The sequence below is a fragment of the Coptis chinensis genome, chromosome 8, assembly GCF_015680905.1.
Source record: "Coptis chinensis isolate HL-2020 chromosome 8, ASM1568090v1, whole genome shotgun sequence".
NCBI classification, from domain to species: Eukaryota; Viridiplantae; Streptophyta; class Magnoliopsida; order Ranunculales; family Ranunculaceae; genus Coptis; species Coptis chinensis.
Window position 1 is genome coordinate 5705628 of NC_141463.1, and position 56440 is coordinate 5762067.

At 34.9% G+C, this 56440-nt stretch overlaps 3 protein-coding genes and 2 long non-coding RNA genes across 11 annotated transcripts; 4 read left to right on the forward strand and 1 right to left on the reverse strand.

Annotated features, from left to right (window-relative positions):
• The first annotated feature begins 17765 nt into the window (after positions 1-17765).
• On the forward strand, positions 17766-19479 carry LOC147479535 (uncharacterized). Of its 2 annotated transcripts, XR_015206577.1 has the most exons (4): positions 17766-17861; positions 17963-18048; positions 18257-18330; positions 19193-19479. It is a non-coding gene; the product is annotated as an uncharacterized LOC147479535 (long non-coding RNA). The 2 variants fall into 2 exon arrangements; XR_015206576.1 differs by lacking the exon at positions 17766-17861 and having other exon boundaries at positions 17871-18048.
• A 496-nt stretch (positions 19480-19975) lies between these two features.
• On the reverse strand, positions 19976-21153 carry LOC147479536 (uncharacterized). Its single transcript, XR_015203970.1, has 3 exons — positions 20957-21153; positions 20710-20849; positions 19976-20060 (listed from the first exon to the last, which is right to left on the reverse strand). It is a non-coding gene; the product is annotated as an uncharacterized LOC147479536 (long non-coding RNA).
• A 4799-nt stretch (positions 21154-25952) lies between these two features.
• LOC147479537 (uncharacterized) lies at positions 25953-30061 on the forward strand. Of its 2 annotated transcripts, none has more exons than XM_086576311.1 (4): positions 25953-26143; positions 27878-28166; positions 29258-29512; positions 29616-30061. In XM_086576311.1, the coding sequence occupies exons 2-4, from the start codon at positions 27960-27962 to the stop codon at positions 29874-29876; spliced, it is 723 nt and encodes a 240-aa protein (XP_086432437.1). In that variant the 5' UTR covers positions 25953-26143; positions 27878-27959; the 3' UTR covers positions 29877-30061. The 2 variants fall into 2 exon arrangements, with proteins under 2 accessions (XP_086432437.1, XP_086432438.1); XM_086576312.1 differs by having other exon boundaries at positions 25983-26143; positions 27878-28238.
• Positions 30062-31524: 1463 nt separating this feature from the next.
• ATSYTF (C2 domain-containing protein) lies at positions 31525-40550 on the forward strand. Of its 3 annotated transcripts, XM_086577396.1 has the most exons (14): positions 31525-31976; positions 33134-33208; positions 33305-33412; positions 33948-33980; positions 34084-34173; positions 34931-35056; positions 36145-36288; positions 36419-36838; positions 37001-37135; positions 37410-37631; positions 37743-38018; positions 38377-38514; positions 38930-39235; positions 40231-40550. In XM_086577396.1, the coding sequence occupies exons 1-14, from the start codon at positions 31788-31790 to the stop codon at positions 40447-40449; spliced, it is 2481 nt and encodes an 826-aa protein (XP_086433522.1). In that variant the 5' UTR covers positions 31525-31787; the 3' UTR covers positions 40450-40550. The 3 variants fall into 3 exon arrangements, with proteins under 3 accessions (XP_086433522.1, XP_086433525.1, XP_086433523.1); XM_086577399.1 differs by lacking the exons at positions 31525-31976; positions 33134-33208 and having other exon boundaries at positions 34089-34165; XM_086577397.1 differs by lacking the exons at positions 31525-31976; positions 33134-33208 and having other exon boundaries at positions 33306-33412; positions 34084-34165.
• An 8897-nt stretch (positions 40551-49447) lies between these two features.
• LOC147479539 (caffeoylshikimate esterase-like) lies at positions 49448-53883 on the forward strand. Of its 3 annotated transcripts, none has more exons than XM_086577402.1 (9): positions 49448-49878; positions 49990-50019; positions 50102-50231; positions 50329-50475; positions 50581-50711; positions 51662-51805; positions 52420-52518; positions 52667-52893; positions 53522-53883. In XM_086577402.1, the coding sequence occupies exons 1-8, from the start codon at positions 49579-49581 to the stop codon at positions 52883-52885; spliced, it is 1200 nt and encodes a 399-aa protein (XP_086433528.1). In that variant the 5' UTR covers positions 49448-49578; the 3' UTR covers positions 52886-52893; positions 53522-53883. The 3 variants fall into 3 exon arrangements, with proteins under 3 accessions (XP_086433528.1, XP_086433527.1, XP_086433526.1); XM_086577400.1 differs by having other exon boundaries at positions 49477-49878; positions 50572-50711; positions 53522-53835; XM_086577401.1 differs by lacking the exon at positions 53522-53883 and having other exon boundaries at positions 49476-49878; positions 52667-53012.
• The last annotated feature ends 2557 nt before the right edge of the window (positions 53884-56440 follow it).

Sequence of the window (56440 nt, forward strand, 5' to 3'; positions counted from 1 at the left end):
ATGTTTATTTTATAATTTCATATGATCATATTGGGTTTTCAAGTTTTCAAAATGAAAACCACTGGAATTTCATGAGTGATCTCATAGGAAAGTTATTCGGGTGGAAGACTTTCATCGCCTTAACACGCTTAAAGCTGTTCGCTATTCCGGTGTAAGGTGATTGACAATGTCTAACAACTGTACATTGCTACTCAGCTCGCTCATGATCTCACTGTATAATCATGGTGAAGTTACGGCTCTGCAAGAGATATATATCGGAAATTCTATAGACATCTACTATCTATATACGGTGGCAAGAGTTATAGCAATTTTCTACATATATATAACAATATGAAAGATAGTATTTTTTAATAGCCTATAATTCCACGTATATGCAACCTCTTTGGAGAGTTTGAGTGTATTTTTAATTCTTATATTTGGAGAGTTTGAGTGTATTTCCAATTTTTATATATTTGATCAAATAAAAAAAAATGCTAAAAAATAAATGATTTGTAGAAAATAATTTCCTATTACGAATCAAACACTTTTATTGTTCCAATTCTTATATATTTGATCAAATAAAAAAAATTGCTAAAAAATAGGTGATTTGTAAAAACTAATTCTCTATTATAAATCATACAATTTTAGTGTCTATGATAAAGCACTGACTTATTTCAAATATATCCTTAACACAGCATCAAAACATAGTTAAAAACAATTATACAAAAAATAACATCACAAAATATATAATAGAAAATGAAAATAATAATAATAATAACGGCAAAACAATAATGACAAATATTTTAAAATATGTATAATACTGAATAAAACTAACGTCAAAAAACAATTAATGGGGAACCGAAAACTGGATGCAAATATATCGAACTAACCTCAAATAATATTTAACGAAAAATCGGAAACTGAATGTAAATGCAATCATTAAACAAATCTTAAAAAGTAATTAATAGAAAATCTAAATATGGATACAATTGCATTAAACTAACCTCAAATAATAATTAATGGAAAATCAAAACTTGGATGCAAATACATCAAACTAACATAAAAAAATAATTGTCGGAAAATCGAAAACTGGATGCAAATGCATTGAACTAACCCTCAAAGATTAAATTAACGGTGAAATCGGAAACTAGATGCAACCGCATTAAACTAACCTCAAAGAAAAATTAATTATAAATTGGAAACATAATGCAAATGCGTGGAACTAATCTTAAAAAATAATTAACGAGAAATCGAAAACCGGATGCAATTGCATTGAACTAATCTCAAAATATACACTAGATGCAAAACCTCAAGAAATAATTAACGGAAATCGAAACCTTGCAAATTCATTGAACTAACCTCAAACAATAATTAATGGAAATCGAAACTATATGCAAATGCAACTTTATCAAATAATAAATGAAAAAAATTGGAAACCTGGATGCAAATGCATTAAACTAATCTCACGTAATAATTAACTTTAAACCGATGCAAATGCATTGAACTAACCTCAAAGAACAATTAATTCAATTGGAAGCAAATGTATTGAACTAACCGAAAAGAATAATTAACAAGAAATCGGGATGCAATTGTATTGAACTAATCTCAAAAAAATAAATAACGAAATAAAATTGGATACAACCGCATTGAACTAACCTCAAAATATAAATAATGGAAAATCAGAAACTGTATGCAAATGCATTGAACTAACCTCAAAATATAAATAATGGAAAATCAGAAATTGTATGCAAATGCATTGAACTAACCTCAAAATATAGTTGGGTTATATGTTATGGGAATATCTCGATAAGTATAGTTTTGTATTTAAAATGATGTTTATATTATGTCTTTCCGTATGATTGAGAACTCTTTGCTATTCGAGTAGCTTCAATATATATTAACTTTTTCTTATTAGACAATCTCATAAAACTTCAATAAAACTTCTATTATTAAACAACAAAATGAAGTTGAAGGGTTTTATCAAAGGCGAGTTATGTTTTTTTTAATGGAGAGTGAGATTTTCAATGCTATAAAAATTTGGTTGAGTGATCAATATAATATCAATATATAATAATTTTATATATTTGCAAATATTTTTCAGAATAATTAATATAACAACACCGTTAAGTAGATAATCTTTGAAGATTTCACATAATGAGTCATGCATAATTTAAAGAATAATTAACGGAAATCGAACTTTCGATGATCCCACATAGTAAATTAAACATAATTTATTTTTTATGTCATGTTTGCAAGGACACTACTGATGGATCAAGTAGAAGTTTGTATTACACACCACATTGGATAATTATAAGAAAATCGCTGGATTCAAATACATAACTGAGCTTAATGAGTAATTAATGGAAAATCGAAACTTTTATGCAAATTGCATTAAACTAATAAATGAGAATAACTAACGGAAATTATAAATTGGATGCAAATCTTTGAAAAATATTTAACTAAAAATGGAAACGGTATGCAAATACATCAAAAAAACCTCAAATAATAATTAATGGGAAACCGAAAATTGGATGCAAATGCATTGAACTTAATTCAAAAATAATTAACATAAAATCAAAAGCAAATGCAACCGCATTGAACTAACCTCATAGAATAATTGGTGGGAAATCGAAACTAAATGCAAATGCATTGAAATAACTTTAAAGAATAGTTTGCGGAAATCGAAACCGAATATAATTGTATCGAACTAATCTCAAATAATTAGAAACTAGATGATGTATTTGACTAACCTTAAAGAGTTATTAACAGGAAATCGAAACTAGATCTAAATGCAATGAACTAATCTCAAAGACTAATTAATGAAACATTGAAAAATGGATGAAACTAATTGAACTAACCTAAATGAATAATTAACGGTAAATTATAAATTTGATGTAATCAGATTGAACTAATTTCAAAAAATAATTAACGAGAAATCAAAAACTTGATACAAATGCATTGAACTAACCTCAAAGAACAATTAACATAAAATCGAAAATTGGATGCAACTGCATTGAACTAACCTCAAAAAATAATTAACGGAAAACCAAAAACTGGATGCAACTGCATTAAACTAAAATAAGAAATTAACTAATGGGAAATCAGAAATTAGATGCAAATGCATTGAAATAATCTAAAAAAATAGTTAACTAGAAATCGAAAGTCGGATGTAACTGCATCGCACTGACCTCAAAGCATAAATGTCCACTTTTTAGCCTTCTCACATTAGCAATTACGAAAGTAATTAGGAACCCAAAACGAAAAGTGAGTTTATAAAAACAGACTCTTACATGTATGCAAACAAATTATAAACTATCGAACTAACCTAGAAAAGCAATTAACGGAAATCGAAAACTAGATGCTAGATGTATTGAACTAACCTCAAAGAGTAATTAATCCAATGAACTAATCTCAAAGACTAATTAATGAAACATCGAAAACTTGATGCAACCGCATCTTAATTAACCTTAATAGATAACTAACGGGAAATCATAAATAAGTAGATGCAATTGCACTAAACTAACCTCAAATAATAATTAACGGGAAATTGGAAACTTGATGCAATTGCATTGAACTAACCTCAAAGAATAATTAATGAGAAATTGGAAACTGGATGCAACGTACTACATTAAACTAACCTCAAAGAATAATTAATGGAAAATAAAAAACTTGATGCAAATGCATTGAACTAATAATCCTAAAACATATTTGTATTATATGTAGGGAGAATAAATGTCTCAACAAATATAGTTTTGCATTTTAAATAGTGTTTATTATAATTCTTTTATTGTAATTGGGAATGTCTTGCTATTCAAGTAGCTTCAATATTATCTTCGTCATATTGGACATTCTCACAAAGCTTCAATCAAACTTCTATTATTAAACCTAACAATAAAAAGAAGTCGATAAGTTTTATCAAGGCTTGGTGCTTCCTTTTTATAGAGAGTGGTCAAGAAATTTAAATGAGTAATTAGTATAATTTTCATATCTCATAGCTATGCATAGTTACTAATATTTTTTAGAATAATTTAATATAATGACACCCGACACGTTCATGTGAAAAATCTTTTTAAGTGGGAGTAGTGTATTCTTTGAGGATATGGAAACAATCCATCTGTTTTAGTGATTTGTACACATTACGTAAGCCGAATGGTGATGATTTACCGCTAAATCACCATAAATCTAATAAAACTATTATACAAGCTAGATCGAGTTTAAAATAATTTTATTTAAAAATTACGGATTAATATTCTAAACCACAATGTGAAGAGGCTATCTCAATTTAATCCCTTAGTTTTCAAGTACTTATGCACTATAATCGTTGCTCACTAACGATTATTTGGGTTTATTTTCAATAAAATATATTCTTATTCTGTGCCGCTAAATTACCATAAATCTAAGAAAATTATTATACAAGCTAGATAGAGTTTAAGATAATTATATTTGAAAATTACGGATTAATATCCTAGACCACAAAGTGAAGAGGCTATCTCAATTTGATCCCTTAGTTTCCAAGTACTTATGCACCATAATCGCTGGTCATTAACGTATTTCTATTTATTTTTAATAAAAATATATTCTGATTCGAAAATTTGTGTGAGACATTTTGTAAAGCCTTTTCAGCATACAAAATATTTAATAGATCCCGAGCGTATGCCCGGGTCCAAAATCTAGTATGCAACTAGAATCGAGGACAAGAGTGGCTGTTGGGACCAACATAATTTGACAAGAAATGGGGCTCAGCCCCTTGGTTTTAATCCAGATGAGTGTAAACCCCTTCCTATCGGCCCATATCACATAACCCCCCTATTTATTGGCCCATATCACATAAACCCCCTGCTTTCCAATAACAGCGAAATTCCAGTCCGATTTCTATTTCCTATTTTATTTTATTACCCGTTTTACCTTTTTTCCATATTCATCGTAATTTCGACCAAGAAGAACACCGATTCATCTGGATAACAAAGGGAAAAGGATACAAGATCAAGTACCATGCAAATGGATACGAGAAAGATCCGATTGAAATTGACTTCACTCCTCCTTTCAGGTGTGTTTCAGGTGCGTGTCTTTGTTTGAGATAATCTTTTATAAATAATATATTCTAAACTTATGATTCAATGACCTGTATAAATTGTTTTTAATTGTCAAGCTCATCTTGGTCTCACCGATCACATTGTTTCCAAGGTCTCATTTCTTTAACATTTTTTTTTTACTCATTTATGTTGTGTTTATTGATGAATGGGATGATGAGCTTCTTTCAATTTGACAATTTTATGATGAATGGGTGATTTCAAGAAACCTCATTTGTTTCAGTTTAGATGATTTTGATGTGATTGATGATTGCATTTAACTTGATTCGAGGTCTGAGTTTTAAATTAACAAAATCTTAACAATCTTCACTAGCGAAGAGTCAACAGCAAAAAAATGGATTACCCAAGTTCAGAAAGCCTACCGTAACAAAAAGAAGAAAGCCCAACCACTTATCGTTGGTGTTCAAGTGTTTCGTGAACTCAGCCACACTAAGAAAGGTATCGAAAACAACCCTTATGACTACTTATCACTCAGATCGGGTTCCCAATGTCTCGCTTTTAACTACCAACCTAAGCTATAATAGTGGTGGACTGGTGGTTACCGTGGGTATTGCCGTTATTATAGAGTTCCCCAAGTTATGAAAGATGTTTTTACTGATTCGAATGTGATATTTGTGGGAATAGGTATTGGTGTTGTGTCCAAGAAAATTGAGAAGGGCCAAGAGCTTAAGATCGGTCGAACTGTTGAGGTTAAGGATTTGGCTGAGAGAGTTAATGGGAGAGGGATAGATTATGTACGTGAAGAAGAGTGTGGATGAGCTGAGTAGGATGTTGTTGGGGAAGGAGAATGGTATTCTGATGAGAAATGAGGCTGTGTTTAAGAATGAGCTTGAGAAATGGCAAGATGAGAATAACTTTGGGATTACTAGTGAGGAAGCTATGGATTTGAGGTTGGAATGGAGTCCGAGTATCTGAATTTCATTATCAAGGGTGTTGCTGAAGGTCCTCGTTCAAGGTGCATGGTATTGTCTTGGCTATGTTAGTTAGTATGGTAGGTTATGTTTAGGTTTCGTTTTAACTTTTCAGTATTTGCTTATGATGAACTGCTTTTCTGCTCTATTGAAAAATGTTTGTTTCATTTCAATGGTGTTTGTTATCATTACTTTATTGTTTTGATCTGGAATGATGATGAATCGATATGATGGTTGGAAATGGTAGCAGGTGGTGTAATTCCATTGGTTTGATGACGTGTAAAGTAGGATTCTCTGTAACCTGCAAATAAAACAGCACACACACAATCCGCACCTCTTTTCTTGCTGCCCAAGGTGCGAAGGAAACTGCAGGATTATGTTGTAGACTGTAGAACCTGTTCAAGCTCCTCTTTCTCGTCGTCCGGCTGGCCTTGGTGGCGCTGCTCTATTGATTGCTCATTTTGATGTTATATAGACACATTTTGTAAAACTATATTTACAGTTACTGAATTTTTATAGATGTTTTTTTGACATTTGAGTTCTAACCAGGTGACGCGGGTTATGAAAATATGAATTTACATATGCAAATATGTTACATATGCAAATATGAAATTTCATAGACGTTTTTTCTGACATCTGACAGGTGACACAGGTTATGTAAATATGAATTTTCATATGTAAATATAAATTTACATAGGATGACGTCAGCCCGGTTTGTCCTTAAGTCGAAATTATAAGTAAATATTGATGACGCCAGCCCGGTTTTTACAAGGGTATTTTGGTCTGCTTTGGCTTTAATGTTATGTTTTAAATAATAGGGAAGTTTTATGCATGTGTTCGGTTAGAGGGGGTTTTTATGCTGGTTATGTATCAACCAGGGAGATTAAACCCAAAATCTGCATAATTTGATATATCAATCGAGGGCTTGACCATATGTCACACCCCAAATTTCCAGAAAATTAAAAATAGGAAATTATCCACACTCTATTCCATCTTCTAAAAATCCAGGATGAAACAAAACTCTAATAACCCATTATCAACCACGATATTAAAATATGAGATCAAATTAAAACCAAACGAACAACTCTTAATGTACAAATTCAAGAATTTACTAAACCACTCTATTACATCTGTTTCAAATCAAGACTTTATACTTCATAAAACTTATACCAGTAAGACTCCAAGAGCTCCCCAATCAAACGTCTTCATCCACTGCATTCCACCATCTATGCTCCCAAGAACACACCCACGTTGCAAAACAAAGCAAACATGGGTCAGCAAATTGAATTTGCTGGTATAACTAGACTAACAACAAAATATATATAATAATCTTTCAAATTAATAAATATAATATTACCAACCATTTCAACTTGGAAGACAATATAGTTCCGTTTTCCAAAACGGCGTGTAGTTTCTTCCCAAGTAAGATTTCAATCCCAATATACATTTCTAAGATAACTTACAACAGAAATACCACTTATTACATACACATATGATAACTTAATTAAATATTGGTTTGATACACATTACCTTTAAGACAGCACGTCCTTAGTCACACAAACCGTGCGAAGTGCCCACCATTCCCGGTCTCAAACCTCGCTCTCACGGTTTAAGAGTCAAATCGGCATAAAACCGCGCTCTCAAAATTCTGAAATCGCGCTCTCAATTTTCCAAATCGCGCTTTCCAAAATCTTAACAAAGAGCGTCTCTTTCCCCAAAGAAAAAAGTTAATGACTGCTTTAGGATTTGTGTTTTTGTCTATTTGCAAGAAATTTCAACCCAAAAAAAGTAGTACGAGGAGATGATAAAAAATTTGGGAGGGACGTTTGTGTTTAAGGTTTACAAATGATCTGCTATTGGTTTTTGGCGAAGAGAGAAAGCAGAGAAGACAGATAAATAATAAAAAAATGATGAGCAGTAGTATTCTCTCTGTTCTCTTGTTGACTACGTAATAACAATCAATATTGTCAAAGTGGTTTTCAATTTCAATTTCAATTTTGAACTTAAAGTTCTGCAATGCTCACTATATGGTCAGTAATTCTATTACTTAATGAACGAAGACCCTGCATCCGGTTTTGTTCTTTGGTTCCTTGATCAATTTTTTTTAATCTGTTTTATTCTTTTATTAATTGAAAAATTATTAGTAATTAATATTTATGATTTAGTAACTCATTAATTAATAAATTATACTAGTGTATATAAGGCGCTCTATAGACGTTCTCAAAATGGGAGCTTCTCAACTTAGGCTCTTTCGCACTCCCGTTTCCGCTCTCGCTCTCGCTCCCGCTTGACGTTCTGGTGACTAAGAGCACGTTGTCTCAGGGTAGGATATTTACGTCCCTGCATAAAATATTAACAGATCCTACCCTCCTGCAAAAACAGAGTTAAACAACACTATAAAAAGATTTATCTCAGCCAGTCAAATTTTCATTCATAATCAAACCTCATTTAAGACATTGAAGTCTAATTAATACAACATAGTTCGTCCCGCATATTCGGGAAATACTATTTATCATACCACCTATATCAAGGGTAGTCATTCACATGACATCATTATGTAATAAAGTTTCCAAGTGCATAACTATATATCTCAGACTATTACAAGTCATTAATGCTTTCATAATAACATATCATTTTAGAGTCATTCCACAATCACAGAAAATATCACAAGCATTCAATAATATTATTCTCAGTCACACTTCACATCCATAACCTCACACAAACCACCTATATATTTCTTTGTAAGAAAGCATATACATCATAATACATAAATATTCATAGGTAATAACTCACTCATACGTAAAATCAATATTTCACTTTACTTATTAATTATCTTGTTGACTCATTTATAAACAGACTCAACCCAACCTTTAGTTCCTACTCCACGATTTGCACTCCACACATTTGCCAAATCACACATACACGTGTGCCTCTCTCCCACCGAGTATCACTATATCACAGCCATCTCTGGGCTTTCCATACACATAATTACAGCCTCTTTGGCCATAAAATCTCATGTCATTCATGGCACATTCAATGAATACCTTGGGTCATTCCCGCCACATTCAAGGAATACTCATCATAACACTAACGGGCCATTCATGGCACATTCAATGAATGCCCTGAGTCATTCCTGCCACATTCAAGGAATACCCAAACCTATATTCCTGTACATTCAAAGAATACGACCAACCCGCAAGGCGAATACTTTAGTTCCTCTCTAGGGCAGTCCAAACTATTGGGTCATTCATGGCACATTCAATGAATACCCATATATCATATGACATCACAAGTCATAATATCTCATTACCAAATCCTGAGGCGTGGAGAGTTCTAAAGATGTGGGCGACACATTAACACATTATTATCATTTATAATTATACTAGCATTACTCATGTCAAAACAGACCACACATGCAGAGAGTCATTTTCGCGCGTCAAGGCAAATCAAGCACTTAAATATCATTGAATATAAACAGACTTATAATCAAACAAATACAATTTACATAACCACACTCATATACACAATATCGTAAACAAATAGTTCATTAGCCCAAATTCAAGTTCACACGCACTAATGTCTAAAACAGATTCACATATACTAAAGTCTATATTCATATACAACTTCTATCTCACACATATATATTTATGTAGTCTCAAAACAACAATAATTTCTAACACAATCACATAGTTATCACACAAACTAATATATATATTATAGATATAGTGTAGTGTAGTGGCTGCACTTTTGCTCAAAGCTGTTTACGTATCCAAATCTTTCAAGATTGGAATCAAGCCTTCGTAGTTCTTACCATCCACATAATCAATGCTATAGTTTTTCCTACATTCATCCAAATGACATATAACTTAAATATTTAGAAACTAGGGTATGTACACATACTTTTTGTCACGCCCCGAGACCCCAGCACACATCCCAAGGACGATGAGTGAATCTCGAGGCTGACACCCTCACAATTCTACCGAAATTTCGGCAGAGTTTCCTTTGTTTAATCGACCTTCAGAAACCTAAAACCTCGTCATAAACCCTCGTCATAACCTCGAAATCCTAAACTACAAACTTCCAACAACCATATATATATAACCCAACCTTCTAAACAACATTATATACATCCACCCACTGTTTAAGTGTAACTGCTACTCGAATACATCAAATAAATACATCAAAAGGAGCAGAGCTCTATAAATATACAACCAAAATGCCTAGACTATCTCTATACAACCCAAACTACGAACTTGACTCTGTCCTCGTCAAGCATAAGAGAATCCTCCCAAATCGCCATGACCATCATCGCTAGGGTTAGGAAAAACCTCCTCCACAACTGGCTCGTCTGAAATGTTAAGTAGGATGAGCAACAACGATGCCCAGTAGAAACACACATAACCAATAAATAGACTACTTATAACAAAACATTTAAAACATGCAGGTTTTTATAATAATATCCAAATATCGTGACTATACAATAAATCACTAGCTAGCATAAATCATATCGGCATGCTTCTTTTTAATATTCAAAATATAGTTTTCGAGTCATCATATACAACTATTGTCACCACGATCCTATTAGAATGGTGAGGGTACGACCGGTACTTTCGACCCCGGCGCGAGCATCTCGGTTCAAGACTTTCCATTAGTGAACCATGCACCGTTGTTTTCCTGATTTTACCGGCAGGAGCTGAAATGCCGTTGTTGTGTTCGTACACACAAAAAATCCCCAAAGCTTTTAGGGCTCGGGGGCCCCAGTGGACCATGACCCCCCATACGGCCGTCACCTAACTTACGGTGGTCAACCGCTCGACGATCGCAGACTGACTTCCAGATCCCGACACACATCCGTGGAGGACTAAACTCTCACTCGCGGCTAAACCTCATCGAGGTAGCATGTAACCCCACACAAGCTAATCACCATACAAATAAGTGACACGCATGTCTGGCATGGTTATCTAGAAAAGTAGAAAAGGAATTCCCGGACTATATCCAAAGGATGCATCCCTTTAAAGGTGGCCCACCACCTCGAAAGGTGTACACCACAGTTGAATCCTAGAGCTTAACCGCCTCCTCGAATTGCGACAACAGTTCCTTCTTTATAGGAATTCACAATTCCTTTTCTAAATCCCCTCGTGATAAGCATAGTAATATCTATATATATACTTTCATTATACCGATTGTTTTCAAATACTCTATTTACATATTTAGTTTTTCTTTTTAAACTGTTGGTTCTTTATGTGTGAGTTCCCGGATTTCCCACCATCAAGTAAAAACAACCTATGACTCCCAAACGGGCGAGTCATAGTAAATAACAACCGATGATTCCCAAACGGCTAATCATCGTAAATAACCACGAAACTCTATCCCGGGGACAATCCAGAACCTCACACATATTTACAAACAACCCAGGTAATCCTCACCCGCATACAAAATCCATCTCTCTGTCTCCTTACTGAGACAAGAGACGCGAACCCTTTCCAAAACCAGTTTTTCTCTTTTAACAAAGAAAACAAATCTCCGCTACCCCAATTTTTTCAAAAAAAACCATTTCACACGAAAGCTATCTATATATACAGTTTATATCGAGGAAATACAGTGCAAAACATGAATATCATATATACATGCATGGTTGATACGCAACTATCTATTTCCTATTTAAACAATTCAAATCATGCATGAAAATAAGCAGACTATATATTGGTATGTAGGTTCCTACCTTAGCAAGCTCCTTCTCCTCAAGCCCACTTAACCAAATCGAGCCCGCTTAACCGAATCAACTCGAATTCACTCCTATAACAGCATATACATATACGTCGGTTGTTAGAATTGATCGAACAACGAGGAATTCTTAACTAGTGTAAGCCGAGAAGAAATCTCGACGTTAAGAAATTGGTTTCGGGTATTTTTTTTTCCTATAACTACTGTCAACAGAGCTACAGGCCATTTCGGGCACTGTTACTCTGACGGTCTCCGCGGCCTTTATGTCAATACCACTCCTATCAATTCCACTGACGATTAAGATTTTTCCCAACTCCAACTACAAACAAATTCCACTCTTCAATTCACCTTAAATCTAGAAATAATTACGGGGTGTTCCTTATCAAACGTTCATCAATCGACCTAATCCTAAACAAGTATATAAATAACATAACTTCTCTGAAATAGAGTGAATATTTATAATTCTTACCGAGTCAGTAAGAACAGCTCCCTAACTAGCTGCTCCACCGATATCGCTCAACTCAACCTTCTCCAAACAAGCTACTGCCGACATTCAACAACCAATTTCAATTATTATTATAAATTTTTTTCCAATACATCACAATCCCATCCAAATTTCAACACTCCAACCATAATAACTTCATCAACAAAGTATAGAACTAGAGAATATCAAAATCTCTTACCAATTCAGCAACAAAATCGCTCCTAGCTAGCTCTCTCCTCCACCAAAATCGCTCCACTCTATCTCCACCAACAGCTACTGTCGACATTAAAACCACCCCATTTCAATTATCCTTCATCAATACCACCAATTAAATCGAATCAAGTTTACACTATCGATTGGAGAGAAATTACTCACCTGTCGCCGCGATTTTGCTTCGGTATACTCGAATTCACTAGCTACTCCAACTGCTACTGCCGAAATACCACACCCCCGTTCAATATTTCCATCAATACATCACCAGCTATCGACATCGAGTTAAAACTAGTTGTTTGAAACAAATTACACTCACCCGGCAGCGGCGGTACGAAGAAATTCCACTCAATTTGAATCTTCACGCTTGGTTTTTAGTGTTACTAGGTTGGGAGTGTGAAGAATTGAGGGTTGGATCGATGGGAATTGAGATAATTTTGATTTCTCTCTCCTAGGGTTTTTGAAAGGGCGAAAATTGGGGAAGAAGAAGAGAATTTGGTGCGAATTTGATTTTTGCGATTTCGTTTGTTCTATTTGGGCCGCGATATATTTAGGCCCCAGCCCAATATATCCTAATTAGACTTAACGTCCTACTTAGACTCCTAACCACTAACGAATTTAACGTCGCGTCGTAATTATTTTTCCGGCTCATCCCGCTAAATTTAATCTTCTATATTCTATCTCACCGCATGCTATAATTATGACCCAATCATGCGTGTAAGCTGTTAACTCGTGCCAGCTTCGCACGCAGAAAACCGCTAACCGCCATTTTTTGTCAAATTTTCGTATAAGATTTGCTCATCTAACGGGGCTTAGGAGTCGGAGTTAAGTTTCAGTAAGTTACGTACGTTTGAAATATAAACCCGACGACCAATTTACATAAATGACCCTAGATTTATTATAAAATTTACAAAAATACCCTTAATAATAATTCAAGTCTTTACACTTTTTCATGTAGAACTCGAAGTCCCAACCTCAGCCCATCTAGAAGAAAACTTAAGTTGAAAACGGTAAAAATCCTAATTTTTCAGCAAACTAGATTTCTGACGGACTATCTTCCGAATGACACAAAGCTTTCCACAGGTGTCCAAATGCATAGGGGCTTTTTGCGTTGAAAAGCTAACACACATAACTTACTTTCTTATGTTTTACAAAAATACTCAATCTCATTCTAAATGTTCGATAACTAAGCTCGAACACAGTATGCAGAAACTGATTTCTGACGCACTGTTTTCTGCCCGTCAAACTTCCAAACACCATAATTAATTCCACGGGCCTTGGAATGTAATAAGGCCAATTGGAATAGAAAGCAGACTTCCAGAGCTTACTTTTTCGTGTTTAGAGGAAAATCTAAATTAAACTCAAAGTATAAAAAAATCAGCTCTAAAACAGGACGTAAGTATAAGTGTTCCAGTTTTTAGTTTCATGAAATCAATATATGTATGAACCCAAACAATTAAACCAACTAAGCAATATTCATTGATTCAAATACCATCTCCACCTCAGTCCATGTTTCAGTATGACAGGAACCATATATAGGCAAAGGCAATTGAAATATGTAAACCCAAAATTTCAAATTTCAAAATCCACAAGAAATTGGTAGAATGATTACTCACGACTTCACCAGCGCCATTCTACCATATGGTGTGTCAAAACAAAAGAGACAACATTGAATAAATTCATGGAACGGGATAAAATGCATGTATATCAGTAAATCATTTATACTCATGATCACATATCATTAATTGAAATAGTATTCGGTAAGGTTTGCACCTGTAGCCATCTCATGCATAGCATTCATATCAATCATTACCACTTACACAATTCATTACTAGTTCCAACAGTAGCTATAGTTGAAGCCTTACAAAAGAAATCTAAACTTCTCACATATATAATGAAATACTTCAAAGCAACCAATATCCTATAGAACACCCATGGGTACAACAACATACCTATAGATATCTAGATATGGCAGAAGTAAACCTCGAGTCAGTAACTCAGTACACCATTTATCTCTATTGATCAAATTAATAATTTTTCATCCCAAAATTCCAATTAATAAATTAAGTAAATAACTAAAAGAAGTTATATGCTCATCAATCAAATAAGTTGTAAAGAAAAGATTTAGGCTACTCACTTATGAATTGATCAAGAAAAGCTAAAACCAGCGAAAAGAAACGAAACCGAAAGTCACACCGTTGCGCGTATATAAAGGTTGTCTTCTCCCTCCGGCTTTTATCTCTCTCACAACCGTAAGCTCTTTCTCTCTCTCTCTCTCTCTCCCTTTTAGAGCACGTCTCTTCTCTTTTTGTTTTCTTTTTCCTTTAAAAAAACTGTCCCCAAAAACAAGAATGAGTGTTTGGTAAAACCAAAACACCCGAAACCCCCATCCCTTATTCCCAACAACTACTCATCTTACTTTCCATGTTTTTATGATTCTATCTTTATCTTTATCTTTATCCTTTCTTTTTATTATTATTTAATTTTATATATATTTAATAAAAATAAGAATGAAAAATAGGGTTGTTATACCATATCTAAGACTAGATAGGAGTGGGACTCATACGAGTGTCTATTTTGGACAAATTATAGTGGATTCCTCACATGGTACCCTTTAATTCCTAGTTCTTCTTACTTTTTTTCTGTTTCTTTCTAAAGAACTTCACAAGCAAATGCATTTATACTTTTGTTTGGATGTAGGGAAATACTTAAACTCATCTGTCAAGAGACACATGGGTGTATGTTGAGTTTCATTAAGGATTGGTGAATTCATGGTCTCTTTGCTTGCCATGTGTGTAGAATTAAGGAACACTTTGGTTTTAAATGTTCCTTCTCCTTCTTCTTCAGTCATGTGTACTGTTGCCACTGATGCCATGTCTCTCTGTTCAATTCTTCCTTGACTGCAGTAACTAGTGAGACAAAACTGATTGATCTATTAATAGTGTCATAGTGTTTATGTTTAGTGTTTCTGTTTCTGTGCTTCCTACACACTACTATACATAAAAGAAAAAAACTAAGCATGCATAAATTAAAGTGGTTAGTGTTCTCCAATACCACGGGCAATAAATATATATATCATACAAATTTTCTCTTAAACGGACATATTATGTAGTGTCTTAAACGGTTTATATAACGTTTTGTACTTATATATAATGTCCTCCGTTAAACAAATTAATAAACAAATTAATAAGCGTAATTTAAAAAATTGTTCAAGACAGAAAAAGCCTAATATATCATATATCCGGAAAGGTTTATTTGTTAACAATTTTCTCTATGTGATTGTTGCTTGGATAACTTACTTTGAAACTAAATTGCAAAATAAAAAATCTAGCGTAATGAACATATCTCCATGTTTGGTTATAATAAAGAAAAGAAACAGTAACAAACAGCAAACCTATTATTGTTGATACGTTTATTTCAAAACAATGGTGATATGATTCACATTTTTTTTTTTAAAGCTGATCTGAGTAGAAAGCAAAAGAATGGCAACGAAAACCCAAATTTCAATCGTTTTATTTATTTGAGTCTCTCATATTGTTAGATTCAAAGCATTCAAATTAAAACTTAATATTTTTTGGTGCAGTAAAGTTTGGACTGCATCCTGTGTCGTTAATTATTTAGTTATGAATTTGGTAGCAGGACCATAGACCATGACAAAATCGATTATATTTTGTTGGGTGAATATGAATTTTATTACAATTTCGGTGGCAGGATCATAGACAATGAAACAACCTTATTTAAATGATATTTTTTGTTAATTATCAAGTCTATTATAACAAATGGACATCACAAAATGCCCCTATAGCCGTATAGGACATGATCATCCTGAAAAGAAACCAATACATCAGCACTCATAGAACCACCTAATCAAGTTTCTTTTAGGGTAATTTCTAGACAATGTCAACAACTTAGTGCAAAAAAATTACTGGTATAATCCTACTAGTTACTGATAAATTGTGGTATGGTGTTGGTGTGGGTCAAATCGGGAACAAATTAACATTATTGTGGCCTGTTTGGGAAATTTTCCTTTTCTCTATGTATTTTGAGCTAAGACATGATGTCTTGATTTACAGTTAGTCTGAAGGAAAATATGTCTGTGTTGATGTAACTGGAGTCTTTCCGTTGGTAGGGTTGGGAAATGATGACTTTGAGGTGAGAGAAGCAGCTAAGAGAGCAGCGACAGGGAAGATGGAGTTTGGGAAGATGGATTCCGTTTAGTTTTGACAGCTTTTTGGTTTTAGAACAAAATCGAGCTTTTTCAAAAAACTTGAAAGTTCTCGAATGATAATTTTATGACAAATTTGGTTCTAACGAGTTTGTTTTTAGAATGATAGGATTTGTTATTCAGAAAAAACTTGTGGCGGAACTTATTGTACGTTTGTCCTAATTTTTTTTATAAAAATATTTATCAGTATCAATAAAAATTTTACTTCAATTAAAAAAAACAAAAAACTAACAAACAAACAAACAAACAAACAACAATATGAATTGCGTGGTGGAACTCATGGAAGTGGTCAAGTTGTTGTTTTTAACTATTCTTGTTGTCATCTGAAGGCTGCAGTTAATATCGGAAAAATTGGGGACTAAAAGTTATACGGGTGAAGATTATCAGCTTCATAATCATATAACTTTTCTTTCTTCATTTTCGTTTCATGGCGATGCTTTCTCAAGATAGTGACCTTAAAGTGAAAAAAAATCTCAAGCTTTTGGACTTCATGTGCCATTTAAATTCAATGCTTTTGCCTTTATGCTGAAAAAGTGTAGAGTTGATCGATAATCATTTGGGAATGAAGATATTCAGATGATGTGGGATCCTCACGGATACCTTTTTTTCACTTTTTTTTTGAAATATTTAGCCATTTAGGACCTCAAAGATACTTCATATGGGCACAAAATCAAAAAGATTACAACATGTGCAAGGTTTTGGTCAATGATCAAAATTTGAAAGAATGAAAGCCTTGAATATACTCGTAACATTTTGAATATACTCGTAACATTTGACTATATATCAATGAAGATTGTGCTCACATTTTGAATATGTAAATCAAACTAAACATGTGTCAATAAGAATATTCTTCTAGTGGGGATAAGTTGAGATCTATTATGTCTACTTTTAGAACGGTGTTGTGTAAATGGGTAATCAAGTAGCACACAAGATTGTTTGTTTTGGAAAAATTATCTATCTAATAAAAAGGAATGTTGTGGGGCCTGTAGGGCCTCCATTTTGGGCTCATATATCGTTTTTCAAGTTGTGACATGACATTTTAAAGTGAGCTAAAATAGTGTGCTAAATCTCTACGCTGCAAACGGTTCTATTGTATCTCTTTTTTCTAATTTAGGATAAAGTTCTCCACCGAGATCAGATCTGCCGCCTCTCTCTATCAAGTATGATTCATTATAATGGCTATTTTCTCCTACTTTTATTTTTCTCTTCTTTTTCACTAACTTGCTAAGGTTGGTGAGGTATGTATCTTTAGTGGAATTGCTAATGTTGTTTGATTATATCCTCTAGCTAGGTTTGCTTCGATGTACCAAAAATATCTATTATTGCTGCCATTTTGTAGGTTGCCATGAGTATGCGACTGCATTTCGAGTTTTGAAAAATGTGGCTTCAAGATCTGTGCTTTTTACCATGGGAAAACAAATATCCGTACGTATTTTTAATTATTTAAGTCTATAGTGTATATAGATGTTTGTCCTATCCACTTTGAGACCATTTTGAGATTGGTGTTGTATAAATTAGTGTTAGTTGTTTTAGGTGTTCACGTTAATTGATATATCCGCTCTAAGATTGGTTATACATGATTCTTCTTATATGTTTTGTTTTTAAATTAATTTCTTTCTCATACAACTTTCAGATTGCTAGCTCACAATTCTGTTGGCATGGCATTTGCGTCCTATTTTATTTAGGGGCACCATTAAGTGTGACGAGGTATACAAAATCTTTTCAAAATATATTATGCATAAGTAATTTGTTGGGAAGTATGTGTGTATGTGATTGAATGTTCAAGCAATTAGGGGGCTTTAGTGGTTTTGCACCACAATATGTTTCTCTCTTTCTAGCTTTTCAATCAAATGGTTTTCTTGGTGCATCTTTGTCAAATGTTTGTTGTGTGCTCGTGCTGCATTTTATATAAGCAAATATTTTTTACGATTTTTTTGGATTTTGCTACATGAACTTGGTTTACCTGTGGCAGTACTTCTCATAATATGATTCATTTTTTGTATAAACGGATTTCATTGTCTATTCTGACTCTCACTTGGTTATAATTGGTTGTAGTTTCTTCTTTTTTCCTACCATAAAAATGAAATCCACTAGATATTTGCAGGGTGCATATATTTTTTTACGTTATATTGTCTATGTATTATGTATGTGTCAAAGTCATGAAAGATTCCAAATGTGTGTAAAATTGTTTTTGCATTAAATCTTGCATTAATGATTTAATGCGGGGGGTTGTTATGTGATTTAAATGAATGTAATTGGAATTATTACCAAACTAATGGGGTACAACCCTGCCTTATTATCTTCGTGGAAATGTGTTCATTTAAGTTTTGATTCATAGATGGAACTGTAATTATTTTTTTGAGGATTTGTGGGTGTATTCTGATGGGGTATGAATTCAATGTGTTGGACTATGAATTGTGTCTGCTTACCCTATTATATAAAAACCAAATAGATCTTATATGACCCTATTATTTGTAGAATTGTGTTCGCTACCATGTTTAGTCGTATAGTCGTTATAGTATTCATTTTCGTATTGGGTCATATTAATCAAAATTTTGCTATTTGATAGGTTCAACAATGTACCGAGGACCAAAGGATAGTGGCATCCACAATCATCTATTCCCTGCATCAGGAAGGTGTGATGACTTCAATTTTTTATTTACTTTCGTGTGTATTGTCCCTATTCTTATTGGGATTAAGGTATTGTACTAGGGTTTATGAAAACTTAATGGCGATGAACAATTTTTTGTACTTTCGGCATTCTTTTGTTTAATCTTTATTCTACAGATCTTACATTTGTGATTTGCTATTACAGAATCTCCCCTCAACATTTATAATTTCAACAATTGAAAAACTTATTTTGGGAGTCTATTTTGTCATAATGTTATAAGTTACTATTATACAATTTTGTGCATGCTAAGGGAGTTTGATGACAGGTATAGTGATCTTTAGTTGTCTTACCAAGCATATAGAAAAACAGGGGATGCATTACTAAAACAGGAGATGCTGAGCCACTGAAAGCGTGGCGAGTTTATCTGTGCTGGAAGGCATGGGCATATCCTATAGCTAATGATGTGGAATGGATAGAAATGCCTCCACCTTGCCTAATGGACATATTAGAAAAAGAAAGAAGTCTGTAACTTGGACATATATATTACCAAAAAACAAATTGAGATCTATTGCCAGTCATATTTGAAAAGATAAACTGTACAAATTATTTGAGTAACTTTAGAAATATCTAATGAAATGCAACCAATTCACTCCATAAGTAGATCCAATTTGATTATTACGTTGAAAAGAGGAAATGTAATCCAATCTTATATAATATGCTTATAGTATTGATTGACCACACATATTACAGTCCAAAGTTCCCTAGATTTCTCATTTTCCTGTGAGTGCTAGCTTATTCCTCTCACTCCTCTGCACTTCTGCCTGCCCTATAATAATATCGGAAATCCGGTTATAAAACATATAAACGGGACAAGTTACAACTTACTTTTTTAAACTTACAAAACCATTTCTCTGCCAGTGAATTATTTTTCAATAACATATATATACCAACAACAATATCTGATTAGACCTTAGCTAGTACTAAACTACTAAATTCAATCGTAATTCAATTCCTAGTGGAAACTAAAAAACGAATTTCAAATCCTAAACTCTAGTAAATTGGCTTGTTGTAGCAGTATCATGGTCCATGGACACGTGCAAAGTTAGATAGATTACAAGAAGGATGTGATAGTTTGTGACGGTTAGGGCCAGTAGTGGTCGTAGACTCGTACTCGTAGTAGTTAAACGGTTTCAAAAATTGAATAAAAAATAAGTTTTGACGTGTCCTACTTTTAATATAAAATTTCAGTATGCTTAAAAGAATCGTTATTAACGAATATTTTTAATTACAGCATCGCGCAAAAAAAACCTATGTCAATGCTTAGCGTTTAGTTCTTACAATGATTAAGAGAATGTATTTGTTTAAACCCATAAATATGTGAAGGAAATTGACACGAAAATTTTCAATGCATGTACTAGAAGTGAACAGGGGTCTTGATAAATTTCCAACTTATAATTCCAATTGCACAACTTTACCATGTGATATGACGAGTGCTATAAAAGGGTTGCAATTCGCCGAATAAATTACCAAGCCACAGTAGCTCTGTGACTGCGGCACGGCTCTTAGGACTAACACACTCCCAAGGGATATTTCCACTGGACTTCATCTTCAATCTCTATAAAATGGAATTCGCATTAGATATTGAAATTTGAAACGCCTATTTGTGCTATCTACTATATGTTTGCATTTGATATAATTTACATATTCTTGAATAAGTCATACCAGATTAACTATTGTCAGGGATGATTCTCCAACTTCGAATTATATGTGAAGCTTTTTTAAGTACTGGAGGCAGGGCATGCAGTTGTTTACAAACAGATTTGGTTTCTACGTACACTGTAGTCTACTGATGGTGGGAGAAAAATAAGGTGGCAGTTGTAGTTTTGTACAAGAACATCTTTTTGAAGCGGTTGCTTCAGTGTTTGACCCCTGTGAATCATAAGTAATACCAAAAACTCTTGTCAGTGGATTAGCATAAGCAGGCTTGATCATATATGGTCAACTTACCAGTCGACTCAACAATTTCACTGACCATGATTAGCAAGCATCGATCAAGCTTAATGACAAGCTTATAGAGTTCAACCTTATATTAGGAAAATAAACTTAATTGAAAGAGATGGTTGTATGAGCTGCCAAAAAAAAGAACATTAATATCCATTTTTGCTTCCTTAGACACGGTCCACTTGTCTATTTCTATTAAAATAATTTGTATGCTTAAGCCGTCAACGATGGTCACATTCACCCTGATGTGTATTCCATTTGTTAATCATAAGTTTAATTAACTAATCAACTCGGTTTACGTCAACATAATACAAACAAAATGGATATTGTTATATATTGAGTTAGGTTAAGCTGGTTAGGTTAATTGTTTAATCCTAACTAAGTTTTTTGTGTTTTGATGCTGTTTAAGTGGAACTCTCAAACTCAAAATCTATGTTTCGCTAGGTAGAATAATAGTAGAATTACACTCTATTTTTGTTGTTGAGTAACTAAACAATTCAGTAAATGATGTTTTATATTGGAACGACAAAGGATTATGCAAGTATAGTTTGTCTTTATACACATACGTGCTGCATGACAAGTAGTTTCTAGCTAGCTACGTACTTAAAATATATAATCTTTTAATTAACTACTTTTGCTGACTTAAGATGGAAAGAACATCATTATTGTTTGATAAGTGGTAAGTTTAAGTGTTTAACACTACGTGGTTGGCTTCAAGTGTTAGATCAGTCCCTTCTGAGTTTTGATGTGAGGAAATAAGGGAGGAAGTAGCTACTGAGAAAAGGAGTTCCACCTAACTTTTTTTTTTTTGCTAGAGGTGTCCACCTAAATGGCTAAACCAAGAGACATGAGTAAGTTATGAAGAGCTACTATTTATGGTGTGTCGTGTGTAGAGCCAAAATATCTTAAGAGCAACGTATGCATCGTTAGAAATATCTTACCTTGCAAGCAGTCGTCTTGGCCTGGCTTCGAGTCTTTCCTTTGCCTCATTCTTGAATATTCCTGTTAGAGTACTTCGTGTTATGGTACTGGACGAGCGTAGTGTACTTGGGCTAAATCCATCACTCACTTTAATCCTAATTATACTCAGAACTCCACGGCCGCGACATGTTAAACCAGAAAAACAAACAATCAAAGTTTTTGTTCGTCACTCACTTTAATCCTAATTATATTCAGAACTCCACAAACCTGATAAACAAACAATCAAAGTTTTTATCGAGAGACAAAATGAGGTGAAATGTTCAAATGCACACGAAATCTGTTGATTTTTTTATTGTCAAAATTTTGATACTAATCACTAATGTGATGTATTCATCCCCAAACTAATTAATCTACTTCAAGGGAGAGAGTAGAAGAAAATAAAACGTTATTTCTAATTAAGCAATCTTGACATCATGTATGACATCAAAGTGGTGTTCAGTGCTGGAAAAGAGAGATAACAAGAGACGAGCTGAGATTGAACCTTCTCTCCTATTTGTATAGCTCAAATAGTTAAATGTCTTTAAATTGAAGCACGCATTACAAACTTGAAGTAAGCTTGGACGACATTTTTTTCTACTTTTCTTATTGTTTGTTCTTGTTCTTCTTTCCATTTTATATGATTAAAAGATTATAAATTTAGTAATTTGATCCTAAAGCTCTTAGGCTAAGTCCAATGGTGCGGCAAAACACTAAATATCACGAAAATTCTGATTTAATGGTGCGTCAAAACGCTAATCCGCCAATAGCACTAGTTTTAACGAGATAGCATCAAGTCAAGTCTACATACCAGTATAAGTGGCGGTTAGAAGAAATCTAAGCCACACTGTGTGGCGGCTAATTTTTTTTTTTTTTAATTTTTTTCTCACACGCATTTGAGAATGGCGGCTGGATATGAAAAAAAACATTAGATTTGGAAACGCTAACCGCTAACTCTATACTCTATTGTGGTTTGGTGGGATGGGGCACCAAGCCTTGGACTTAGCCTTAAACTCTTTGGGTGAAGGTAGTATTCGATGGGCTTGTTCAGTTGTCTTGTACCAACAAGCTTTTGAGGATCTCCTTCACTTTGGACTTTTCGTCCTAGGTCGGGCTTAAATATGCGGACCCAAGTGAAAAATCGTGGGGGCCCAACACATGATAAGAGAACGCAGTGATTTTAATTCAGTACACTGATGTGGAAATTGCATTTGCTCAGCCTCAAAGGGGAAGGTTGGATACTTCATTTCCGCCTGATCATACATCTTGTTCATTATAGTGACGAAACTTTTTCTAAAAAGTAAGCAAAAGCCTTCCATGGTCTTACTTAACATACTCCACAGTTAAAAGGAATGATCATAAAGCATTTTTAATTGTATCGTGTTCTAAAGTTCTGAAGTCTCAACTCTCAACACCTCACTGTCTGGCGTTGGGATTCTGCTGGGTTCAAGCTAGACCCAAAGGATTATAAGGTTGGGCCCATGATGAAATTTTATTTCGAGCCTTCTGAACAGATAATGAATATTGAAACTGTCGGACTACCAAAAAGGCAAAAACCCTATCAACTGAACCCTCACTCTTCTTTCTTCGCTGGAACAATCTTGCAATTTGAGCTTCGGAATCTTGCAATTATTCAATATTTCAAATTTTTATAGTAGTCGTTTGTTAATTTATTTACATGGTTAGTAGAAATATCTCACCTATTCAGTACATAAGGAACTAAATGATACTGGATAAAATTTCCATAAATCTAGATGAGCATCACGTAATAACTTTTCATAGAGATAAATAGTCTATTCTTTAAGATTAATTGGTTTTGGTAATGTGTGGTTTTTATTAATCTATGTTGTTGTAATTGCTGTTCACGGGTCGGTATTGTGTTTCAAAGGCCCAATGCAAAGTCTGAAAAATTGGGTTTCAAAGGGCCCAATGCAAAGTCTGAAAAATTGGGTTTTTATCTAGGTTTCTCACACTATAGTGGGGTTTTTAACAGCTTTCACGGGGCTTTTTTTTTTATATTGGGGGCCCTATACAAAGCCTTAGAGCATCTCTAGGTGGTAGTAAATTCAGTCGCATCCTTCAAATTTGAAGGAATGCGTCAGAATTTGCCGAAATTCCATCTCTAGGTGGTAGCATTAGTGGTCGATCACCGTTTGTTCACGATTCTTGTTATTAATTAAAATTTGGCAATTTGAATGCGGATGCGGAGCGATATTGGTAATGTCGCGCGCCATTGCAAATATCGCCCCAATTTTTTTTTTGACTTTGACCAACACCACACGCCAGTAGTACTGTCACGCGCCACTACTAATGTCGCATGAGTTATTTTTTTTTTACATTTTCAATTTGGTTTGGGTAAACTGCGAAGCTTCGACAGAGCATTGGGAATGTCGCGTTGAGTTTTTTTTAACTTGGGGCTGACATTGGTAATGTCGTTTTGGGCGATTTATATTGTAGTTTGAATTGTTTTGGTTGTGTTTTGGAAATGTTGTGTTGATTGTCGATATGAATATCTGTTGGAAGGTAGCCCTATTCCAAATTTGTTGGGTTTTGGATTTGGAGTGAAACCGAATGAAATTTTTGGTGGTGGCGACAACCACCGATTTTGGGCTTGGGCCAGAGTTGGTCGAAATTTGCGACCAGTTTCTTCATTCGCATTCTTCAAATATGAAGAGTATGCTACTACCACCTAGAGATGCTCTTAGACATTTAGGGCCGGTCCTGCAGCTCTGCGCCTCTGCTCATGTTTCTTACAGTTTGTTTGAAAAAGATAACTATTTGTAAAGAAGAAAAAAAAGATGATGCTATTCTTTTTCGTTTAATTAATTAAAATAGTGATCTTCTATTATTCTTTTATTTAATTAATTACTAATATAATTTCTTTGTTATTAATTAAGGGGAGGGGTTATAGGGACATATTTTATAAAAAACACATAAACAAATTCAAATTTGTTATGACATTTATAAGTTTTAGATTAGACTAATTTTTTGTACATATGATCTCCTAACTATTCTAAACACTGTCATAAATAATCATAAAATTTAAAAATTTCTAAACTTGCCAAATATAATATAAAAAATAGTGAAAATGAACAGTCCATAATTAGTCAAATTTTATAATTTGTTGAGTATATTTGACAAATTTAAAAATTTAGAATTTTTTTGATTATTTGTGACAATATTTAGAATAGTTAAAAGAACGTATCTACAAAAAATTAGTCTAATATAAAACTTATAAATGTCCTAACGAATTTGAGTTTGTTTACGTGTTTTTATAAAATATGTCCCTAGAACCTCTTATTTAATTAAAATAATTTGTTTTTGTTCTCTTCGTGAAGAAGAAGACAACTGTTTTTGTTTTGTTATTAATTTGTGCCGTTATTTATTTTCTCACAATCTCGAAGATATTTTAATAGAAAAATCAAGACTCAAAGTATTAACTTTATTTGGACCCTCTATCGTGAGCTACACCAATCTTGATGAATGTGTTTGATTTGTGAAATAAATAATAAAAAAATATTTAAAACCTTAAAACGATCTCGATCGTTCATCTTACATTGATGGATCTCAATGTAATCGTGTGGCTCAAAAGTGTCAGAACATAGAGAATTGGAGATTGTTATATTTAGAGGGGCAAAACAGTCAAAAAAGCGTTGAAAAAGTCCAACTCTTTTTTATCTTGGGCCTGATTTGGGTAAGGCTTGGCAATATTTAGGTTCACCCTTAATGGCCCATTTAATTGAGCCCATCTATGATGAATAGAATAAGGGATACTATTACCCATTTTCTCATCCCCTGAAATTGAAAGAATTGAAAAGAAGAGTATAAAGAGAGAGATAGGGTGTGCATGTGGGGCAGGAAGAGAACTAATTGCTTATCATGTTCATGTTGTGAGCCGATGGAGTTGTAAACTTGGACTTTGAGAAGGTGTATTCTTAAGTGAACTCTGTGGTGAGTAATAATCTAAATATGACATGCACTCTCTTTTATATTTTATAAAGCTTGATTTAGTACCTCAATTGATATTCATGTATGCACTATTTGCGTGATTACTGCTCACAAAATTAAACAAATGGAGTTTGTGCCTGCTTAATGGATTAGCACTTAAACTTCCTTGGTTCATTCATTGGCTCTATTTATGTTTTTGGTAATATATGCAGTAACCTGATTATGTACTCTAGAATATACCATTGGCTTGGTACTGTTACTAGCTGAATTTCTTTGGTTGTGGTATTGCTAGTTTTGAATTGTTTTGCATTGTAGTATGATGACAATATTGCTAGAAATTCTTTTCTACTCTACAAACTGGTGTCATTGGGCACCGTTTGACAATTTCGGGATTCACAAAGCTATTAGTGACTCTAAGCAGCGTAATTGACCCCTTTAGAGCGCATGGAGCTCTATTGAGCATATGGGCTCCTAAGCATATAGAGCTCTATTGAGTGCATTGACTCTTATGCAGGGTATGGAGCTCTTTATTCAGCGTATTGATTCCGTTGGAGCATATGGAGCTGTATTGAGTGGATTGACTCTTTTGGAGCTTACATAGCTATATTGAGCATACTGACTCCTTCTGAGCATATAAAGCTCTATTGAGCACATTGACTCCTTGGAACGTAATGTATGTTGACTCATAGTAGAGATGTACTCATTATGAGTGTGTTAAAATTTGGGAATATGCCAAGGGAAACTCTTTAGTAAACTTGACATCATTTTTACCTTTGGAGGTTGGATAAGTAGATATTTTGTTTACTTGAAGGCTATGGATGATAGTGTCGTCTTAGTTGTAAGTGTTTTGTAACATGGATTTTTCCTTAACTTGATAGTTCCTTCGAGTGTTCTTTAATTCGCTATATCTTATTTTATTTTTGTTTGAGGTTTCGTTGTACATACATGTATGGCTTTTGATTTGTATTATGCTTTCTCTTACCATACTCTCCTTTCACTTATTTTAGTGGGTGGTCGGGTAGTTTTTACTTGCTGGGCGCGTGGTTTTTACGCCCTTACAGATTTTGCAGGAGTTTGATAATTGAGAGTACGGAATGAAAAACTAGAGTCCGCAGAATTGTGTTTATATTGGCTTAGTTTGCCTTACGTTTTTCCCTTTTAGAAAGATTTATATTTGTTGGAGATATAATTACTGAACTTTGGATATCTGTCAGACTCGGTATATAAATATGTATTTACCCAGTTTTTCACATGAGTACCCTACTTTATAGTGAAAAATTTCATGAAATATGAGCATGCATGGGAACTTTCCCCTACCTTCAAGAGTTATCATGAAGAATTTGTCCATAAAAGTTTCCCCATTTGCAGCCTTATACAATATTTTCCATTAAATTATTAAAACTGTTCTGAAGGGTGGAGAAAAATTCCCATGCATACTCATATTTCATGATATTTTCAACTAAGTTTCGCATTGGATTTTTTCACATCGAAGTCAAACATACCCTTATTGTATTGCTGTTTTTTTAACTGTTTGAGGAGACTCCAGACACACCTTTTGGACACTTGTGCTTCTATGGAGAAAGCATGGAAGTAATGTAACCTTTTTAGTTACTATGCAGATATGAAAGTAGCATCCAAACACACTATTTCATATTACCTTTAAAATTTCTTCACTTGCTGATGTAATGGTGTCTCATTGGTTTAATTGAGGGAACTGAACCTTTTTGTCATATGCAGTTATGAAGTGATACTGGTGTTTTGCTAGAGACTCCAGAGGTTAGTGTCTGATCCAAAAGTCAACCAAGATAGTTGCCAAAGGATGAGTTGTGTGCAAATTACTGCTCATGGTCCACATTTGAAAGTGAGAAATGTGTCTCAGCCTCGCTGCTTGACACACTCTCAGTTATTTTTGTCTCCTAACTTTACTGTGACTTCCCGGAGGCCCACTACCAATGTGTCAAGCTACAAGAGATGCAACACCGTATGCTTATTTGGTGGTGAGCGAAAAGCAGGAAATGGTGATGAGGTACAGAAAACTCAGATTGTTTCCTAAGTTATTAGGTATGCTAACCAGCTGCTCCTCTAGCGAATGGATATGGTAATGCCCCTGTCCCCACTACAAGACAAATAAGTTACCTGTTTACTCCCAACTGATTACATCTATCTACTTTCTTACTATAATCTTTTTTCTGGGAGTGAAGTTACATGTACCTTATTATCCAAAAACAAATAGCAGAACCATTATCCTCCGTGGCTCAGTTTTGGTTGTCAGTAATAAATAAATTTGATCGGGAGAAAATTACAAAGATGATATCTTGTCTCTCCATTGTCCCGTTTTCGATCAATTCTTTTTCTTTTCTTTCTTTTTTCATTTTTTATATTCTCTTCAAAGATTAGAAATCCTTTCCTTTGCTTCTTACAACATTGATTTTTTACTTCATTGAAATTAATAAAGGCAAGCTACTCACTGACTCCACTCCTTGAGTCAATTGTGAATAAGGACATAATGTGGACTTCTGGTAATATGCAGACCCTTGTGCTCTTTGTGCACCCAAGTCCGTTGTTACCAATTCATGGTACAAACTCATAGCCAGAATGTGGAAGAGAGATGTAAATCAATAGACAAATCTGCAAATCTGATTGAGACAGATATGCGTTGAGAGATTGATGTGCTCATAAAACGTAAAGTCTTGCCACAGTACAAAGATGGTTTGGAGAAGAAGGGTTCGGGTGAGCTTGTAGGTGTATTTTACTTAGTAGAGATCAAACAGGAGGAGATGCTAGAGAAAGAATATGGTATTTTATGTGTGTTGTTGTTTTATTGTTTTCAAGTCTTTCTTGGAAGTTGGAACCTGTAAAAGTGGTCACCAGTTCTTTTAGTATGTGTTGTTGTGGGGTATAATGGTACCAGCTAGAACAGCAGCCTTCTTAACATTTCTCTCGAGCTTTTATTTCCTTCTTAAGTAAAAAATTACACTAAAAATTCTTAAATTTTCAAAGATCTCCTGCTGCGAAACAAAGCAGATAAGATTACACATACCAGGAGATTACTCTATGTACTAACTGAGCCTACCTATATGTCTATTTCGTTTAACCTGAATTTCAATTTGGTATTAGGCTTCTCCGTGGAAATCCCTTGAACAAGCCATGCAGGGTTTCAGGAAGGAGCGGTCTGTGCAGGACGTGTTGCGGGAGCAGATGCAAAAAAAAGAGTTTAGTGATGAATTTGGAGGTGGTGGTGGAAAACCACCTGACAGTGGTAGAGGTGGTGGCAGTGATGGTTCTGGAGGAGGTTCAGAGGATGAAGGGATGGCTGGGGTGTTGGATGAAGTTGTGCAAGTGGTTTTAGCAACTCTTGGTTTTATGTTTTTGGTAATAAATGTTGGCTTCTTTGTCCCTTTAAGTTGGAGTAGTTGTTAAAAATGCTTGATCTTTCTCTCATATTTCTTTACTATTTTACTATTTTTTCTGGCAGTATTATTACATCCTGCAAGGGGCGGAAATAACTCGGCTGGCAAAGGATATTATCAGGTATATCTTCACCAAAAAGCAGAGTGTGCGGTTGAGTCGTCTTTCATACCAGATGCAGGCATTCTATCGGCATTTAACAAGGAAAGAGGAGGTACAACAGGATTGGTTGGAACGTGCAATCATCAACACTCCCACTTGGTGGCACAACCCAGCCAGGTTGAAGCGTGTGCTCCACTATTGCCTGTCTTCAGGATATTATGATTGAATGCTGAATTTCCCTTTGCTTTAAAAGATGTTGATTATCCCAGTTGTTACTATCATTTTCTTTGTTTTTTTTTGTACACTAATCTGAAAACGTTTCTTGTTAGTCCGTCTGGCTTCAGGATAATATGGTATGCAGATTTCTATCTGATTTTAAAGATACTTAATAACCCAAAGTTACTGTTACTATTTTTGATTTTTTTTGTTTTTTTGTTTTTGGTTTCAACTTGTTTTACTTGCGACATCATTCCCAATTTAAGGTTGCACGTGATTTGAGTCCCTTGATAACGTGGACAACGGGCTCTAATAGCACCATGGTTTGAAAGGCAAAAGAAGGAACTTGATTTCAACACACAGGTCAATCTTCTAATGGCCAGATGGGTGGTATATGGTGTTTTACATAGGTGTCACACGGTGCAACTCTTTGAGGGTTTGCTTCTTCACATTTTTCCACTTATCTTGGTTTGGATAAATTTTCTTGAAGGAATCCATGTTCAATGGAGAATTACAGCATGGGCAACAGGATCATATGGTCCTGCTATCAAAGTTCTTGAAAGAAAAATAAACCAAAAGGACGGTGGTCCTGTTTCTTGACTTGGATTTTCTCCCGTATTGAACTTAAACGGACCATTATCGCAGATCTTGTGGAAAAAAGGGTGCCTTATTCTCAATCCCGAAGGCCAGGAACTAGCAAGTCCCAACACACCACAAATCGACAACAAATCGACAACTTCATCTCGTATTGAAGTGAGCAGAGACCAGTTCATGAAGTGGGCCTGATCATTTACACTTTCACTTCTTAATGTCCCACAGTTAACTCCCTAAACTCTGCAGATTTATACATTATGTACAAACTTTATGCCAGATAATCTGCTTATGAATCTGGAAGACTGGAAAGCAAATCAGCCTTCCCTAGTGGTTAATGCTTGTGTTTATTGGTCATTAAACTAGACATTATTACCTCGTGTCTAATGTTTGTTATTATGTTAAATTTTTGTGGTGCGCTTAGTTTCACTTTCACTCTTAGGTACAAACAGTCCAAAAGATTACTGGAGTTCTGTGGCCCATATGCACTATGGAAAAGTAGATAGTGAATAAATGATGCCTTCCCATTTTAGCCTTAGGTGTTGAATAACTATCTCAGGAGGCGTGCCCCCACACGCCATATAAAATCATTCATTATCCAAAGTATATATTCTCTAATAACGAATTGAGGAATGATAATCAGACACTGATAGTGTCAGCTAATTCGTTGCTGCCTTTTGGTGGTAACTGAAAGCAATGGTTCGATACATCCATTTAATGGTTATGCCAAGTCAAGTTTGTAATCCTTATCGGAAGAAGCTTCTGTTCACCTGCAAGACAATCTGGCCAATTTGATCCACTAGTATTTCATGACTTAGAACCATGCCCGTACAGGCGTACATTATACAGTTACGTGCCTATTTTGGCTCTTGAGTTAAATAGTTAAATCTTTGATCGCGGAGCTGACTTCGATATGAAATTTGTCAATGTAACTAACCCTCCTGTACTAAAAACCAATTTTCACTTTACCATCTAGTTGGCTCTACCTAGTAGTTAAGCTAATAAAAGTAATACCTGGAATCCTACAATCGAATCATAAATTCTCTAACAACTTCAAAAAGAGTCCCAACTAAAAATATCAACGACCACATATTCTCATATTCACACTTCTAACAAGAATGAAAAAGTAATGCCGTCCCTCTGTATTATTCTCTTTTCGTCTTCTTCTTCTTCTTACACATAACATAACTTAACTCTCTCTCTCTCTTGTAGAAAGATAACTTTGACTGACACTTCACACAAACGTTTTCCACAACTTAAATCATTTTTTCTCATATGAAAGCAAGGATGTGCATGATCATTATTGTTAGTGTCTGAACAAGAGAGAAGAATGGTGAGGAGAGGAAAGAAGGGGCTTTATATTAAAGAAGCAACCGAGTTTATAAACTATGTTATGGAAGATAAACCAATGTTTTCTTACTTTATTCCATTGGTTTTGATTGCTTGGCTTATTGAAAGATGGCTTTTGCCTTTCTCTTTTTGGGTTCCTTTGGCTCTTGCTGTTTGGGCTACTGCTCAGGTATTTTATATATATATATATATATATATATATATATATATATATATATATATATATATATATATATATATATATATATATATATTTTATTTTATTTTTGGCCTCGTGTTTAATTTTAGTTGTTGGGTAACTGAAGTTTTTTTGGATTTAGAGGACTAACTCAATTTAGAGTAGTCATCAATATTGACATATATACTGTGAAGTATGAGATCACATACTGATCCATGTATGCTTGGAGATGAGTCTACTTTTCCTGTTTTATATTTTGTGTAACATTACAATGAATTGTAAGAGAATTTTTATTGCGCTTTGAATGGATTTTGGGAGAAGATATGATATTTTTACCAGTCAAGTTGAGTGAGCTATATATACCCTCTGTTCTTGGAGCTTTTAGATTTCCTTAAAAATGATGTCTGAGGCGAAACTTGAGAGGGTTTATCAATAGAACTTGTAGTTTAGCAAAATCAAACTTGAAAGGGTGGGCCTTTTTGTGGCGCTTTGTGTACGATACTCACAAGACCAACATATCTAAAGAAGTATTTGAAACTGCCTGCAGGGAATGTATGTAACTTTGAACCTTTAATAAGTGGATAAGGGATTTGAAGTGAGATTTAACATAAAATATTTTCGCAGTGTGTCCGTTTGCATCTAGTAGGATTTTGGAGACACAAATACATGTGTCGTACAGCCTTTTTAATGGATCATGACCATCAAGGGATAGTCCTGAGATCCATGGAGAAAGAAAATTAAGTGAGTTAGCTAGATATTGGATATTGTAAAATGTGAAAACTATTTCAATCTCTTGACTATATAATACTGAAGCACATATTTAGAGAAACTATTAGATATGCAGATTACTTAGTTAGTCTCTGTAATTGAGAGGAACAGCTATGTATATGTTAATCAACCTTTCTCTGAGATGAGAGGGTGGTGGGGGTAATACATGGATAATTTTTTTGTTCTTTTAGTGTGACAGTACGGTCCTTTTGTGATAGTGTTGGTACTATAATACAACATAATTATAAATCTTTTTTTATCTCATTTGAAATAAAATGTTCCAAAGTACTCTCTTCAGATATCATTTTATCGTAAAAGTGGAAAATCTGATATCAGAAAGTTACATGGTGCATATCATGAGATCTAAATTCTTTCTGCAGTATGGGAGCTTTCAACGCCGGCTTCTTCTGGAAAACTTGAATAAAAGATGGAAGCAAGTCATATTGTACACATCGGTATTTCTTTTTTATTGCAGACTTTATGTACATCGAGATGATTAACTGCTGTTCAACCTTATGGATGATTTTCCATGCCTTTGCTTGATTTTCCAGCCCATAACACCACTTGAGCAGTGTGAGTGGCTGAACAAGTTTTTGATGGAAGTTTGGCCTAACTTCTTAAACGTAAAACTTTCGAAAAAGTTTTCTTCTATAGTTGAGGTGAGACTCTTATACATCTTTCTTTCTCTCGCTTGCTTGCCTGCTCTACACACCCACACTCACACACTTTCATGGTAATCTGAATTTCAATCAATTGATTGCTTATGTTTTTTTGTTTTTTTTTTGCTTTTCAAAAAAAAACGAAATAGAATATGAGCTCAGAAAAAAGTGTACTCTAGAGGGCTAACAGAACCACTTAGGATCTCATTTTGAAAGAAGTGTGAATTTCTCAAGGTGCAAGACCTTGAGTAGCATGCGGATGGAGCATTGGCATTGTAATATTGATATTTTATATCAATGGACCAAGCTGGTTCTAAATACATATTACTTCAAATAACAGAATAATGAAGCATTCAATTGTGTTGAACCTTTGCTCAGAAGCTATCTGTTTTTGTGCTTTAGAATTTGAATATGCAAGAACTTTTCCTGTTGTAGGGAAGAAACTAAAAAGAAAAATTGAAGAGACATTGGAATCACTATGGCTGTTTCTTAAGTAATGCTTATTTAGTCTGATTGACTGACCTTGCTGGTGCAGAAACGCATAAAACATCGAAAGCCAAGATTAATTGTAAGTCCTTCATCATATTTATGTTGTGTTGTTACTATTACCAATTTGTGACCCAGACTAATACTACAGTACAAGTGTATTGAGCGAAGTACTTTTTCTGTAGGAAAGTGTTGAGCTGCTGGACTTTTCATTAGGTTCATGCCCTCCCAACGTAGGGTTGCATGGGACACGCTGGTCAACTTCAGGTGACCAGGTTCGGTTATTGATTATACTTGAACCTTTTGTCCTTTTGGTACTTACAAAGAACAATTGGTTTTATTCATGATGAACTAAATGCATTCAGAACAGAATATTTTATTAGAGACCATTACTCTAGCTAGACCTCATACATGGAAATAACAATACCAGATAACTATGAATTTAAAGTGTCTGGTTGTGAATAAATTCAAAATCCAATTGCAGGACTCAATCTAAGTAATGCCGAGTGGTCAGATCAACCACACCCCTAGGAATTAGGTTCTCTGCTGCTTGGTACTTACTTGGCTTCTCAACTTCATCTTTTTGGGATGTATCCACTTTTCCCGAGAAGTACCCCAGAGATATTTCTGAGCTTGTAATGAGATTTTAACCAAATTTAGTCTAGTGCATCTTTCATATGCTTGGCTAGTTGATAATTCGCAAGGGAGGATTTTAAAAGGTTCATACAATGTTGTTTTATGTGTGATTAGAGTGATATAAAGTTGGGTTCTTGTTCAAACAAAATTGGAATACCATAGAGGGAATAGTGTTTCGTGTTATCAATTATTATACGAAAATGTCAACTTGGGACCAATATATAACATGACACCCTGTGCCGTTTTGGCTAAGAATTTCTTAGCATCATGCTATCATCACTAGCACCGTTTTATCTTTTCTGGGTGAATTGACTCTTACTCTCTCTTTTTGCTCGATATTTATGGACTATTACCCTAGTATATTTATTTCTAATACTTATTATTTCAATCTGATAGCGAATCCTGCGTATGGGTTTTGAGTGGGATACAAACAACGTCAATATTATGTTGCTTGCTAAGTTGGCAAAACCATTACTGGGAACTGCTCGGATCGTTATCAATAGCTTGCACGTCAAGGGAGATGTATGTAAAATACTTTTTATCTCTTCATTGAACTGTTCTGCTGTTCATTTTCCATATGAGACTGACTTACAAGCATAAATTGTATTTGATTTGAACCCAGAAAGAAGCGAACGATGCTTAAAATAGTTCACTCCAAAAATTCTTTTCTTTACTAAAATTTCATTGATTACATTCTTTCGTCTCAGTTTCCAGCATATTTCACTTTGAGAATACAAATGCATCATATGTTAGGAAGAAACAAGCGCTGATCCATGGCTACACCATGACCCTAAACGTGCCTTCAGAAACTCTCTACACGCCTTTGGTACAATTCTGTATACCTAGAAAGAACCCAACTTTTCTTTTTTCCTTTTTATGTTTTTCAGACTTTAGCCTACAATAGATAGAAGTTGAGTCAGGAACTGACTTGTGGATTAGAAGTACAAGAAATCCAAAAAGTAGACCAATCTCTTTTCCTATAGGCCTATTATTGTGTTTTCCGTTTGAATGTTTCAAATGCAATTTGTTTACACACCATGCCATCCTTACTCAACGAAAACTGCTATTCGTAGGTTCGTGAAGATCTCAACTCCTCTGTAAACTTCACTCATTTACCTCCACATCCCACCGAAGATGTAACAAACATGTCGGTTGCGCTGCTTTGAATTTTTACTCTGTTACAACTTACACGCCTCTCTAGTTACAAGAACACTTAATTAACTATTTTTGTCCTTGTCACCATTATGCCTGGAAGAGCATTCAAGCAAGCTTTCAAGTGTACTTTCTTGACATGTAGTCTTCATGTTATTCAATATTAGTGTGTCACTCATGCTCATGGCACATATTGGATCATTCGTTTTGGTTTATTATACCCTTTTCATGAGTTCATTGGAATCTGGATATGTTTCTATGAAATATACTTTCTACGAGTACTTTACTTTTTCAGTGTTATCATCTACTCATCTGATTATTTGGAGTCCCACTTTGAGGGGCTCTCTATTCTAACCTCTTGTACTTAATGACACTCAGACACTATCTCTCAACTAAATTTGCACATTCCCATATTTAAATAAGCTGTTCATGACATCCTCTATTTTCATTATATGCAGCTTCTCTTTATACCAATTCTTGATGGACAAGCTGTTCTGTATGCTTTTGAATCACCTCCTGAGGTGCGAATAGGTATTGCCTTCGGAAGTGGTGGAAGCCAAACGCTTCCTGCAACAGAACTTCCAGGCGTTTCATCTTGGCTGGTGTGTACTTATTTCGTTATGTCTTTGGACTTTTTTTTTTTGGGGGGGGGAGAACTCTTTAAACTTTAGTAATCACTAACTCATAAACGAGTTATTAGCTCTAACTTTGTTGTGGAACCTTCTTCTGCAGGACAAGCTTTTCACTGACACCATGGTCAAAACAATGGTTGAGCCTCATCGCAGGTGTTACTCTTTGCCAGCAGTAGATCTAAGGAAAACGGCTGTCGGAGGCATACTCTCTGTAAATGTTGTTTCAGCAAGTCAACTGGTTAAGGTTAGCACTAGAGGCAGCGGTTCTGGAAAACAACTAAGCACAGGAAGAAATGGGACTTCAGGATCCAACCGTGGTGATGATGAAATGCAGACGTTTTTGGAAGTTGAACTTGAGGAGTTGACTCGTAGAACGGACGTTAGTCCAGGTTCGAGCCCTAAATGGAATGCAAATTTTAATATGGTATTGCATGAAGACAATGGAATTCTTAGATTTCATCTTTATGAATGGGTTCCAAACAATGTGAAGCATGACTATGTCACTAGTTGTGAGATAAAGGTACATCGTTGGTATTTGCGAATTTTTTACTTTGTTGGCTATGATTTGGCTACTTAAATATATCGTACATATTTATGTGATATAGCTACTATACCGTAAAAAGGTTCTTCTAATTGAAGTATTTTGGGACATGAAATAATTAACATCTGCTGCTTTCGACAGGTCAAATATGCTGCAGATGACTCCACCACATTCTGGGCTGTAGGACCTGGAGCTGGCGTACTAGCTAGACGTGCTGAGTCTGTTGGCCAAGAAGTTGAAATGGTTCTTCCGTTTGAGGGAATCAATTCTGGAAAGGTACTGTGTATGCTGTATTCTTTTCATTTATAACCTATGGATCAATTGTCTATCTTCTCCTAATATAACCCTAGAGGCCTATCCCCTTAACACTGCTTCCCCACTTTCAAGGTGAATGTGGGAAACTGGGAATATATCCCAGACATTGTTAATAGCATCCCATGAATTCATTTCTACAATATGTGGATCAATCTGTTTAGCAGAAGTAAAACATTTAATTTACAGTGTCATATGTGCAATTTTGTTGATCTTCTCCCTCTCTTTTTTTATACAGTTGACTGTAAAGCTTGTGCTGAGAGAATGGACATTTTCTGATGGTTCAAATAGCTCAAACAACCATTCCCGTCCTACCATTCAACAATCTCTATTTGGCCCATCAACTGTTCAGCCAAAAACAGAAAGGAAGCTGAAATTAACTGTTATTGAAGGAAGGGATCTCGTTGGGAAGGATAAGTTTGGGAAATGTGACCCATATATAAAATTGCAGTATGGGAAGGTCTATTTCCCTATTTCACTCAACATCATGGAATTTTAATTCATTTATATATTATGATCTTGAAAATACAGTGCATGAAAATACTGAAACCACAGTTAAATTGGTTTTCAGGCTCTCTGTAGGACGAGGACAATCTTACATGACTCGAATCCTGTATGGAATCAGAAGTTCGAATTTGATGAGATAGGAGATGGTGAATACCTTAAGATTAAGTGTTATTGCCAAGACATGTTTTCAGATGACAGCATCGGAAGTGCTCGAGTAAATTTGGAAGGACTAGTAGAAGGTTCAGTGAAAGACATATGGGTACCTCTTGAAAAAGTGAGTACAGGAGAACTGAGACTTCAAATAGAAGCAGTGAGAAATGATGCCAACAATGGAACAAGGGTATGCAATTATACAGTCAATCACAGACTTGATGTGAAGTATAATAAAGAAAAGCTTATTTCATTGTAACCACCTTGTACTGTGAATTAGTTGAAGTTACTGTCCGCAGTTTTCTCTAGAGTGTGAATGATCTCGCGAAAATCCTCTTTCTAGGCCTTGTTTATTACTCACTGTGTTATCTTAGACATGCCAATCCCACACAGATTAACCTTTACAGTTATCTTATGGATGACAATAAGACTTTTGTCTCTCCACCCAAGCATTGGGCAGACAACCTCTCTACTTTTCAGCTACAGATTATTTTGTAGATTGGACTCGTTTAAGTTTTATGCGAAGTTTACCATTTTAATCTTCGCAGAGTGCAAATGTGGGGTCAGGAAGTGGTTGGATCGAGCTATCTCTTATCGAAGCGAAGGACCTTATTGCTGCTGATTTCAGAGGAACAAGTGATCCTTATGTGAGAGTGCACTACGGAAACATAAAGAGAAGAACCAAGGTCAGTGGTGGTGGTTATATTTGTTATCTATCTTCCTGCTTGTGCATTTAAATGTTTATTGCATGGTTCTCTTCTCTCATTTACTATTTTTAAAAGTTTCTTCTTCCTTGCCATTACAAATAATTTACTTTGAACAGTTTGTGTAGCCTACGTTATCTTGTCAGACATCTTCATTGAACTACTTTGAAGTGATATTTAGTAAAAAGTTAGTTCATTTAGTTCCGTTATTAAAGCTATGGACCAGTATAAATGATGAGGTGTCGGTATGTTCAAGGACACCTGATTTTTCGTGATTTGTTCCTTGACGCTATGCCAAGCATACATTAATGATTAATCCTTTTTTGTTGTTTTATATTAGAATATTACATTTTCCAGTTTTGACAGTATTTATTCAGTGAAATGCAATGCGGTGCAGGTCATATACAAAACTCTGAATCCTCAATGGAACCAAACATTAGAGTTTCCTGATGATGGTAGTCCCCTGATGTTGTTTGTCAAGGATCATAATTCTGTGTTGCCTACATCAAGTATAGGTCAATGCATTGTAGAATATCATAGACTACCTCCAAACCAGATGGCTGACAAGTGGATACCTCTTCAAGGAGTGACAAAAGGAGAGATCCACATACAAATAACAAGGAGAGTTCCAGAACAACCAAAAAAATCTTGCTTGAATTCTCATGTGGCCGCCATGAGTAAAGGTCAACAATTATCTAATGAGGTGAGATAAAATAATACCTTGCAGGTAGTTAAGAATCCTTTTAATCTGACTGCAAATGTCTCAACCATTGTTTTTTACATTATATGGACAGCCATTCCACAATTTACTTCATTTAGATCCTAAATACCCAACAATGGTTTTATTTTGGTTCATATGTCTTGGTATTAGTCTCCACTAGGTTTGAGTCTCTAGCCTAAGTTGGTTATGTGGGGTTGCTTGGGATAGAGTGGCCTGGGTTCATGGGGCTTATAAAAGTTAGTGAAGGATGCACCCAGCAAGCCTAGGGAAGCCGGTAGGGACAGCATTCGGGGATGTTAAATGTATAATTTTACTCGTGCCTTGAGGTACTGGTATAAGCCCCATGAACCCAACAATGGTTTTATTTTGGTTCATATAATTTGGTATTAGAGTCTCCACTAGGTTCGAGTCTCTAGCCTAAGTTGGTTATGTGGGATTGCTTGGGATAGAGTGGCCTGGGTTCATGGGGCTTATAAAAGTTAGTGAAGTATGCACCCAGCAACCCTAGGGGAGCCGGTAGGGACAGCATTCAGGGATGTTAAATGTATAATTTTACTCGTGCCTTGAGGTACTGGTATAACACTGTAAACGGTGGCCCTGATTTTGTCTTTAATGCAACGGAAGAACCACATTATTTGGTAGGAGATGTCTACATCCTATCAGCTGACTGTTTGAAGGTTTAGCACACCATAGCACTCTAGCTCAAACGAGTTCCATATTCTGAGTGGTTTTCAAAAAACTGGTGTTGGCCCAAGGCTAGATCAAAGTTTTGGATCATAGAACACCAAACACAAACATTCAATGGTATCTGTATTAAGAAATAACTGTTTGAGAGTGGAGGGGGCAGCGGCGGGGAGGACTTCGGTCAGGTTATTCATCTGTCATTAGCTGGCATGGTCTTGTCTAATGATGAATCCCCTGTTGTTATTGTTTCACAGCTTAATGCCTGATATAGTTTCTCTCACATGATATCCCAGATGCGACAAATCATGGCGAAGTTTCAAGCCTTGGTTGAGGATAGGGATCTTGAAGGACTGTCTGTGGTTTTGAGTGAAATGGCTAGCGTTGAAGAAGCTCAGGAAGAGTACATGGTGCAGCTTGAGACCGAGGAGACACTTCTAATTAACAAGATAAGTGAGCTTGGTCAGGAAATTTATAAATCTTCACCCTCTCGGAGCAAAAAAGCCGTTGAATAATTTCAATCTCAATTGTAATCTTTGCTAGTTTACCTTTTTTGTAATTACAACTCAAGGGAAAGCCTAAAGTGGTAAAGTTAGTATGAATAGTTTTCCATTCAGTGCTTTTTCTCCCTGTCGAATGATTCGTAGTTGGTAACTTGGTATCAACTTTCTTCCACCGTGAAAAACGAATATGCTTTCCATCTCTATTGGATGTTTAGGTTTAAAAAAATTTCCAATGCAATGTTTAGCCCAATCAATATAATCGTGATTTGTACAAACAATTTCATGATATAATCATCTAAGTTGTCAAGAATCTATCTTGGGTCCTTCCAAGATTCAACTAACTTTGGATAACAGTTGGTGGGATCTCAGTTCAGGACAAGAACTAGGTCCATAATTTAGCGAACCTTTTGTCCCAATGTAGTTTTTTTTTATGAAACAGAGGTTACTTATTAGGAACTAGGGTATTCCCGTGCCTACGGCCCGGAAGACCTCGACGCGCCTACGGCACTACCCCGACAACTCGTCGCGCTTCGGCGCAAGGCGTATACGCATCTTAGGCGCAAAATATTCGGCACAACAACTCAATTTATAAGCCCATCCTCAAGACTATCCCAATTAATCATTATCTACAAGCCCAACAGTTTATGGGCTAACCCAACAATTTATAAGCCCAACCACAATTGTTGACTTTTTGTTGATTTTTGGACAGATCTCAGGGTATTAATTACACTTAACAAAATTGCACAAACCCTCCAAACACTTGGATCGGCCATGTCACAACTTGATAAAAGACAATGACAACCACTGGATAAAAATCTACGTGCCCCACACTATTGCTTTTTATTATATAGATATATCGATCATGAATGATAGCGTTTGACAGAAGCTAATATATAACGTAATGGATTGAACCTTATCAAATTCCTTTTTAACATAATATATAGCAATGGAGTTTTTAGTACAACAGTTTGCATTATACAAGTCTCCGGTCATCTAAAAAACCTAACAGTTTCAGAGACCAAACGGTTTCAGTGACTTCATATGGAAATCAGGCAGTACAAAAAAGTTCGGTATTAGTTGATTTCACTATCTAAAATAAATTTACGTTTGCATGTGCATTCCCTTAGCTCACCTCTTACAACCTGTCCAAAAGAGTTTGATACATTCCAGTAGACATATTTGCCTTGGAAATCAGCTCAAGTGTATTTTCGAGTTTGATCTCCGGCCAACTGCTTGTAAAATTCCTCATGCTTAGCTTTATTTTCTTCCAACGTCTCCTTAGCAGTCTCCAAAGGTTTGCTCATTTTATGCTCCCACTTTAGCTGATCTCCATCATATATTCATATCATTGGATTTCTTCAAGAAGTTACTACCAAGAGCCGTATTGTTGCTATATGTGATGGAGTCCAAACTGGCCCGGCCCAATTGATTAAGGTCTCCAAATTCCAGATTCGGGCTGGGCTTTGGGTTTAGTATACAAGTACAAAGCCCTTAATATGTAAATTCGGCCCAGTTCAGCCCAAGTGTTCATGTTGGGGCCCACTTTTTAAGGATTGGGCCATTTTTAAAGGGCCGGGCTTTGTGTAAAATTTCCACCTCTACCTTTAGCCTTTTTGAGGGCATGTCAATGCCTACCTTACCCAGTTATATATATTTTTTGCTAAAGGATAATTTTGCATTAAAATTTTAAAAAAATTAAGGAAAGAAAAATTAAAGTTACATCATGTGGCCATGTAGGGGCGGATCCAGGATTGCCACTCAAGGGGAGCTGCTACAACTAACATACACTACAAATATTTTTTTTGGGGGTAAATTATACACTATTATAACTAGTATTTTTTGTTTCGACTGAAAAGTTGGATGTGATGGAATCCACCACCGCCCCCTTGGATCTGCTCCTGTGGCCATGGATGAAGTTCCATGCCAGATTTTTATGTAAATCTATAGTAAGTTGCATTAGGGTCTTCTAATGCTTGTATGAAGTTCCACACCTAACCAGTCGTCCTTACCAGTCTTTTGATTAGTCACTTACACATGGAGGCCATTTTTGTTGCAATTTTGTTATGCCTAGTTTGCTTCTTACCTATGGGAAGGCGCCATGTGCATAACTAAAACATACCCATCCACTTTCCCAAAAACAAAAACCTAGCCAAATACAATTACCAAACTGACCCCCAAAAACCATCTAAGTACCAAACATACCACAAAATGATTTTAAATAAACTGGTAGCTTTGTCTTTCCCAAAACCACTCCCACCCCATTTCATTTCTTTTGGTGATTCTTCATTTGCATCCCCTCAACGTATACAATTTGGTTTTAAGAAATTGAACTTTCTTTTATCAAATATTATATTCAAAACTCAAACTTTTTCGATTAAAATTCTAGAAATTGAAGAGTGGGCTATTTTTTCTTGCCGTCAAACAGAGCCGACATAAAAGAAAAAAAAAAAAAGAAGAGGTGATGGTGGTGGGAGATGTGGATAGCAAGGGTAAAATGGAGAGTCCTTAGATATATATTATAGCTATACCCTCTTGGCTCTATTTTTCAAGGTTTTACAGAGTCTCCAACTTTTTCTAAACTCTAAGACTAATTACGGAAAAAAAAATCCAAATCTTAATTATTTATTAATCTATAGTTGCTAAATTTCGAAACACCTCCCTCACAAATATTAGAACAAACCCCCTATTTATTAATAATTTAAAAAAACCTCCCTAATATCACTTAAATTATATAATTATCCCCAATTTCCCTTGCTAATATTAGAACAAGCTCTCTTTTATTAATAATTTAGAAAAACCTTTTTAATGTCACTTAAACAATTATAATTAGAATCCAAAAAAATCATGTAATTATTTCCTATTAAAAAAATAGATGAGCTTTTCCTACATTATAGCTCCAAGTGTTATTCTAAATATCTGTATATAATATCTGTATATAATAGTTATGCATATATAGTTGAATATATTTTTCAGAATAATTAATATAATAGGACCCGTTCGTAGATAATCTTTGAAGATCTCACATAGTGAGTCAGGTATATAATTTAAAGAATAATTAACGGAAAATCGGAAACTGGATAATGTTTGATGATCTAATATAGTAAATCAAGCATAATTTATTTTTATGTCATGTTTGCAAGGACACTACATATGGATAAGTAGAAAGTTGGTATCACACTACATTGGATAATTAAAAGGAAATAAAAAACTGGATTCAAATACATTGAACTGAGCTCAAAGAGTAATTAACGGGAAATTTAAAACTTTATGCAAATGCAATAAACTAAACTCAAAAAGTAATTAATTAGAAATCGGAAACTGGATGCAACTGTATTAAATTAACGTCAGAGAATAACTAATGAAAAATTAGAAATTGGATGCAAATACTTGAAAAATATTTAACTGTAAATCGGAAACGGTATGCAAAAATGCATCAAACAAACCTCAAATAATAATTAATGATGAATCAGAAACTGGATGCAAATGCATTGAACTAACCTCAAAATATAATTAACAGGAAATCAAAAACCAAACACAACTGTATTGAACTAACCTCATAGAATAATTGGTGGGAAATCAGAAACTACATGCAAATACATTAAAATAACCTCAAAGAATAGTTAACGGGAAATCAGAAATCGGATGAAATTGCATCGAACTAATTAAAATCTCAAAGCATAAATAATCATAAATCATAAACTAGATGCAGATGTATTGAACTACCTTAAAGAGTTATAAATGAAAAATTGAAAGTTGTATGCAAATATAATGAACTAATCTAAAGACTAATTAACGAATATAGAAACATAAAAAAATGGATGCAAATGCACTGAACTAACTTCAATGAATAATTAACGGGAAATCATAAATTTGATGCAACTGCATTGAACTAACCTCAAAGAATAATTAACGGAAAATAGAAAACTGGATGTAACTGCATTAAACTAAAATCATATATTAACTAACAGGCCGGGAAATCATAAATTGGATGCAATATCCTTGATGAATATTTAACGGAAAATCATAAACTGAATGCAAATGCATTAAAATAACCTTAAAGAATAGTTAACTAGAAATCGAAAACCGGATGTAACTACATCGAACTACCCTCAAAGCATAAAAAATCGGAAATTGATTGGAAACTAGATGCGAACTAACTTCGAAAAGTAATTAACGGAAATCGAACCTGGATCTGAGATGTATTAAACTAACCTCAAAGAATAATTAACAGAAAATTGGAACCTTAATGCAAATGCAATTAACTAATATCAAAGAGTCATTAACGAAACATTGAAAACTAGATAGAACTGCACTGAATTAATTTTAATGAATAACTAACGGAAAATCATAAACTTGGTGCAACTGCACTAAACTAACCTCAAATAATAATTAACGGGAAATCAAAAACTTGATACAACTACATTGAATTAACCTCAAAGAATAATTAATGGAAAATCGGAAACTAGATCCAACTACATACATTGAACTAGCATCAAAGAATAATTAACGTAAAATTAGAAACTTGATGCAAATGCATTGAACTAACCTCGAAATATAGTTGTATTATATATAGGGAGAATATAATATCTCGACAAGTATAGTTTTGCATTTTAAGTAGTACTTATTATAATTATTTTATTATGATTCAGAATGTCTTGCTATTTAAGTAGCTTCAATATCATCTTCGCCACATTGAGCATTCTCACAAAATTTCAATCAAACTTCTATTATTAAACATAACAATCAAAATAAATCAACGGGTTTTACTAAAATTTGGTGCTTTCGTTTGATAGAGAGTGGTGTAAAAAAATTTAAACAAATGATTAATATAATTTTCATATCTCATAGCTATGAATAGTTGCTAATATTTTTTAGAATAATTTAATATAATGATACATGTTCGTAGGACGGGTTCAAAAGCTAGTTTATTATTATAGAACTGTACTAATTTTCTGACTTAAGTTTTGGATTGTTGGACGTACACATGTCGTGTTTTGGTTGGGCTGGAAGCAAACTAAGCATTCTAAACATTGCAGCAAAAATAAATCCCTCCACGTACAAAGTAGTCAAATTGTCATGGATGTGATTGGTCATTAGTGACTGTTCTTAAGGCAACGGAAATGTCCACAATACCCTTTAATCCTTTATCCTATAAAATTACCCTGCTACCCTCATAACTTAGCAACGAGCAACGCCGGTGCAGGGCAAGGCCAACTAGGCCCCCCCCACTTGTTGACAAAAAAAAAGGCCCCTAATTCTCCACCCACTATCTAATAAAGCCTATATCCAAATATTAGATTGACCCAACCGATTTAAAGAAATAAAAGCCCAAATATTAGATTGACCCAAAACCAATTGACCTAACCGATTTAAGCCCCAATATTCGGTCACCAAAAAAACAAAACTAATTCAAAACTTACGGTTATATTCGGTCTCCTGGAGGTTTCCTATTTCGGGTATTTTCTATTTTAAAAAACTAAGGGTTTAAGGTTAGTTTAAAAGAAACAGAGAAACTAAAAAAAATAAATAGAAGAGAGAACCTAGTCTTTGAGGAGTTACAAACAAGACTACTACGCTAGCAGAGGTGCTCCCAATATACATGCTTTGTATGTTCCCTTAATCCTTCTCAATTCTCAATTTATTGTTTTTCTTTTTAAATTGGATGAATTTGATTGAATTGTTTGTAGCAATAATCTTATATGAATTTGATTGAATTTTTCATAGCAATAATCTTACATGAATTTGATTGAATTTTTCGTTTTATGTATGCTATATTTTGAATGACTCAAAAGTTTGAAAAGTATTCTAAGCTAGTTGTCTGACTTGCTAGTCTTTGTTGTTCAGAAATTCTGTTGAGTGGTTAGTATCATGAGTAGCGCTAGAAAATATCCATCGGGTAGTGCTAAGAGAAAAAAGAAGCAAAAACAAGAAGAACTCGCTCAATCTCAGGCGGGAAGTATTCTTAAATTTCTTTCTACTAGTGGACAAATAGAGACTTCTAATGAAGATGTTGCGCATGAGGAGCTTGAAAATATAGTGAATATGGAACATGACGAGAGGGGGAATGATGAATTTGAAGAAAGATCAAATGTTGAAGTAAGAGGAGATGAATAATGTTGAATTAGAAGAGAGAGAGTAAATCTTTGAAGATGAAGAGACAATGAATATTGAAAGTCAAGAAGAACCTAATGAAGCTATGAATGAGAATGGAGAATATGGACCGAAAACTATTTTGATCCAAAGAAATTGGGATAAGATTGATCAGAAATATAGGGATTTCTTGGTCGAAAAAGGTCCAATAAGAGACAATATTACTGATTTTCCTAGAGATGATGAAGGTAGACATTTTTCAACCTTTCACTACAACGCGGCGTATGGATAATGGTTTGAAGCGGGGATCGGAAGTGGCTTGTTTATTCTCATTCCCGTCGGTTTTTTGTAAGTTATTCAAGCAACGAGGAAGGCTTTCTCAATTGGATAGTGAAGGATGTTCAAATTGGAAAAATCTTGGTGAAAAGCTTCAAAACATGAACAAAGTGCTAAGCAAAAAGACACTTGAATAGTTGGTGTGAGTTAGAAAATAGGTTAGGAAAAGAATGAAACAATCGATAAGAGTGTGCAGCAAACAAATCAATCGAGAAAAAAGAACATTGGAGACAACTATTATTGAGGATACTTGCTCTTGTGAAAGCTCTTGCTAAAAATACTTTGGCATTTCGACGGGGACAATGAGAAGATTAAGGAAGAAAACAACGCATTTTTTTGAGCATGATTGAAATGATTGCAGAATTTGATCCAATATTGCAAGAGCACATCCAACGTATTGAAAGTCATGAAATTCACTATCATTATCTTGGCCACAACATTGAATGAACTAATTCAGATGTTAGCGGTGGCGTTATTAATGCATTTTTTTTGGGTAGATAATCCGTGACATTCTATTACTATAAGAGTTATCATAATTTTTTTTTGCGTAGGTGAAAAATGCAATTCTTAAGAAAATTAAAGCGGCTAAGTACTTTTCAGTTATTCTTGATTGCACTCGGATGTAAGCCATGAAGAACAAATGTCATTTGGTGATATTTGTGTGGATGTCTCAACAAATCCAGATTAAGATTGAAGAGTTCTTTTAGAATTTATGAAGGTGGGTTACATCGGGTTTGGGACTCTTTAATGAGTTTATTAAGCACTCTTCAACTTGATATTAATGATGTAAGGGGACAAGGCTATGACAATGGATCTAATATGAAAGGCAAACACAAAGGCGCATAAAAAGATTGCTCGAAATAAATCCTAGAGCTTTTATAATGCCATGTGGTTGCCATAGTCTAAATCTTGCATTGTGTGATACGGGCTAACTCTTGCTCTAAAGTCGTGTCCTTTTTGAGTGGTGCAACGTGTATATACATTGTTTTCTTCTTCTACAAAACGGTGGGAAGTTTTCAAAGAACATGTGAAAAGAGGTCCCAATCTTACTTTGAAGGCATTGTCACAAACACGTTGGGGAAGTGTGTGGAAAGTGTTAAAGCGATTAGAAGTCAAGCTCCACGATAAGAGATGTTTTAGTTGAATTAATGGATACTAGTGATGATCCAAGACTAAGAATGAAGTCTGGAGTCTCTAGCCACACATGATATTGAGAATTTTGAGTTCTTGATTGGTATGATTGTTTGGCACACGATATTGAATGGTGTTAATGTTGTTAGCAAACTCTTACAAACCAAGATATGCAGATTGATGTCGCTATTAGTGAACCGCAAAGGTTGATTTCTTTTTTTGAAAAGTAGAGAAACCGGTTTGAAGAAGCAATGATAGAAGCTAAAGAAGTTGCAAGTGCTATGCAAATTGAGCCTATTTTTTCGTGAAAAACGTATCATTAAGTAGAAAGAGACAATTTGATGAAAATGCGGATAAAGAGGTGCCACATTCGGTCAAGAATCATTTAGAGTCAACTACTTCATTTTTATTGTTGACCAAGCTATTTCTTCTCTTAAGAGTAGGTTTGAACATTTCAAGTATATGAGAAACATTTTGGGTTCTTGTTTAATTTGGAGAAGTTGAAGTCTATAGGCAGAGATAGTTTAAAGGCTTCTTGTGACAACTTAGCGAGTTTAAAACATGACAACATTTACGATATTGACGGGATAGAGTTATTTTTGGAATTGCAACTCTTGAAAGAAATTTTACGGATGATGACAAAGCAATTGAAGTACTAAACCATTTGAACTTAAGGGCTAGTTGCTTTCCAAATCGTGGATTGCTTATAGAATATTATTAACTATAGTTCACGGTTGCTTCCAGAGGAGCTTTTCAAAGTTGAAGATGATTAAGTCTTACCTTCGATCGACCATGTCGCAAGATAGATTAAATGGATTAGCTATGCTATCTATTGAAAAAAGCTTTGGCTAGCTTGACTATGCAAATGTAATAACCGATTTTGCACTAAAACCAGGCGGGGAAATTTTCGATGATATTTTACTTGATGTAATTAGTTTGTGACTTGGTGGGGTTAGATTTCATTTCTCCTACTTTCAAAATAAATAACAATTTTTTTTTTTGCCTATATAATTTTCTTCTTTCTTTCTTTTGTTAAAGCTTAAGGCCCCACTTTGAGAACTCGCCTAGGGCCTCTCAAATCTCAGGGCCGGCCCTGCCTGAACGCCCCCAATCAATTACGTGTACCACCTGGATGATTGTTGTTCAACATTCATATTTTAGGAAGTGAAGGACCATACAGAGGGCATCAGGGCAATAGGAAATGCAGGGTCAATGGAGCAGTTAGGAAGGAAATGCAGTAAAAATTCACACTTGATATGAAAACGTTTCTCACACGTTGGTACGACTGAATCGCTTGCCAGTTGCCACAACGTGTTTTTCATGAGAAAACTTGAGCAGACTGTACGTGTGCTCTAAAATCTGGGCCCTCTTATCAGCAAAAAGTGCGTATGTACTGCCCCACATAGTCAAAGATATGAAAATCCAGCGCATCCAGCGTACTCTAGAATCTCTATAATCATTAATCAGGTATTTTGGACTAAAGTATGAGGTCCCGTAATAAAAATAAGATTCCACAACAGTTTCAGTAATCCAAATCTTTAGTTTTTTGGACTTCTCTCCCACTGTACACTTTCTGTCCCCATCATGAAACTTTCTCACACTCACCAACCAACTCATATGTCTAGCCGGAATTTTTATGATCCCGTCGGATATTCAAGATTCCGACAACTACCCATTTTTCCTCAACATAGATTAAGTACAAAACCAATTCATCCAGCTCGAAAACTTGTCGTTGTCGCGAAGAGAAATGCAAAGAAGATTGATGGTGTGAGTGAAGAAATGAACTTAATTGCTTCTCAGAACCTGGATTTTGCTCCAGCTCGACGGCAAGTTCGATCTGCTTTTATTAAAGTTCAGCAGGAGCTTGATCACCCCTTGTTTAAGGTTTGCTTCACTTGATCATAATGAGTTTCCTCTTTTTTTTCCCCCCACTTTGTATTAGTTCAACTTCTTATATTCTAAGTTTGTACTTGTGTTTTTTGTTTTGTTTTGTAGTTAGCTCCTTTGGGGATCAGAACAATGGAGGTAAGAAACTAAGTTAAAGAGTTCGGTGTTTTTGCTTTTTAAGTTTAATGTACTCAGAAGGTAAGTTTTGTCAATTTTTTAGTGGTATGAAAGAAACTCAAAAGGTTTGGAGATTTTCTGTAAAAGCTGGATGCCTAAAAGGGGTGTTAGAATTAAGGGTGTTGTTTGTTTCTGCCATGGGTATGGTGATACATGCACATTTTTCTTTGAAGGTGCGTAAATTTTTATTGTTTTCCTGTAAGTGTACTTTTAATTGATAAAGCTTGTAATGGAGAATTTATATATGATATGTGGGCATTAGTGCTTCAGGGATTGCCAAGATAATTGCGTTGTCTGGATATGCAATTTATGCTATTGATCATCCGGGTTTTGGCCTATCTGAAGGGTTACACGGTTACATACCAAGCTTTGATGAATTAGTCGATAATGTAATCGAGCGTTATAGGAACATAAAAGGTATGTCATTGGTCATGATCATTGTTGAGCCTTAATAAGGAGTGTCACATTATGTCATAGTTGATCAATATTTATCTTACATTTTTGTATGATCAGTTTTTGCAGGAAAATCAGAAGCAAGCAAATTACCTCGGTTTTTATTAGGACAATCAATGGGAGGAGCTGTTGCGCTAAAGGCTCATCTAAAACGCCCTAGTGAATGGGATGGTGTAGTTCTAGTAGCCCCAATGTGTAAAGTAAGCCCACTAATCTGTTACTAGCATTTTGATGGTCATAAACTCTTCTCGAAATCTTCCTTACATTCAGATGAAATTACTCTGAATTAAGGTCTAGTGGTACTTCCTTTTTATTTGTTATGATTGCTCTTCACATAACAAATAGAAACTTGCAAAACTATGTATAGACCTTTGTAAAAAGTAAAAATTTGAACAACATGGAATCCTCAATGTAGTGTCATTAGTTTCCTTTTCTTCTAATCTAATCAAGTAAAAACTTGTAATTTTCATTCTACAAAGCATAAAAGTTTACATGCAGTATTTGGGTTCAGTTCATTCTTTAACTTTTAACTGTTTTTTTTTTCGATAATATAACTTTTAACTGCTGCATACTCTTCATTAGATGCTTTATGAATTGGCCAGTAATCGTTCAAAGAACTTTATTAACTACTTCTCCATTATCAATGATTTGTCCTCTTTTTTTTTTTTTTTCCAAGTAACGTCACGTAATCGGATAATTAGATAGGTTTAGGTCCTCTCTATGATACAGAGTATCGTAGGTGGATGGAGATGATTTTACTGTTTCGCTTTGGAACCACTGAGATTGACTATAGAGAGACTTTTTAAATCCCCTGTTGTTCAAGTTTGTTGTTCCTACCTTGAATGGTTAATGTACAAAAGAACAAGTTCTATGGCTATTTTCGTTAATGTAATAATTTCTTTTTTCACTCTCCAAACAAGAAAAGAAATTGGATTAAAAATACCCTGCCACCATTTAAAAATTTTCTATTTAATAATATATTCAGCTCGTACATTTTGGTTTTCCTGAACTCCCCTTTAAGAAGTTGGTTCATATCATCTAAGTAACTCCATCCTACTAGTTCAAGCAGCAGAATGCACGACTTTTTTATTTAATTATCCCATTACTGAGTCCATTAATGGAACTTCACTGACATTGTGTTCTGGTTAAGATTTCAGAGGATGTGATACCTGCACCAGCCATTTTACAGGTCTTGTCAGTAATGTCAAGTTTTCTACCAGAAGCAAAGCTTGTCCCAGATACAGATTTAGGGGAACTCGCTTTCAGAGAAACCGAAACCAGGAAAAAGAAAATGGTTGGTATATCTTTGTTGCTGATAGTAGTAGGAAAAATTAAAAATCCCATTGCCTTGTTTGAAAAATCTTCATATTTTGTATACAAATCTCATTGTTTTCTTTAGGCCTATATTTTTCTGCTTTGATGCTTGTTTGCACTTAGTGACTCTTATCTTATATCTTGTAAGTCATTGTCTTCCATGGTATGGTTTTATCATATGATCTCCAACAAACCTGAGCATTCTTCCTTGTTTGGTTGACTAAAGGCATCTGAATCAGATTGCTGTTCTTTGTGATTTTTTAAAATCATAAAACCAAACCATAATTGGTTGTTCTTATTATGTTAAAAGTTGTGATCCCAAATTATTTTCACTCTTCTGAAAATGATCTTACATCCATGTAACAGCAACAAGGCATACATCATGTTAGTGGAAAGACAAATTTTACTGCCAGATCCTATATATATATATATATAAATTTGACTAGTTGTCCACTTCAAAATTATCGCGTATAAGACTCACCACTGTCCACTCTAGAGTCTAAATTATTTCTCTCTTTGTCTTTTTTTCCTTATTTCAGTTTTGTTTTCCTATGAAATGATTCTTTGTTAATAGTATAATAATATTGTGCTCAGGCTGCCTACAATGTAATATCATACTCTGATCAAATGCGATTAAAGACTGCAATGGAACTTCTGAAGGCTACTAAAGAGATTGAGTCACAGGTGCACAAGGTAGTCTCTGTTCATAATGTAGCTACAGTAGATCCTTTCATATGTACATTCAATTTTATAGCAATGGTCACTGAGTGGCTTTCCTATTTCATCAGAAAAGTGGCTATTTTTGTACCACCGTTGACTTCAATTCATACATGCTTTCCAGGTTTCATCTCCATTGCTAGTTATCCATGGAGCTGCAGACAAGGTGACTGATCCCTTGGTGAGCAAGTTCCTTTACGAGAAGGCTTGTAGTACGGACAAGACATTAAAAATCTATCCAGAAGGGTGCCACTGTATTCTTGAAGGGGAGCCTGATGAAAGGATATATACGGTCCTAGATGATATTGTCTCATGGCTTGATTCTCGATGCACGGTTCAGTAGAAATAGAGGTGATCATATAACCTATGTCTATTGTGTTGTTGTAATATGAACTGGTTCTGTGCTTTTTGCTTGTCTCATTTATGCCTATCAATTAAGGTATCAATAGTTTTCTGGAGTCTTTACCTAATCTGGTTTCCCATTCAAGTTTTCTTTTATGTGATTTTGTTTTTTCTTTTCGTTTCCATTCCTATATAATATCCTATCTCTCGTACACCGTTACGCGTTTGTCTCTGGTATCTAGTCAGTTGGCCCAGAAAAAAAAAATTGCTACACATTTAATTTCTATTAGAAAGCAAGGCACAAAATTTTTTTTCTTTCAACTTTTAGAGCTGGCCAGCTGCGTAAGTTGACATAGCCATTCTTAAGGGCGGGTAGTGGCTCTGGAGATAATGTGCGGCCCCCTGGTAGCAACCGTAGCATGCTTGCAAATAATGGAGGGGGGACTCCGGTGTCATTTTAACCCGATGCATGTAAGTATGTGATATGATTTAAGGCACCTCCCTCTGCATGCAGTAATTTATGGTAAGGTTGCTTCTCACATACAAATGAAAGTAAAACCATAGAGAGCAGTAATGCCTGGAATTACTTTAGTCATTTTTGCTGCTTTAATTCTTTCTCTCTGTTCTGCTGATGCAGATGATGGTGATCAATGAAAAACAAATAGCAAATGCTTTGCATTTCGTTCCATCATCCCCGAAGGTTGAGAAAGCATTACTTTTAGTTTGTACTTCGTAGTTTATACGTCTACTTCCCTTTTCTAATATGCGTTATCCGAGGAAGCAGAATTTTGAAGCAACCTTCTGAATGCATAAAGTAAGGTGTTCATCTTCGAGAATCGGAGTTACGTTATGCTATTTATAGACCACACGCAGCAACGCATAATGTGTGAAATGAACGAAGCTAAAACTGCAAATTTAGAGGGCATGAATTAAAACAGTGTTTTCAAGGTAGCACTTAATAATATATTCTTCCAATAACACAGAAAATATTTCATAAAATACTTCTTCTTGATTACTGACTACAAAGTACAAATTAAGTTCGATTTATGTGGGAAGGAGTTTCCGAGGGCAGTTATATGCGCAACTCGTGAAACTTAAAAGCGACATGACTCATCATTTTCTTAATTTGGAGTTTTGGACTGCAGTTCAAAAAATCCTTAAGAGTATAACATTAAAAAACCGCTGAAGAGAAATTCCATTGGAATTCACTTTGGGTTCATACAAAAGAGGTATGCAAACTTTATTTTGTAGTTATAATTCAATATAGAATTATGGCTTGAAAGATTGCTTAATCTAATGAAAAATCTGGAGAAAGTCATGTCGGCCAGCTTCGCTTCAACCTTCAATGGGGTTTGACGTCCAGTGGAGGATAGCACCCTCTCTTTGGTAGATTGTAAGTTGTTCTGCACTTGTTTTTGCATTCACACAACAAAGAATGTTTATTATAGTCGATTGGCGTAGGGGCCGCAGTTGGTTGCGTCCAAGGTGTCGAGCAGTTTTGGTAGCACGCTATCAAATTTCTCGCCGTTGGCGCTGGTATAACGATAGGCATCTCCTCCAGTGCAAGTGCATTGGATGCTGAAGAAAGTAAAACTACTGAGATTAGTAATGCTGCAAGAACTTTAAAATTGGTCATTTTTCCTTTTTCCTTTTTCCTTCTGTCAATGAAGTGGAAAGAGAGATTGATCAGTTCCATTTTATTAGCGAAAGAAAAATTAAACTTTTTAATTAAATGCATAACAACGATGTAATTAAGCTGAAGGCGTTAGCTAGGCCAGTTTCATTGTAAGGCTGTTAAATTCGATGGGTCAATTCAGCTGCAACGCACATTTAAGAGTCAACTACTCGAGCATATTATGTAAGAGCATATATTATGTAAGGGGATGAAAAGGTTCTACTTAGACTCTATTCATACTTTGCTATGGATTATTGAAATTATTCTAACAAATATAGAAACCACCATATTTAACCGCAGAGTTGTTTTAGAGAGACTCGATGTTGTTTTTAAGTCACTAGTTGTAGTTCCTGGTTCAAGACTCTGACAGATATTTTATTTTGCTGTCGTTGAAATATAGGAAGTTGGCAGAACCAGGAAAGAAAAAAACTGTACAGAAGAAAAAATATATATAGAAGTGATTATCTACAAATGCAATTGAAAGTAATCGATAGCACTATCAAAACAGGGAAACACACACCTATTAGCAAACTATCCTTGGTTCAATAACGTTTTAGAGTCTTTGCCTAATTTGGTTCTATCATCAAGTTTCCGCTTATGGCTGTCAAAATCTTGCCATGTAAATTTTATCTAGGACAAAAGATGTGTAAACTGTTCGCTGGTTCCGCCACTTGAAGTCCACCAAAAAGATGGAAGTCCAGTGAAATTAGGTTTAGAACTGTGAAAGATTTACGATATTTGCGTCTTTTGACAGGGATTTTGGAGGTAGAGATACCTACCAACTACCTAGCAACATCCCTATTATAGTTAATTGCATAACTACACAAGCACAGCCACATGCCTAATGTCTTTAATTCTTGCTAGAAAAGCAAGAGCCAAACTGCTCAAGGAGCAAATGTTTTCTTCCTATTTTTAGGGCTGGCCTGGCGTTGGTTCACAGTCGCACAGTCGCACTCTTAGGATGCGCACTGACTTTGGAATGATGAATATGCAGCGGGTGTAGCATCCCAGCATTTGACCCAAGCGCCACCATTGGATCCGGCTGACATGGTCAATGCACTTTTCGTAGCATTCCCAAAAATTACTGGTCGGTGCAAGTGCATTAGATGCTAATGAAACTAAAACCATAGAGAGCAATAATGCTGGAATGCTGGAATAATTTTAAAACCAGCCATTCTTTGCTGCTTAATGCCTTAGCTTTCTGTTTTTTCTAGGGAAGAGGATGGTTTTCCTGTTAATTCCAAAAGAGAAACTGAACTCCTCATAAGTATATACTTCCGCAATACAGTTAATATTAGAATATGTTCTATATGTAAAGTCCCACATTTTTATAAGTGTGGACATCCATATCTAGTAGTTTCTATTATCATGTTTTGGGTTATTTCACACTCAAAATAGGTTAGTATAAATATGTAACTCTGGGTAGAACAATTACTGAATCACTCTAATCTTAATTAATCTCTCTCTCAATCCATCAATCTTTATTCTTTTCCATTGTTTTATTCTTGGTTTCTCTCAATATATTAATGTCACAATTCTCCTAATATCACCACTAACATGGAATTTAACAGATAATAACATATAAAAAGTAACTAATGTGAATGTGATAATGTAATGTACACAAGCAAACGCTGAGGCGTACAAGGCCGGCAAATATACCACCATCGACCAAGGGATTAGTTGGCAATCCTTCATCTAGTCCTCACCAGGATCCAGATTATGTCATGTGGACCGAAGAATATATATTAGGACGAAAAAACAACTTTACACTTAAACTAATGGAGAGCTAGTTCTATACACACTTAAGCTATGTAATATGGATGTAAGAAGCACAATAGAGTGGTTGTCTGCTATTTTGTATAATAGAGTTTAGTAATATAG

Coding starts and splice junctions, on each gene's coding strand:
- LOC147479537 (XM_086576311.1), top strand. CDS start 27,960: ATGAGTTGTGTGCAAATTACTGCTCATGGTCCACATTTGAAAGTGAGA. Junction 28,167..29,257: donor AAGCAGGAAATGGTGATGAG/GTACAGAAAACT, acceptor ATTTGGTATTAG/GCTTCTCCGTGGAAATCCCT. Junction 29,513..29,615: donor CTCTTGGTTTTATGTTTTTG/GTAATAAATGTT, acceptor TTTTTCTGGCAG/TATTATTACATCCTGCAAGG.
- ATSYTF (XM_086577396.1), top strand. CDS start 31,788: ATGGTGAGGAGAGGAAAGAAGGGGCTTTATATTAAAGAAGCAACCGAG. Junction 38,019..38,376: donor ATGCCAACAATGGAACAAGG/GTATGCAATTAT, acceptor TAATCTTCGCAG/AGTGCAAATGTGGGGTCAGG. Junction 38,515..38,929: donor ACATAAAGAGAAGAACCAAG/GTCAGTGGTGGT, acceptor AATGCGGTGCAG/GTCATATACAAAACTCTGAA.
- LOC147479539 (XM_086577400.1), top strand. CDS start 49,579: ATGAAACTTTCTCACACTCACCAACCAACTCATATGTCTAGCCGGAAT. Junction 51,806..52,419: donor AAACCAGGAAAAAGAAAATG/GTTGGTATATCT, acceptor TATTGTGCTCAG/GCTGCCTACAATGTAATATC. Junction 52,519..52,666: donor TTGAGTCACAGGTGCACAAG/GTAGTCTCTGTT, acceptor CATGCTTTCCAG/GTTTCATCTCCATTGCTAGT.